Here is a 72,089-nt window from a genome sequence, read left to right on the forward strand (position 1 = left end):
CAGGAATCACGAATCAAAGCCCCTCTCATCAGTAGGACCTGTGATTCCCTGGGAAGCAAAAGGTCAGGAGCAGATGTGGATGGGGATGGAGTTTCTTCAAACATGACCTTCATCTGTGATTCCCAAATGACTAAGGCTGGATCTGCAAAAAGAAATGCATAATGAGATTAATACTAATTTTGTGTCTTTATTGCAGAATACTTTTGGTTTAATCTCTGGGTATTTGATGATTAGAATAGTGATTGTTTTTTAGCACTTCAAGTAATTTCAACGGGCTAAACAGTTCCCTTCATTAATTTTTCATCAATTCCTCACCTTCATCTGAGTTGTATGTCAGGGATAATGAGGTAAAATCTTCAAATATGTCTTTGAGCTTTCTAAGGTTTTAAGATATGTTCAGAGAGGTTGGCTTGCTCCACTGATATCGTTTTACCAAGGGAAAAAGCAAAATATAACAACTTACCCTTAGGGTATAGTTGCTAAACACTGTTGTCTTTCTTGTGAACATCATTACACTTTTTGTTACTGTCAGCTATTCTTAACTTTGAAGTGTTGTATGCAATAATATACTAACCTCAGTTTTGTGAATACTATATTATTGATCAGAGGCTCGTCTTCATAGCCAGGTAAGCTATTTTATTTTTATTTTCTATTTTTGTTCCCGTTTTGATGTTTCTTTTAATTATCTTAATTTTTAGGCTTACCTCTGCACCAGCCCTCAGTCAAGAAAGTACACAATCATCTCCCAAGCCAAATTCAATTTGTCTAACCATATTAAACTAGAAGAGAGGGCCACAAACTAACTTCTATTTCTCAATCTGTGGGCAAATGCCAACCTACTCTGACTGCATGTGGTATTCAGTTTTGATAGTTAGAAGTCCCATCTCACTCAATATTCACTCCACCAAGGGAGAAAGCCAATGCCTCCTAGCCTATGTCCAGACATGAATAATGGGCACTTACCAAAAGCACCTGTGTAATATTCCTCATGCAATCCATTCAGCCATTGCTTACGTTGAAGACAAGGCAGGAAATACAAATTAAGTTGGACATACTTAGGTCAGGCAATTTTATTTTTAACATAATCCATTCAATGCTGTTAATTATACCCTATGATCTGTGCAGCTTAATATGGTCAAAGTGAAGTTATTTGAATATTTTAATTATTTGTTTAGATTTCAGTTGGTTCAATATAACAATTACACTAAGTCTGGTTGAAACATTGTACCAACAAAGGTCATTTGTGAAAAACCTGCTGTGGCAATTGTTTTGTTCAGGATGAAAATCTTTAACATTGAGATCAGCTGGGTTCAAGCCTGTTCCCAGCCTGCACTGAGTTAGGAGATCTCAAGCTGGGCTATAGTAAAGGTGTTAGTTTACTTCAGAACCCTGGTCTAAGAAGGATAGGTTAGCCAACACTCCCCGATTGCCTTACAATCCTCGATTATTAATGATTGATCTTTTGGACACAGCTGCGAGCAGCCCAGGAGATAATTCATAGTATATTTCAAAATGAATACTGAACGGCAAGTTAGGTTTATCTTGTTAATAGCTTCACATGTATTTCATAAATTCCTGAAGATACTAAATCCTAGCTGATGTTTCAAACATCAAGGCAATGTATACATCTTATTGGTGGATTGGTTCTACGATTTACAATACTAAAGTAAAGTTAGCGCTGCTTCGCTTTATGATAGCAATCAAACATAACTCTGCATTGCGAGTGGCCAGGGACCATTCTGGAATGTGTTCAACCCCTTAGCAACCAGAGTAAGAGATGGGCAGGTGCTAAAATCACTTCAAGATATCTTTAAACACTAAAATATGAATTATATGAATACATAAATCCTGGGTGAGAATGAGATCATATTATACAAGGTGTAAGTATCAAATAATATAAGTCACGGTCAATGTGATCTGAACTAATTTCAGTCACCTAGGGGAATTTCAGAGGAATTTTCAGCTTCTTTCCCCTCATTGGCATTGAGCTTTACAGTTTTTTTACCTCACCCAGGGGATTGTATGGCAGATAGTTGGTAGGAAAACTTTATTGTGATACATAATGCATCACAAATGAATGGGTCACACCAAATAGATCAGCTGGTCTTTTCCTGTCCAACATTTCATATTGTTCAAATGCAAGCTATTATTGAATTGTGCTTGCAATCAAAACTGGTCAGAATATTACTTGGATGTGCACGGTGCACACATATGAAACAACTGTATGAAGTTATGTATTTTAAAGTTTATTTCTATTTCTAGACTTGAGGCAAGATTTTGCCCTTGGTGGAGGTGCTTGGCGGGGATAGGCGGGGGCAGTCGGGAAGCCGACCGTCCCCCGTGATCAGCTCCGCACCGCAAATTCATGCTGGCTGGCCAATTAAGGCCTGCCCAGCATAGAACACAAGTGGCAGTGCTCAGCACTGCCTGTGCAGGCAGGGGAAGGAGGGTGAGCCAGCCTAGTGCGATCTTCGTGTATGAGCATGAAAGAGTGCATCAATCTCCCTGAGCCATGGGGCTGCCTCAGGGAGATGAAGCATTGTTTAAAAAAAAGGAAATAGAATTGTCAGGAAACATGTCCCCTCTGTCACATGTGATGGGACATGTTTTTAATTCAAAAGTAAAATTTTTATTTGATGTTTATTTGCTTTAGGAAACCTCATTCCACCCGCGGATGAGGTTTTCTAAAAAATGTAAAGGTTGCTTGGTCTTTTCGCCTGCCTGCCAACCGTTAGGCTTCTCAGTGGCTTTATTAGGCCTTTCAAATGTCGGTAGGCACGCAGCCGATGCTGGCGTGCGCCCGCCGAACGAAATATCACAAGACTGTGCAATCTCTTCGGGACACTCACCTGACGTCATCGTGTCATTTTACACTCGGGCATGTCAGGCACGCGCCCACAGGCTGAGCATAATATTTTGCCCTTGGTGCACCCACAACCTCCCTGTGCTGTTAAACAAAAGATCTTAAATATTAAAAACTATGTCAGCCATAACACAAACACTTGAAATTATGTGCACTTTAATAAGAAATTTGTTTTATAAATTGAAACTATTACACCTCCCTCTTCAGGTACCATGCCTTAAGAGGGCGTTGACACCCATGGACTTCCATTGGATTGGTCCATGATTATGCTTGGAAAAGTACTACACTGGCTTGACATGATCTTCTACAGTATGGCTAACCAGGAAACTTCCCTACTGTTACCACCTGCCATCGGGTGTATTGAAAAGACTTACAGACTGATAACCAACCTGTTTGGCCACAATATGAATGTAGCTTCCATGGCCATCAAGTCCTGAAGTGAGACCTGAACCCAAAGCATCTGGCCCAGAGGCAAGAATGATATCACTGCACCTCAAGTCATCCAGCCTGACACTATCCACAGCATGGTAAATATAGACATAGATAAAGACTATGCACTGAAGGTCGAAACAACAACAGTTAAAACAAACACTCCTTTTTTTTAACATAAAGCCTTGTAAGCAATAATTCTTATTATAGGCATCAAGTCAAAACCCTCATTTGCAGTGAATCCTACTGAGGAGTTTTAGCTTTTTGACCCACCAGGAGCTGGAGTGGGATTGGAGGGCAGGTGGGTGCTATTAGCATATTAGAAACCTGGTTGTTACTGACAATGTGCCGACCCAGATGCCAGCCTGATTGATGGACATAGTTTCCAGTCTAGTAGGGAATGCTGGAGAAGAGGCTGCAGGACTAGGTAGGTCTCAGCAGCGATCCAGGTAAAGATAGGGTGGGGGCCAGTCTGATATCACTACAGCCACTACGCTGTGGTGGGGGATGGCGGTTAAGGCTTGAGGAATTGGAGGCTAGAGAGAGAAGGGAGAAGAGAGGCCTTGTGAGAGAGAACTGGGATGATATCAGGAGGGTCATTGGAGGTGCGTCCAATTGGATAAGGGTTGGCAGAGTAGGTGCACCGGATCCAGCTGGTAAGTATAAAGACACTTATCTCCTGAATTCAGCAATACAACATATTTAAATGTCCAACATACCTCACCTCCCTGTGTCTGCTGGGTTTCTTGAGGCTTGGGAAACCTGGCCTTCCAGAATTCAATTTAAAATGGTATGTAATATGAGGCATCCTGCCTCATTATAATATTTAAATTGTCAACCCACCACCAGGGAGTGGATTAGCTACCTACACCTTGTCCTGTCTCTGTCAAAACGGTATGTAGGTGGTTTGGTGGTTTACCCACTCAATCCAAACTCATCCATTTTTTGAAGCTAAAAATCCCCTATGATTACAAAGAGTAAGGCAGATTTTAAGCCCAATTTAAAATGCATTTTCTACAGTGAAAAAGAGGAGACAATTCACACTTTTTATGAATGCAATGAAATTGGACACATTGAAAATGCATCAGATTTAACAGGCCTAATAGACCCTTCCTTCCCAATGCTGGGTCCCTCAATCAGACATTAAGAGCCTTTGCAGGAAGGACCCTGGGAGTCCGCAAGCAAACTCAATAGAGTTTGCTTGTCATGCTTCCTGCATGGTGAGCCCTCTGCTGGGTTGGTACCAGCAGCAGTGGGATGAAGCCTTCTGATGGGCCTTAATTGCCCACTGAAGTTTCTCAATTGATGGCAGGATGGGAGGGTCATCCACCTGCCTTCCGGCCATGGACTTAATTGAGGTGGAGGTGGGAAGGTAACTGGGTCCTCTGCATCATCCTCCCGCCTGATTAAATGCACCAATGCACCCCAGCCCTCACCCATCCCCCCACCCAACACCAGCCACAAAACTCACCACAGGGGAGGGCACAAGATTTTTCCCATTGTTTTGTGGCTTGGTAATAATTATTTCTCAGCACAAACAGTTCTGTTGATTTCCTGTGAAGTTTATCCGGTATTGGTAATTTTCCAAACCATTAATTAATGCAATTTTTCAGATCACACTTTTTTTTTAACCAGTTAGAGCTTGTAAATATTTTAGCAAAAAAGAAATGTATTGAGGTTAAGGCATAGGAGGGACAGGGGTTGTAGGGGGAAGAAAATTCCATTTATCTTTTCTTCAGTGTGTGAGAAATCAGTTCTGTAAAATTGATGACTTTTCTAAACTTTTAGCATTTACTGTAGCTTCAATCACTCTCAGGTCAGGAACAGCATGCATTAGTTTAGAAAGAAGCTCTTGTCACCTCAATGGCAATAATTTGCTTTAATCTCATTCATTGAAGAAGTGTCAGTGATAAAAGAACTGTACACCAGCAAGAGTCAATATCTTAAGAAGATTGAAAGATACTTTTTCATCATTGAATATTCAATGTTACCATTTTCAAGCATAAGAATTTTACGAAATGCACATCCACTTCACATCATGGCACCGTTTAGTCAGCATCTTTATGACATGAACTGATGTTGACAAATATTACAAAAAGAATAATACCTGGAAAAACTCAGCAGGTCTGGCAGCATCTGCGGAGAGGAGCACAGTTAACGTTTCGAGTCCAAATGATCCTTGAACAGAACTAAGTAAAAATAGAAAAGAGGTGAAATATAAGCTGGTTTAGGGGGGGTTGGGACAAGTAGAGCTGGATAAAGGGCCAGTGATAGGTGGAGATAACCAAAAGATGTCACAGATAAAAGGACAAAGAGGTGTTGAAGGTGGTGATATTATCTAAGGAATATGTTAATTAAGGGTAGAAAGCAGGATAAGCAAGGTACAGATAGCCCTAGTGGAGTTGGGGTAGGGTGAAGGAATCAAAAAAGGAAAATGGAAATACATTTAAAAATAATAGAAATAGGTGGGAAAAGAAAAATCTATGTAAATTGATATTTTTCTTTTCCAACCTATTTCCATTATTTTTAAATGTATTTCCATCCATTATTTTATCTCTACCTTTTAGCCTTTTTCGATTCCTTCACCCCACCCCACCCCCACTAGGGCTATCTGTACCTTGCTTGTCCTGCTTTCTACCCTTAATTTGCACATTCCTTAGATAATATCACCACCTTCAACACCTTTTTGTCCTTTTGTCTGTAACATCTTTTGGTTATCTCCACCTATCACTGGCCCTCTATCCAGCTCTACTTGTCCCATGCGCCCCCCCACCCCCCCCACACCCGCTGAACCAGCTTACATTTCATCTCTTTTCTATTTTTACTTAGTTCTGTTGAAGGGTCATTTGGACTCAAAACATTAACTGTACTCCTCTCCACAGATGCTGCTAGATCTGCTGAGTTTTTCCAGGTATTTTTGTTTTTGTTTTGGATTTCCAGCATCCACAGTTTTTTGCTTTTGACAAATATTACTTTAGGGACCCTGCTGTGCTTGAGGTTTTGCTCTCAGTTTCCAGTCTGCTTTACTTTTCAATTCCAAGACCCTGTCAATGGACTTAATGGTCCAGTATTGGCCAAATCCATTGATAAAGACTGGGCTCGCCAAAATATCTTTCCATTTCCCTTAACTCTAGGAAGACTTAACTCATCTGTTCAGTTATTCTGACATTTCCTGGGTTAAGGATGTGAGAATATATTGCCACTTGCAAACAAATGTTTTTGGAACTCAGGTATAAAATGAGGAAAGGCTCCCATTCAATTATTCGTTAACTGATATCAGCTGGGGAGGAGTATAAGCAATCCAAGCATCCCGAAGCGAGGGAGGTGAAAAATAAATTATCAGCAGGAGCTCCTGCTATCTTCTTGCTGGCAGCTCTTTGTGTGTCTATTGTGTGTAAATAGTGTGTGTGTGTGGACAGTGAATGTGTTTGTAAGATCAGGCAGGATTGGACTCAGCTGTGCTGCCTCACTGGTTCAATAACGACTGCATTTTATACTCGGGCACAAAGAATGTCAGAGAGTGGACAGTGCTTGTGAAGTACTACTCGAACACATGTCAGTGCATTCCAGGACAGAAGTATAGAAAACTGGATCAAAAACCACATGTTCCTATTTATATTACTAGAATATGTTGTTATAAAACCAATAATGAGAGGAGCATAAATTTGGTACTTATTCCCAGGATTCACATTTCAGAAACATTTGGCGTGATAAGTTTTTTTGTAAGAAAGAAAGCTAAAGCATGAGTCTATTTTAATACGCAGAACATGTGGCTTACTTTATTTCTGGCATTTGTTACATATTAATCTTTAGACTCTATCAATTAGATTAGTTTAAGGACCCTTTTATGTTAAGCCTTTCTTGCAGTAATTTACTAGTGTTGTTCAAGTACGATAAATGGGAATAATTAATCGAAATATACTGGACCCATACTATGTGGATTGTGTATCTGATTCTATAGCTCTTTTCTCAGGTGTGTGCACAGTTGTATCGCCTAAAGCACAAATCCCATGTATCTTTTTTCAGAAGACGAGTTCTCTCAGGCAAAGATTTATAATAATTTGGTGTATATGTCACACTAGATGTATTAAGTCAGTGATCAATGGGAAGCCAGATAAAGCTTGTGAAGCATAGTGCTTTATCCATTGTGTCAAACTTAAGGCTGAATACAGCATCCTGGAAAAAAATGAATTATTTCTAAATTGCCTATAAACAGAGAAACAAGGAGCTTTTCTAGATTACTTGCAAATGCAGATTTATCATTTTCAAAATGCCAGTTCAGAAATTTGGTTTTCCTATTGACCTTTAACAATGAGAAGCCTGTCCAAGTAAACACATTGCTTCTGAAGTTATCGCTTTTTTTTAATAAAGTGAGGGGAGTGGAGAAAGTCAAACCCTAGTTGAATCTTTTGAGACTGTGGAATCACAATCTGTGTCTACTCATTCTATTCAACCTGCGCTTTAGTAATGCTTCCAGCACATGGTAGTTTGCTATTGCATGTGCAGTTTAACAGACCAGAGCTTTATCCAATTCATTTTTCTCACTCTCTCAAAAAAGGGGATACAGAGTACAGCTACTTATTATTCAGCAATCAAAACTATTGGGGATTCACAGCAAGCAACTGAGAATGGAAATGTACAGGTACTGAGCACAAAAGCAGCTGAGAATATTTTGTACAGTTAATATCTGGTTGGCACAGACAGTAACACAACTGCTGTTGATTGGCATAAGTGGAGGGATTTAAAAGAGAGGAGAGAAAGAAAAGAGCAAAAATTAGGAAGTCAAGAAAATGTAAAGGGTGACAACATAACATTTTCTGCACCAGAAAGCTGTCATTGCTACGATTATTTTTAACTTGCTCGAAAAGATAACTTTAATTACTCGACAATTACATGTGCAAAGTTGCTATTTTTCCCCTTAACACATGCATATTGCACAAGTAGCATCCAGAACACCAATCAAAGCTGAGATGCAAATAACGGTGTAATGATAGTTAATGATATGTAAATTGAGGAGCACGCACATCCTAAATGTGCACTGCTGTTGGCAGATGTGGATGAAGGATTGAATGAGAAAGAAATGTAAAATAAAATATATTTCCTGATGAAGGGATGGAATTTCTGGTTGCAGTGACTGCAACACTTTTAGTGCCCAAACAAATAATCAACAAGTCAGAAAGTCACGTACTGTGAGGGACAACATCACCACCTGCCCTCTGAAGTCAGATAGATTTGGATGCAGCATAGCCTCAGATTTATGGATATCAAATGCCATGCCAGAGATACATCGCCAGCAGACAGATGCTTCATCAAAGTCACAGGTGTTTGCCTCAAGCAATCCGAACACCTAATAATTAAAAAGAAATCCACTGCCCACTGGCCAGATGTACATGGCAACTTAGTAGAACAGAGGTTAGATTCAGTGATAAAGCTTCAAAAATAATTGAAGACTGCACCATCACACTTTGGGCCTCTGTTCTTTAAATTAACCTCTGGAAATCCTCTGGGGCCATTTAGGTACGAATAAAGCTTGTCCTTGAAGAGTTAAGACTTTGGCCAGAGTATTTGCACGGACAGAGATGCTCTCCGTCTTAGCAAAAATGGCCAGAATCCAGATGCCCTACACCCAAACTTGGTCGTGCTTTCTGTGGGGCGGGGGAAGGGGGGGAATGGACATGGGTCCTCATGTATACATCCATGGTTTACTGAGGTAACTTCACATGTTCGAGTGCAGCTGGCTCAGTCAGATCTGATTTTGGCTAGTGGTATGTCCAAAACGCTAAGGCCATAATTTTTAGTTTGGCGGGCAGGCCCTTGCCCGACCGCTCGAGCGTGAAATGATGCGAGTTGACATTAAGTGAGTGTCCAGTCATCAACGTGCAGTCGCGCAATATTTTGGTCGGCGGGCACACAAGTAAAAGGCCTGTTAAGGCCATTAAATTATCATTTAAAGTTAAATTTTTCATTACCCGTCCAACCTTATGGTTGGTGGGCAAGCAAAAAGGCCAAGCAGCCTTTGCACTTTTTAGGGAACCTCATCCATGGGCAGGATAAGGTTTTCTAAAGCAAATAAAAATTTAATAAAAATTTTAAAACTTAATTTATAACATGTCCCTGATCATGTGACAGGATCACACGAGGGGACATGTGTTATTACATTTTTAAGTTCTTTATTTTTTTTAGTAACTCTTCTTCTCCCTGAGGCAGCTCTGTGTCTCAGGGAGATTCTCAAGTGTGCATTTGTATGCTTGCGCGAAGTTCGTGCTCGCCCCATTCTCCCTCCTCCCCCCACCCGCACAGGCAGCCCACCAGTGTGAAATTGCCTTCTGGCCCCGATCACAGGCGGTGATTGGCTTCCCGACTACTCCCACCTGCCCCTGCCCCTATGGAGCCTGCCCAACAAGGGCAAGATTCTGCCTTAAGTATGCACTTTAGACCAGGTAGGAGAAAAGCTGCCATGGTTCTTTGGAGAGGTAGAGTACCATTTTGGATGTGATCCCAGGACACCTTTGGGAGAGGTAAGGTGCCCTTTGGGATTGTTAAAAGTAGACATTAATGTGCATAAAAAGTGTATAAACTGACTGGAACTGTCAAGCTTGTAGGAATTGTCAAGAGAACTGTCAAGATAGCTGTCAAGATGCAAAGGAATTTAAATCCCCTGCCCTTAAGATTTAAAAAAAGCAGACTGCTGTGTTAAACAGCACTTGCTATTTTAGTACTTGCTATTTCTCTCTGTCTGTTGACATAAGCCTCAGGGCTGTCCGAATTATTGCTGCAGAACTGATTTCACAATCTTTCATTATCACAGTGAGGTGTCTGTCAGTTCACAGTTTGATTGACAGCCGTAAGTGGCTATAAATTCTTTGAAATGGGACTATGAATAGGAATGCTTGTTTTTATAAACAATATAAGGATATTTAATCTAAAAGCAAAAAACTGCGGATGCTAGAAATCCAAAACAAAAACAAAAATAAAAATACCTGGAAAAACTCAGCAGGTCTGACAGCATCTGCGGAGAGGAACATAGTTAACATTTCGAGTCCGTATGACTCTTCAACAGAACTAAGGAAGATTAGAAGAGAGGTGAAATATAAGCTGGTTTAAGTGGGAGTGGGACAAGTAGAGTTGGATAGAGGGCCAGTGATAGGTGGAGATTGCCAAAATATGTCATAGATAAAAGGACAAAGAGGTGTTGATGGTGATGATATTAGCTAAGAAATGTGCTAATAGGTGACATTAAGGGTAGAAAGCAGGACGAGCAAGGTACAGATAGCCCTAGTGAGGGTGGGGTGGGGGGGAAGGGATCGAAATAGGCTAAAAGGTAGAGATAAAACAATGTATGGAAATACATTTAAAAATAATGGAAATAAGTGGGAAAATAAAAATCTATATAAATTATTGGAAAAAAGGGGATCAGAAAGGAGGTGGGGATGGAGGAGAGAGTTCATGATCTAAAGTTGTTGAACTCAATATTCAGTCCGGATGACTGTAAAGTGCCTAGTCGGAAGATGAGGTGTTGTTCCTTCAGTTTGCGTTGAGCTTCACTGGAACATTGCAGCAAGCCAAGGACAGACATGTGGGCTTGAGAGCAGGGTGGTGTGTTGAAAGCGGAAGCGACAGGGAGGTCTGGGTCATGCTTGCGGACAGACCGAAGGTGTTCTGCAAAGCGGTCACCCAGTCTGCGTTTGGTCTCTCCGATGTAGAGGAAACCGCATTGGGAGCAGCGAATGCAGTAGACATTGCAGTAGGAAGTTTAATGCTACGAATGGATTTTTATCAATGACTGTTTTTTTTTCAATAGTGAATGCAGCAGCAGATACTTAAGAACTTTATTTAATCTCAGCATGGGTCCTGAGGCCCACCCAAGGTGGACACAGTGAGAGTTGGCTTGGCAAAGGCTATAAAGGGCCACAGATGTTGGTGGAGGGACATAGATTGGCATTGAGTGTATGAGGAGCCATGAGGGAGGTTGGTGGGGGGCATAGGTTGGCATGAGGGGTCATGTGGGTGGATGGGGGCATGGCATGGGCTAGCATGGATAGGGCACAGGGCTTGAGGGATGAGTGCTGGAGGGTTATTTTTTGTTTTGCTTTTTAAATTTCATAGCATCAACAAAGTGCTGGTGTACCGAAGCTGGCTTTCGCCCAGCCTACCTCTGCATCCGGCAGCTTCCGACCCCCTTCTGGTTTGCCTGCCAGGCCTCCTATTTTTGCACCCTGACCCACCACTCGGGACCAAAGTCCCAACTTTCCGGGACACTTTTTCCCGGGTCGTGTTTGTGGAGCTGGGAATTGTCCCGAGTTCCAGCCTGGGAGCAAAAATTCAAGTAATTGTGTTTGCTTACATAAATGGTCATTTCTTTTAACAGCTTGCTTCATTAGCATTATTTTGACTGGATTTGAAAAGGGCCTGTTTAATATAGTGCAAAAGATTAGGTGATTATTGCATAACCACTGTATTTGTTTGCACATTCTTCTGCAATTAGAAATACTTTAGCTCATGTTAAATCCTGTTAATCATTAAGTCAATTATATTACCAGTTATTTGCTTTAAACACAATGTCCAAAAGTAAAATCATGTACCAGTCACTAGTGGGTGGGGAAGAGCAACTCAGGTGTTCAATTTTAGACATTCTCCTAATTCCTGTTCAACATGACCCTTTCCCCACACACAGATGAAGTGCAAAGCACCATAAGAGGGGTCAATGGTTTCAGTGTTTGTGCATGGTCCACTGCAGGTGATTCATTCTCTTGATGCTGCAACATATGGCACAGCAGGTCATTGCTACGGATGCAGTACTTGTTTTTGCTGAGCAGCAAGTAGGGGCCCAGGCATAGTTTTTGTTTAGACTCTCATTGGAGAGCATTTTGTTGGCCTTCTGTGTGATGGGGGAGAAAGAGTACTGTGGCGACCGGAAATAATTTCAGTACGCTTGTCAGGCTAAACATCATTACCACGTCATCATTTTACTCAAGAAAACATAATACTAGAGATCAAAATAGCTATAATGTTATTTTTGAACTGAAGTCGCCATATTTTATCTATTTTTTATGATTTAGCTAAGTTCTAACAATAAGCTGAATTCAAGAGCAGCTATGAATTTAGCCCCATTTACCAAAATTAAATTTTGGATTTTTTTTGCAAGTTTCAAAAGAGTGGAGTAATCAAAATAAAATATATCACGAGAATTACCTGGTGGAGAGAAATCTGCAGTTTAAATTCACATGTGCAATTTGTTACCTAAGGCCTTTAGTTGCTACACTTTCTCTGAAAATTCTTGATTTAAACAAAGAAGTGACCTCATTTTGTTTGCGCTACCCACTTCCAATCAATGTCTCCACCTCGCTCCTGATTCTGAACCACCCTTTTCTATTCATAACTCTAACTGTTCTGGACAATGGATGATTGCTACCAATAGTTTCCTGATGACTGCAGATATGTACATTGGTCAATACCCACCCATCAAATAATTATTGAATGAACGATACATAAAGATGCTAGATATAATGAAACTACCTACTCGAAGACAGCATTTATCAAAATGATTCAATTTGTAATAGACATAATTTAGCATAAGTTTCAAGTTATAAACTTTATTAATGTCTTCTCTTCCAGGTCTAATAGCACATAAGGCAACCTAATTCTTCCACTTTTTAAACATTTAGCAGACTGTGCTTGGGGTTGTTTCCATAACAAAGATTCTATTTATGGTGGAAAAGTCATTGGCCTGATCAGTGCAGGGGCTGTGCCTGACTGGCTGAATGTGATGGGAGATTCACTACTGTTCTTCCATCAGATAGGAAAATCTACATGAATATCAATCTAGTATTTATAAGCCAAGAGCACTAGATCCCTGCTCACAAGCACTGATTAATGCACAATACATGAATGCAAAAATACAAATCAACATTATATCATGAAAATATATTGAACATCAGGTGTTTGAACAAAATGTGTCAAAGCCTCAAATATCAAATGCAAAGCTAACTAAGTATGGCAGTGAAAGCAATGTGCAATTATTTTACCTACTGAAAAATAAAATTCTTCTTTATTTTTGAGAAATAATTACCCAGATCTTCCAGGCAGCGGCAATGCTGGGCATATTTCTGCAGGCCTTGAAGATTTTCCCACCCCACGCTATTGCCCATTTCTTCCAGGATCTTCCTACCCAGGTTGACAGAGAAATGGACAGCGCAGTGCCTCCCACTGAGTGGAGTAGAGTCGAGAGAAGAAGGGGACACATTCCCTTTTTACAGCAGTAACTGCCATTTTCAGGTAAGTATTTAAATGTCCAGTCTTTTAATGAATGAGTGTGGATTAGTGAATGGATGAGGGAATGGGTGAGTGGATGAATGGGTGAGTGAGTGAATTTGTAGGTGGGTAAGGTGGATAGGTGGGTGAGTGGGTAGTCCAGTCTGGGGGTAGTTGGATGGTTGAGGTGCAGTCAGATCTTGTTGGAGGTGGTAAATGGTGGCTTGGAAGTAGCTGGTGGTCTGTGGGTCATCCGGTCAGGTTGCGGGGGTAGTTGGGTGCTCGGTCAGGTGGGTAATCAGGTGGTTGGGTGAGTAGTCTTGGTCCAGGGTAGAGGGGTGGTCAGAGGGTGGTAGTGATTGAGGGAATTGGTTGTGGAATTAACCAGGTATTAGACCAGGTTTTAAACAGTCTAACATTTCTGGGATAAGTATCCAGGTAAGCCACACATAGCTAGCCCAAGTCTCTGTGCTGAGTTAGGGTTGGAAACATTCGTGGAGGCTCCCTGATAGCAGAGAATCAGCCCAATGAATGTTCAAACATCACATCATCTGCGCATCAGAATTTCTGCAGGGTCCTGATGCGCATCTCCAATCATATGTCTGGTTTCCGATGATCCAGAGATTGTAAAATTTAGGCCAATCACTTTAAGATATTTCTGTAACTCTTTACAATACTGAGATTCTTTAATGTTCTCCTCAGATTATGGTAATAAACCATAATCATTTTTCTGTATCCAAAAACAATCTTGTCTAGAGTGAGAATGAAGAAACCTTACCTCTCAACCTTTAAATCCCCTTCCTTGTCACCTCAAATGATTCTGCTCATGGCCATATCTTCTGAAGTAGTTAACAAATGTAAAGATGCCTTGCAGCAGTGTTATGTACTATCCAATAAAAGTCAAATGTCCAAGGAGGTGGGATAGAGCCATACAAAAGGCAATGAATGCACTCTTTAAAAAAAACACTTTCAACCTGGATATCTAAAAGTGATAAATGAACCCTCAATAGCAAACAATGCATGGAAAACAAAAGTTACTGTGATGTGTTAATTACTTCTTTAAGTGGGAAAACTGAGGTAAAGGCCCAAGGCCAGGAAATCACTATGGTGGGAAAAAATAAGAAAGACATGGGCATGATTAATGAATCCTATAAATTGTTGAAAAAAAAGGCAAGTGTGTTAGCTCAAAAGAAATAGATACATCCATAACAAGTTTGATCATGTTTCCTCAGTGCAAAAATTATTTTGAAGGGATGACGCATTTCTCTGCCGATAGAGGTATAATTAAATTGATTAAGCACTGATTATGCAGTGATAAATTGTGCAGCGAATTTTCAAAATAGTTATACATGTCTGTGGTTTGATGTTAAACCTGCTTATAACCAGTTTACTTGAAACAGAAAATGTGTGATTGAACTTTACGGCAAAAGTGCACTGAGTGAAACATTCCTCAATCAAATGGCTCCAGTGATTCTCACCTGAACAGGATCAACTATTGCATCAACCTACACAAAGAAAACCTCTGATCCTATCTGTAAACATGCTTTAATCTGCCTGAGGAAGGCAAGTACATCTTCAAAACACATGGTAACAAATTATAAGATAAAACAAAGGTAAATTTATATAAACAGAGAATGTGATGAATGACTGGCTAAACTGCTTTCTAATTTTGATGATGTTGTCTAGGACACCAAGGAAATTCCAGCTGTTCTTCAAATAGTGCTTTGGAATCCTTTACATCGAGTTGAACATGCAGAAAGGGTTAATTTCTCACCCAAAAGGCAGCAACAATAACTTATACAAGCCGTTAAACATAGGAAAGCATAGAGCTAATAAGATGAATGGCTAAAAGTTTTGTCAAAGAGATATATTTAAGAGTAAACTTAAAGAAATGCAGAGAGTGATAGAATTGCAGAATTCAGGGCATAGATGGCTGAAGGCTTGGCCACCAATGTTGGGGTGAATCAACTGGGGGATGTGTAAGAGGCCAGAATTGGAGGAATATGGTGTTCTCAAAGGGAGGTGGGTCAAGAGAAGGTTACAGAGATAAGGAGAGGTGAAGTTATGGAGGGATTTGAACTTGAATAAAAAATCTTTAGATGTTGAGGTGTTGCTGGACCAGGTGCCAATGTCAGCGAACATCAGGATGATAAGTGAGAGGGACTTGGTGGGGTTAGAATACAGAATGTAAAGTTTTGGATGTGTTCAAATTTATAGAGGGTGTAAGATGGGAGATAAGACTGCTGAGCTGTGAAATAGGTGAGTTTGGAGGTTACAAAAGCATGGATGAGGGTTACAGCAGAAAATAGGGGCAGAGATGGGAGGTGTACAACGGTGGAAGTTGATGTCCTTTTTCGGAAATTCAGCTTGGGGTCAAGTAAGATCATAGGGCAGAATTTTCCCGTCGGTGAGCAGGGAACGGGATCTGTTTGTCGATGCGTAAAATGACGCGGGATGATGTCAGGTGGAACCCTCGACGTCATTCCGGTCCATTTAAATTTTCAGGAAGGCAGGGGCTCAGCAAAATCAGCTGTGCGCCTGCCGACCTGTCAATGGCCAATTGAGGCCATTGACAGGATCATTTGAATAATTAAAGGACCTGCCCGTCCAACCTTAAGGTTAGTGGGCAGGCCAGGAGGCCCGGCGGCAACTAGAGAAAACATGAAACATCATCAGCGGCGGGGTGAGGTTTCATGTCGGGGTTTAAAATTTTTAATAAAGTTATTATGTTAATTATGAACATGTCCTATCTCATGTGACATTGTCACATGAGGGGGACATGTTAGGGAATTTTTTTTTTCTATTTTTAATATTTTTAAACATGTAAGCGATCTCCCTGAGGCAGCAGTTAGCTCCAGGGAGATATTCGCTCTTTTATGTGCATGCACAACAGAGCGCGCTCTCGCTTTTGGGGAGTTCTCCCCCGCCCGCACAGGAAGCGCAACTTCCCACCAGATGTCACACGGAGTGGGCCTTAATTGGCACGCCCACGTAAAATGGCAGAGGGGCCCGCTACTTCGGTGGGAATCGGCTCCCCGCCCACCAGAGAGTGGGGTAGGCCCTCCCTCCCGGCAGGCAGAAAATGCAGCCCATAAGCTTTTGAACTGTCAATTCAACCTGAGACAGTGACTGGGGAGGGGAGATGAATCAACATTGAGGAAACAGAGTTTATAGCAGAGGAAATGTATTATCAACTCATCTAAGATGAGATGTCTGACAAGACAGAAGCATTTAAGGTTGAGAGAGGTGATGGCACGATAATGCTGGGCATGGTTAGCATTCATAGGAAACATGATCTCATATCTTAGGATATTATCAATGAGGGTCAGCAAGTAGATGATAAGTAGGAGGGGGTCAAGGATAAATCCTCAAAGAACTACAGAAGAAAGAGAAGCCAATGCATCAGATTCTGTGATTACAGCAAAATAAGTAGGAGTGGAACCAGACGAGTGCAGTCCTGCTCAACTGGGCCACAGAGAAGAGGCTTTGGATGAGATGATGTGGTCAACCATATCAAAGGTCAAGAAAAATGAGGAGTGATAGTGCTCCATAGCACAATCATGGAAAATGTAATCTCTGAATAAAGGGGATGTTTCAGAACAGTGGTAGGCGTGGAAACCTGATTGGAACAATTCAAATCTGGGATGTGGGAGAATCTGCGAAGAGGAAATCATATATAATGTCAGCTGGCATGAGAGCCAGAAAAGGAAGCTAAATGATGAATAGTGAGGATTGGGTCAAGAGAGCAGGAGGTGAGACTTGTCGTGCAGGTGCAGGTGTAAGTTGCAGATGCTGATGTTCCTACATGCCTGGTGCTGTTATTCTTCTGATGTTGCAGGTTTGGAAGGATTTGTTGAAGAAATCTTGGCAGGTGGTTGCAATGCATCATGTAAATAGTACACATTGCTACCTTTGTGTGCAAGGTGGAGACAGCGAATATTTAAGGTGGTGCTTTGTCCTCAACTTGTCCAACAGTCTCATCTCTTGCAGCCTTGACTCGATCCCCACTGCTGATCATTTGGCTTCCTTCTCTGGTCCTCATGCTAGCTGACATTATAAATGGTCCCCTCTCTTCAGAAATATTTCAAGGGCAAATATTATTGGGGCTAGGGTTGATTTCCATTCTTTTGTTAAACAGCTTGTAACAGTTTGGTAAGCACTCTGCACAATCTCCTGTTTCCTTACCGCAGTCTAAAACATCAGCTAATCTGCTAGGTAATTGGGATAATGGACCATAATTTCCATAGTGTGGCAATCACAGTCGCATTGCCACTCCGCTCCTAATTGCTTACACTAAAATACAGCCGCATCTTTCGTGCCTGGCCTTCTAACTTGGTCAGGTGAGAATAGTGTAGCGCAGCTGTTCAGGAATCCTCTCAGTCGAGTGCAGGAGAGTCAAGGGAAAGGAAACAATGCCCCCTTTTTTACGGCACTAAATGCTGTAAAGCAGGTAAGTTTAAAGGCCCAGCCACTTTGAGAAGCCAGGTAAAAGGCAAACAGGGTAAGGTAAGCGGGTAAAATAGAAAGGGTGGGTTGGCTGGCCACTGGCGGGGAGAGGTCAGGTGTCAGGGGGCAGTGTGGGTGGACAGCGGGGTGTTCGAGTAGTTGGGGGGGGCGATCGGGTGGTTAGTGAACTGGTGGTAAGTGAGGGTAGTTGGGGGTGGGGTGGTAGTTGAGAGATCAGGAGGGCAGTCAGGGGTTGAGGGTAGTTGTGAGGAGGGTGGGATTTAAAGGTCAGTTGGGGAAGTGGGGGGTAGTCAGGAGGTTGGGAGAGTAGTCGAGGGTGGGAATTGTTTGAGGGTTTCTGTGCCTTTCCAAGGGTAGTCGGGGGTGGTTGATGAGGTAGGCGGGGGGTGGGGAGGTCCAGTGGGAGGGAGTGGAGTTGGAGGTCCTGTGGGGGACTGGCAGAGGAGTAGGGTGGCCAATACTATAGTTGCCCAGGAGTTAGAAGTAGTTTTAATTCTTCTAACTTTTCCTGGGTCACTATTCTTGTAAGACAGCAGGAACCATCTGAAGTCTGCGATTTAAATCGGAGTATCAGACGGCTCCCAGTGCTGGGTATTTGCCCAATGGAAATTTGAACTTCCCGCGCAATTGCCATGCATTACTTACGTTGGGACTTCTGGAGACCAGGGTGGGGGACCGCATCTTCTGGGGTACCTCCCAGATACGACACTCCAGAGATTGAGAGTTATGGGCCATTGACAACTTATCATTGAAAATCTGGTTTCACACTGCACTGAACCACTGGGCTACACAAATTTAACATTTAATTCCAGTCTGGAAGGACAATGACATTCTTGGGGACTTACCTTAATAGACTAATAAATAGCTTGTTGATTATTGATTTTCTGTCTAGGCAATCACTGCAACTTCTTTGATATTGGAAAATGTATGGATTTGCACTTAAATTGTTAATTGGAAATATCTTACCCAGTATGCTATAAACACATAGGATACCATTACTAATTACAAGTGAATAACAGTTATTGTGAGATAATGAAAATTTACTAATACTTGTTAAACTGGCAGTACGGCCAAAGACTACTTGATAGCTTCATAATCTATAAATTTCATGTTTTTCTCCAAGAAGTAAGTCTCAAAATTTTAATGATGAAATCCATCTATTCAATAGGTAATTTCTCAGGAGCTGCAGTACCTAGATCTATATATACCTGAAACACTACAGGAGAAAAATCAAATTCACTTGACAACCTGTGCACCTCAGGAGGCATGAACTTTTATGGAATGCTATAGCTAAGTTACCAAGAACATAAGTCCATTTTTCTACCTTTTCTTCATATGCCTTGATACGACTATCTAGCGTATCTCTACCTCAGACTTGAAAACTCAAGTTTCTTGATTACCCACTGAGTTTTTAGGGAGAGGTTACAAATATATGCTACACTTTGTTACGACCGGGTGAGAAGGGGTGAAGTGGCTCCACTCTGTTCAACTCTCTCGGTTGGTCACAAAGAAGGTTTAAGTTTCTGTTTTACAAGGCTATGCCTTTTCCAAATCAGAATGTATTTAACTAGTTAAGCTGTGAGCAAAAAGGAGCCAATCAAGCATGATTTCTTGAGCCCAAGAAAGAACAAATTTAGTAACCACTAAACCCTTGAAAAATAATAAAACACAGCATCAAGCATTTGGTCCTCACACATGTGCACAGGTATCAGAAATAAATTATGAGACGATCAGGTCAAAGTTGTTCAAAATGTTAAAACAAGTTGATAGGGTAGATACACAGAGAAAGTATTTACCCTGTTGAGGGAATTAAGAAACACGAGAAATAATTAGAGCTAAGTTATTCAGCACAAAAATCAGAGAGCACTTTTTCACTCCAAGTTGTCAGGAAGCTAAGCCCCTTAATTTTTGAAAATATGATTTTTTAACTTTCAACTGACTGGAAATTTTACAATTTGAACTGAGCCAGGGCAAACTGATTAAAAATGCAAGGCTACATTCCAAGGTGAAGGTGAGAAACAAACAAATCACCCTCAGGGGAGTGTGAAGAGACACACTTCCTATAACACAGACACCCATCAAAACTCATAACTGTCTAAGAAAAAGACATTAAAATACAAAGTACTGGATTTTGAAACAATAGCTGCCACAGACAGACACACCAAAAACCTTGTGGAAATACACAACGTGTGAAATATTTCAAGGCAAGTTTGCCCAGCCATTTGAGAGACATTGCAATTGACACAGGCAGTGTCAAGAAATTTTTCAGCAGAGGAAAAAAGCTGAAGGCTGCTCTCTATCCCCCTCTCTCTTTTGGAATAAGAGTGTTGCTTGGTTTGAAAAACCAACTCTACCAGAAACCTACCAGTGAACCAAAATCTTGTGATAATTGCAACATTTGATACATCTGACTGCATCCAAGGAATGGACTAACCCAAATCAGCCACAGCAATTAAAATCTACCCCTCAAGGACAACCAGAGGACACTTAACCATATATTATTTTACCATTTTTTTATTTGACTATAACTCCCCTTATTTCGGATACCTGTGCACATGTGTGAGGACAAAATGCTTGATGTTGTGTTTTATTATTTTTCACGGGTTTAGTGGTTACTAAATTTGTTCTTTCTTGGGCTCAAGAAATCATGCTTGATTGGCTCCTTTTTGCTCACAGCTTAACTAGTTAAATACATTCTGATTTGGAAAAGGCATAGCCTTGTAAAACAGAAACTTAAACCTTCTTTGTGACCAACCGAGAGAGTTGAACAGAGTGGAGCCACTTCACCCCTTCTCACCCGGTCGTAACAAAGTGTAGCATATATTTGTAACCTCTCCCTAAAAACTCAGTGGGTAATCAAGAAACTTGAGTTTTCAAGTCTGAGGTAGAGATACGCTAGATATGAAGAAAAGGTAGAAAAATGGACTTATATTCAGAATAGCTAAGATATAATTGAATAATGGAACTGGCTAGAGGGGCTGAATGACCATCTCCTATATATATAGTTTTGCATGGTACTTACAGTACAGAAACAGGTTTTTGATTCCAAAAGTTCCATGCTGATGTTTATGCTCCACATGAACCTCTTCCCACCCATTTTCATCTAAGCCCATCAGTATATCCCTTATGTGTTTTTCTTGCTTCTCCAGAAATGTTCCATTTTCCATGTTCTAACCACAATGAGCAAGTAGTCTTCAGTCCAGCTCTAACTGGGTATTTGATCGTGAACTAATTTGAGACAACCAGAGGAAATACATGCGCACCCTAAATATTTCTTGGTGTGGCAGTGATCATTACCCCACCATCATGGGGGAAATGTTCTTCAAGGTTGCTCTGCCACCGTAACTTGACACAATTACCATTATGTGCCAAGTGTGTCTGTAAAAGTTTTGATAGCGGAGGAGCAGAACCCCTGAGGAAATTCACGCCCTATGTTTCTGACGGTCTGCGGATTCAGATCTTCTCATGTTTCCTCTCCTACCTTGGGCCTTTTTTTTAGCCTTTTTACAACTCGCTACTTTAAAAACCTATTATGACTTTCATGCAGTGTTCATATAGAGTTTCCTTAGTTTTCCCCTCAGTTACTTGTGCATGTTGCTGCAGGTGTTCCACCTTGCAATTTCAGCTATTGATCGCTGCTAGTTTTATATATTTAAATGAGTGTTTCCACTTTAACATTTGTCTGGATCACTGTGTTTTCATGCTGATTAACTCATAATAGTTAATATCTTCAGAAATATTCACACGCTTTGCTACCTTTCTACTATCTGCTATATAACACCTGAACTTTATTTTCGTGCTGTGTGGGCATTTTGGCTTTGCACAGCTATCTAGTAATGTTAATGTTTGCTGGATAGCTTAAGACAGTTAGAGCTGGACTGAAGGCTACTTGCTCACTGTGCGTGGTTTATGCTTGTTTTTAATTGTTCTGGTTTGGACTTGGTTAACATAACTGAATCAGTGGACCATTGAAAGGAAGCTCCTGCTGCTTACGTCCGCTGACAGTCCTGATGTAGATGTTGAAAATCCCAATGACCAATGTTATTGGTGGGGAAGGAGATGGTTGTCCTGGGTCTCCTGCTGCTTTTTTTTCCCTACAGAACTTTTACTGTTGTGCCTGTGCAGCAGATTTATAAGGAAAGCTGTAGCAATCATTGTTTCATTTTAATCTTTTACTCTGATGTGCCTAGAATTCATTCAGGTGCTCTTAAGCAAGGGGGATGGATTTCCATGTGGTTTGCTGGATTTCCCATTGTGACTGGTGGAAAGCTGACAGAAGTGCTGTGAATAGTTGTTGATATAACTTTTTTGAGGTTTCTGCCAAAGTTATGGTGGGTGGTTGGGAGAAATCTGATAGAAATTCTACCTCAGGCAGTTTAAACTTTACTTATCAAGGACCAGAGTGAAGCATATGGAGCAAGAATGTGCACCAGATTTGATCAAACTGAAGAAAAGGAGAATACATTTTGTGGCTCTGGAATCCATTCAGAATTTCCTCAGATCTAAATTGGTTAACATCAATGTGAGCTTTGGACAATGTTATGAAAGAAAAAATGACTGGCATTTCACCTGAAGACAAAGTAAAAGAAATTGCAATTTTTCAGCATAATGCACAACTTGGTGACTAGATCGCAGGGCTGAATAGCTTTGAAATATGCAGCTCCTAAGATTGAGATTTCAACAATAGCAGTAAAAGACCAGTAATGAATCATAGTACATCGGAAATAACGATCCTTTGATGGTTCTCAAGCAGTTAACTGAACTGGTATCAATATTGGAAATAAACAACTGTCAAATGTACATTTTTTGACGGACAAGTATTGAAAAAGTAGATTCAAAGGCAAGGCCTATAACACACTGGTAACCTCTGTCATGGAAAAACACAAGCAATGTTTTGATATGGGAAATTCAGCCTCCAATTACAGAAAGGAAGCAGCAAACATGCTAATATGTCAAACAAAACATGTCAGCAATGCAATCGTTTTAAAAAGTGCATGCAACAAAACAGTTACCAACTCAGTTAAATGTTAGCAAGAAGGCAGCAAGTAATTTAGAAGAGAAAATAGCAGGGTTATGCAAATTACATTGCATCTGTAATGATGTGAAAAAGCATTTAATACAGGAAGGAATTTCCTTAAACCAAAGCACTCTGTCTCAATCCTCATTGCTCTTACATTTAATATAAAAGTCACAACTAACAGAAGGGAGCAGCATGGAATAGGCACTGAAAACTTTGATATGCAGCAACAAGTTTTTAAAAATATCAGTGGTAAGATGTTATCTATGCTATTTCTCTGGAGTTTTTGACAGAATTTTGCGGGTAGACCTACAAAACCACTGCCAAGTGGTGTTTGTAACCCTCACTTCATTTGCACTGCAAGTGGACTCTTTGAGCCCCTATGTACAATAAAGCACCTCAAATGGTACCAAATTGCTTTAGAAAGCTTTGGGCACACAGCCCATGATTTTCAATCTGCACTTAGTGTGTGAGGGAACCAAATGAATTGTGAAGGAAGATGTAGCTGACCTGGAAGATCAGCCATTATCTTACAGAAAGGCAAGGTAGGCTTGAGGGGCTGAAGGGCCTACTCCTGGCCTTATTTCATTTGTTCTTATGTTATTATGCACTGAAGGATTGCACAAGAGTAATGAGTTTAATTTTATATGCAATACAGTGTAATTGAATGTATAAATTTGGTTTGGAAAGTGCAATTGGTGCTATCTTTTCTTTTTGCATTGTGGCCATGTCTCAGATGGAAGATAGAATTGTTGGTGAATGGGAATTAGGATTGGGGTTACTGCTTTTGTACTGTAATTAGTTCTTCATGGACCAACTGGTTGAAAGGGACAGTCTAATTTGCAGCCTCTCTTCCTCCACTTTGCTTCCTCATCCTTATCATGCCCCTGATACTCATCTTTTCATAGGTTAGGTGGTGACGAGGCTGTTCCCTCAGGCTGGCAAGGACCTGCAACATGTAGCATATCACCACAAATCTTAACTCCACCTCGGTTGACTATTCCATAGGAACCTGACGGGTACAGGAAATGGAAATATTGCTTCAGTATGCAAATAGTCTTCTGGCAACAAGGCTCTCATTGTATGCATGCTGCGCATGTGTACATGGGTTGTAAACTAGAGTCATGAACCATGTCATCAACAGATAGCATTTGTTAGCCAGTAGCTACCCTTTGGTTTGCCATAGTGGCAAAAATACAACTGACACAGTGGTCTGCTGCAGGATGAAGGAACCATGACTGCTATCAGGATACCAGCCATTGAAATGTGTGATGTGCTGCCTATGGTCATCCACCAGTTGGACATTGAGGGAGTTGAATCCCTTTGGGTCTGGAACATGACAGAATTGACATGTGGAATGCACAAAGCAAAGTCCATGTTGACAATGGCACCCTGCACCATGAGGACACCTATTGCTTTGGCCAGCCATCATGGTCACTCCACCTGCTTCTCTCTTGCAAGAGGGAATTAAATGAAATTCTCTTTCTTTGATTAGAAAGCCTTTGTGACCTCCCTTATGCAACAGCTCACAGCAAGCTGTCAGATGTTGTTCATATCTCCAGCATCAGCCTGGAGGAAGCCAGTAGAAAAGTTCATAGCGATGCTCATCTTCAAGCAGTGGCAATGTTGTTCTTGACTGATTTGAGGTTGGAGTTGTGGCTGCAGCAGCTAGCAGATTTTAGTGACTACCTCCTTCATACTGCTTAACAAGTAGTCAACTGTGCAAGATTAATAGAGGACAGAAGCTGGAGTATGTAGTTCCAAAATCACAACTCTGACAGCAAATCAGCATTGCAAGCTGATTGACATCATGATCTATTTGCTCTGCATATGACTGAAAAATGTTAAGGGTTCACATGCTAGCCCATTTACCATGATCGCGCTTGGCACACTTTGCATCAGAAGTGTTTGTGAATGCCTTGGATGCCTTTTTGGAACCTTAAGGGCATTTGTAGCATCCAAGGAATGGGTAATACCAAACTCAATTTCTTCCCCAAACAGACTTTAGACCCTCTAGACCAAACTCAGTTTTGATAAATAGAGATCAAACAGCCCAGAAATATTCTAAGTGGGAAGCTGATGAATGCTACCTTGCAGAGAAGGTTTAAAATTTGTATTAAACGTCAGCTTGTTAGCTGCTCACTGTTAGTTTGACTCATATTGTAGCAGGCTTGCCTCTGGACCAATGCCCACCATGGATCTGAGCGAATAGTTCAGGACAAAAGATTGTTGAATGTCAGTGGTGGTGCCTTTTGGCTAAGACCCTAAATTAAATCTCAGGTGTATATAAAGGATCCTATGGCAAATATGAAAATAAAATAACAGCAGCCTGTTTTACCAATGCCCTCATCACCATTTCACCTTTAACAAACACCAAATAATGATTTGCTGTATCCTGGTAATGATATAGGTGACTAGCCTTTAAAATGATTGAGTGAAATCAAAATTATCATAAGTGCAAAAATGATTTCATGAGCGTAGGAGAGTTTGATGGCTTTAGCTTAATATCACAGAATTTAAAATTCAATCTCCAAGAATCCAGTAAGTATTTGTTAAAGTTGACCTTTGTGTCATAAATCGTTTTATATCAAGGTAGCATTGAAAAGGTGCCAGGTCTATGTCTGCTTATATTGACACTATTATAAAAGACATATGATTCACCAACTAATGTATTGAAATAGCTTAGACTTCTTGATTATGTACTGACTTGTACGCAGGGTGCCTACACATAGCAGATCATATTTCCACATGCGTTATTTCTCTGCTTGCTCCATACATGCTTTATGTTAATGATTGTTGACCTCAAATACCTTAAGACACTAGAATTGAATATCACTTTAGACAAATGTATAATAAAAAGCTCAATTCATTTTCATAATCTGAACCTCTTTGAATTCAATACACCATTTGTGTGCCAAAAACATATTTTAATCCCTCATACTGTTCCCACCAACATTTACCAGCCATTAAAATGTCATTAACATAATGTAACTGTCCCTTTTCATCTTTTCTAACATAAACCCATGTAGGAATATATTAATACTGGCTGAGTTAGCATAGCTGTGTTGGCTCATTCCAATGTACATTATACATTGTTGAATGAAAAAGGCAATTTATCTTGATCCTCTGAATGTAGATGTTTCAGAATCCATTTACAGCATCCAGTGTTTTAAAGTGTATTTTACAGACAGCATGACTAAAATATGATCAATATGAACTATAAGTCAGTGAGACAACAGCCAGTTCAAAAGTTTAAAATTCATAGTCATTATCCAATTTCTATTTGGATTAAGCACAGAACAATAGGTGATTACAAATAGAATTCCGTTCATTACAATCCTGTGCTGAAGAAAAAACAGCATTTGAATTAGACTGCAGGCATTTTTTAGTATTTTATATTGGGCCAGAAGTTGCTGTCACAATAACAGTGAGTTGAATGTACAAGTTGAAATTAATGTATAAATCATCCAGCAATTTGTTATGAGGAAAAGATACCCAATGAATTCTTGCACAATTTGCACTGTTCTGCCATAACTCTATCAAAAATGGCAGCTCGTCCTCAACCAGCTTGTAAGCTTCAAGAATTACTGCTTTGCACACTAATTGCCAATTAAACTCACCACATATTTTTTAGGGCTGGTACTTTAATGACAAGATTAATGATCCTGCAATGCCACTCAGTCTCTCCCAACCAGATAAAGAAAAATTGAATCTGTGCGATTTCATTCCTATAGTTGTTAAAGATTGCTTAAATGTAAAATTCTAACTTTAAGCATCCCTTCCCTTTATAGCATTTGGCTGCCTCATTTCCACATTTCTTGCACATTAATTGAGTCACTTTGATGTGGCAACTTTTACCTTCAACATGTTCTGACCCTGTAGTTGTTTTATCCAACTGTCCTGTTTGTCGCTACAAGTGGTAGATGTGCTCGATCAGCATAACTGTGTCAACCCCATCCCTATCTTAATTCATCAGAAAGCTATTATTTTCACGAATTTAGTTAATTCTATTCCTGTTCTTACATAAAAATAAGTAGTACGGAGCCTAATAGAATACTTGACCTCGTGCATCTTGAGCCATACTTTCCTCAACAGAATGATAGAAGGTATCATTGATAGTGCTATCAAATGGTACACGCTCACCAATAACCAGCTCACTAATGCTCAGTTTGGGTTCCACCAAGACCACTTGGCTCCAAACCTCATTATAGCCTTGGTTGAAAAAGGAACAAAAGAACTGAATTCCAGAGGTGAGGTAAGAGTGATTGCCCTTGACATCAAATTCTGGCATTTTTCCTCAGCAACGATATATTTCAAAATCAGGTTGAAATGTGGCTTGGAGGGAAATTGCAGATGACAGTGTTTCCATGTGTCTGCTGCTCTTGTCCTTCTAGGTGGCGGAGGTCAGTATAACTTTAAAAACTGTTTAAGGATGACTACCCCTCATCTCCACCAAAGCGTAAATTTGAGCCTCTAATATTCCACCCAAATATGTATCACTCTGGTACTGTGTCCATTCTAGAGGAGGATAAGGATTGGAGAACTGCTATCACTATAAGGCAGATATTGCTAGGGATTCAAAAGTTTCTTAACAAGCCAAGTATTCAAGACCCAGCAGAAGCAACACAATCTACTGTCAGAACAAAGCATGAAAAATGAGTACAGGAGCATGTTTACACATGTCTTACTCTGTTGGTCTACACCCACAACTCCCAGGTCATGTGAGACATGACATCACTTCCTTCAGAGAACCTCCACTTACTCTCCTCTTAAAGTGATCCCACAACAGAGGTAAATACAACAACAATAAAGGAGGAGGCGGCACAGCGGACAAGCAATTCAGAGGCCCAGGTTAATGCTCTGGGGACACAGCTACAAACCCCACCATGACAACTGGTGGAATTTAAATTCAATTAACAAATATGGAATTAAAAGCTAGCCTTAGAAATGGTGACCATGAAACCATTGTCAGTTGTGGTAAAAAAAACACCTGGGTTGCTCACGTCCTTTAGTGAAGGAAATCCAGCATCCCTACTTGGTCTGGCCAACACGTGACTCTGGACCCACAGCAATGTGGCTAACTTTTAACTGGCCTAGCAAGCCACTCAGTTATATCAATCCACTACAGAAGAGTCAATAAGGAATGAAACCAGATGGACCACCTGGCACCAACCTAGGCACCAAAAATGAATATGGCACACCCAGCCACTCGACCCTACAAAGTCCTCCTTACCAACATTTGGGCACTTGTGCCAATATTGGGAGAGCTGTTCCACAGACTGGTCAAGCACGCTCGTGGAATCATACCTTACAGACAATGTCCCAGGCACCACCATCACCATCCCTGGGTATGTCCTGCCCCACCAGCAGCACAGAGGGACCAGAGGTGGCAGAACAGTGGTATACAGTAGTGATGGAGTTGCCCTAGGGGTCCTTAATATTAAATTCAGACCCCATGAAGCCTCATATGGCATCAGGTCAAACATGGGCAAGGAAAATTCCTGCCGGTTACCACCTACTGCATCTCCTACCCCATTCCCCTCAGCTAATGAATCAGTGCTCCTCAATGTTGAACATTACTTGGAAGAAGCTCTGAGTGCAAGGGCACAGAATATAGTGTGGGTGGGGTCTTCAATGTCCATCACCAAGAGTGACTCGGTAGCACCACCATTGATGGAACTGCATGAGTCCTAAAGGACCAGGTTTGCAGTGGGTGGTGAGGGGCTGTGAGCCATCAGCAGCAGCAGAATTGTATTCAACCACAATCTGTAACCTTGGGGCCTGGCATATACTGCAATCTACCATCACCATCAAGCCCGGGGTTCAACCCTAGTTTAATGAAGAGTTTAGGAAGGCATGCCAGGAATAGTGCCAGGCATACCTAAAAATGAGGTGTCAACCTGGTGAAGCCTCAACACAGGACTACTTGCATGCCAAACAGCATAAGCAGCATGTGATAGACGGAACTAAGTAACACCACTACCAATGGATCAGATCTAAGCTCTGCAGTCTTACCACATCCAGCTGTGAATGGTGGTGAATAATTAGATGACTCACTGGAGGAAGAGGCTTCACAAATATCCTCATCCTCAATGATGGAGGACATCAGCATATCAGTGCAAAAAATAAGGCTGAAGCATTTGCTACAATCTTCAGCCAGAAGATTCATCTGGGTGGATGATCAATCTCGGCTTTCTCTGGAGGTCCCCAGCATCACAGATGCCAGTTTTCAGCCAATTCGATTCACTCCATGTGATATGAAGAAATGGCTGAAGGCACTGGATACTACAAAGATGATGGGCCCTGACACCATTCCAGCAGTAGCACTGAAGACTTGTGCTTTAAAACTAGCCGTGCCCTAGTCAACCTGTTCCATACAGCTACAGTTGCTGCAATGCATCAATGGAGAGAGCGAGTGTTGGTGGCTATGGTGCCAATCAAGTGGGCTGCTTTGTCCTGGATATGCTGAGCTTCATGACCATTATTGGAGCCGCACATGTGCAAGTTAATGGTGAGTATTCCATCACAAACTTGCCTTGTAAATGGTGGAAAGGTTTTGAAGAATCAGGAAGCGAGTTTTGAAGAAAAAAACCTGTCAACCCTTTGAGTGCTCTGACTCTCAAGAAAATGTGCAAGACAAGTTTTCTCATAAGTTAAAAAAAAATTATTTCTCAACACTCAAATGTATTTGCAATAGCACCCATTGACACATACACACAGACCCACACAAATACAAGAAAAGGTGATTACAAAAGAGGTAGCATGCACATAAGTTTTTAAAATGTCCAAAAATTCACTGTTATACTTGAGTCTCTTGAGGTGGAAGCATGAAATATTGCAGGCCTGACGGTTCCATTTTGGTTCACTAAAGAAATGAATTGAAAGTTTCTGGTGATGGGGTTTCACAGTGACTTGCTGCTTGCAGAATTAGGTTTCTGGTTTCACTATAGATGAGGTGCAGTTGAATCCCTATGGCAGAGATATGGCTTGGTTATTCAAATTGGTAGGTAAAAGGCTAGCTCCAATTCTCTGCCTGCAGGTGTATTTTGGGCAGGGCTCTTGCTTTGCTGGGCTCCAACTACTCTGTCTAAGTCTTCTTGTCTCCCGGACTTACTGAGGTTGCCCTCAAAATCTGTGCCATTAATTGTTCCTTATCACAACCTGATTTCTGTCGGGTGACCATAGTATCTGTTTTTACACTGTCCACTCAAATGGTCTCTGACAAATTGAGAATTTACAAACAATAGTGCTTCAGTTTCAGCCCATTTGTATCTCCTTTTGATAGAATGGGTTTCTCCCACATCCATTCTGTGGAATTCCATTCCGCAGTCAAGAAGTCTGCAGGGCCATTGTGAACTAGTTCTTGCAGGTACTTGGGACAAAGGCAGCCATTAAATCTACAGAAAGAACTGTTCCATTTTGAGTGCCTTCTCAATGGAATGGCCCAAAGGGTTATTTGCATTTTAATGCCTTGTCCAGACAAGCAGGTTAATTTGCAGCCCTATGTGGTTCCATGTATGTTGGCAGGTAAGAAAGGAGGTCACCTGATCTCTCAACTCCATCTTGTTCTAAAGCAGATTGCCCATTCTCAATTTTGATTTTAAAAATTAAAGTGTCCAATTTCCATAAACCCATGAGTATAACTGCGTGGGCGTAACAAAACTGAGCATTGTTGAGGAGGTTATTGGTGAGTCATTATCGGCTATGCCTCAATTCAAGCATGACATCTACTCAAGGTTGTGAGTTATGTCACTGAGCAGGCTGATTTTTGACCCACACATCTTTGGGCATATGGATCAGGACAGGTAGGTAGTGGGATCTGGAGTACGATATTTGTTTTATTTTCTTCCTCTGCCATTGTTCTGCCACATCATTAAGAAGTTGGAAATCAAAGAATGATGCAGCTTGATGGGCAAGTTGTCACCATTCTAATTGGTAGCATGATTCACCCAGTCATTAAGATCAATGGTGCCAAAATTTACAGAGTGCTTCAGAGTGTCTTTAAAGCATTGTATTTGCCCTCCCCGGAACACTAACCACCTTAAGAGTTGAGAGAACAGCATTTGACGGAGGGGATGTTCAGCCATGCGACACATGCGGACACTCAGCCCATCAAAGTTGATTTTTCAGGAATTTTGCCTGGATATTTGTGGGCCTGGATTCAAGAAGGACGCTTGTGTTTGATGGTCCACCCACTGCATTCAGAGGATGTAGCATAGCATTTCTGATGGAATTTCTCTAGCACTCTCGTCTGCCGCTGATATACAGTTCAAGTCTCTCTGCAGAATAGGAATATGGTGATTACAACAGTTCTGTACATTAAAACTTTTGTTGACTTGTGGAGTCATGCACTTGCTGCTGTACTTTGTAGAAGGCTGAACTGGCGCAGCTGATCCAGAGTTGATTCTCCTCATCAGTGATGGCATTATGAGGGAGGTTATTGCCTCAGTATGAGCTCAAAATGTTCCAGAATCTCCCTTTCAACATATTGGGGAGGTGTAATATTTGGCTGAAAAGGTTTGGGTTGACAGAATCATAGAGTCACAGAATTTTTACAGCACAGAAGGAGGCCATTTGTTCCCTAGTGCCACTCCCCCACATTTACCCAGGGCCCTAAAAAAAATTCTGTTCAGAAGATGATCCAATTCTTTTTTGAAAGCCAGAATTGAATCTACCTCCATTCAACCTCAGGCAGTGCATTCCAGATCCTAGCCACTCACAAGATAGCAAGACAGTTAATAGGCAAGGTAGCGACTCATGGACTTGGGGGTAATATATTAACCTAGGTAGAGGATTGGTTAATAGACAGGATGCAGAAAGTAGGCATAAATGGGCAACCCCAAGTTGGAAGGCTGTGTCTAGTAGAATGCCGTAAGGATCAATGCTCAGGCCTCAGCTATCTAAAATATATGGGCACAATTTTTACATCGCCAGGTGAGTGATTTCAAACCGCTTGGCCAATTAATGACCAGCCAGTATGAAAAGCATGCTGAAACACTCAGTGCAGCTGGGATGGGGAACGGGAGGAGGGCGAGCGTGGAAGCGTGCACATGCGAGCGGGTGCATTCAGTGAATGCTCTCTGAAGTCACAGAGCTGCTTCAGGGAGCTGAAGATTTTTAACATTAAAAATAAGGATTTCAAAAATAAGGAATACATGTCCCCTCTCATGTGACTCTGTCATGTGACTCTGTCACATGAACAGGGACATGGTAAAAATGAGTTTTAAAAATGTTTTTTTTAATTTTACTGCCCAAAACCTCATCCAGCCCTTGGATAAGGTTTCGTTGAAAATGTAAAGGCTGCCTAGCCTATTCACCTGCTCACCAATCGAATGGTTGGACAGGCAGCAAAAGAATTGATTTAATTAATTGATTAAGGGCCTTAATAGGCCTTTTAATTGTCATCCAGCATGCTATGCACACCTGCCAAGCAAAATATCGCAAGCGTGCGCAAGGATGTCGGGATTCTCGCTCAACGTCATCGCGCAATATTTTAATCCCGTCGGGCACTCGCCCGCTCAATGACGGAAAAATTCTACTGACTTGGCCAACGAGACAGAGAGTAATGTACCTAAGTTTTCTGATGTTACAAAGCTAGGTAAAAATGCAAGTTGTCAGGAAGACTCAGAGAGAATGCAAAGAGATGTAGACAGGTTAAATAAGTGGGTAACAAGGTGGAAAATGGAGTCTAATATGGGGAAGTGAGATTATTCACTTTGGTTGTAAGAATAGAAAACTATATTTTTTAAAAGGCATGGAACCTGTAAATGTTGATGGTCAGAGAAACATGGGTATGCTCGTACAAAAAACTCAGAATGTTGAATGTAGGTACGGCAAGCAATTTGGAAGTCAAATGGCACATTGGAGTACAGGAATAAAGAAGTCTTGCTACAATTGTACAGGGCTTCAGTGAGACTACATCTGGAATACTGTGTGCAGCATTGGTCTCCATATTTAGGGAAGGATAAACTTGCATTGGATGCGGTACAGAGAAAGTTAATTAGATTTGTCCCTAGGATCAGAGGGTTTTCCTATGATGAGAGGGTGAGTACATTGGGCCTATGTAAAGTACTCATTTAGCACCTCAGCTATGCCCCTTGCCTCCATGTGTAAATCCCTTTTTAGGTCCCTAATTAGCCATACTCCTCGTTTTACCACCTTTTCACACTTATATTCCTATAGAAGACTTGGGTTTCCCTTTAATGTTAGCTGCTGGTCTCTTCTCATATTCTCTTTTTGCCTTCTCTTATTTGTTTTTCAATTCCCCTCTGAACCTTCTATATTATGCCTGATTCTCAATTTTATTATCCACCTGGCATCTGTCATGTGCACCATTTTTTTCTGTTTCATTTTACCCTCTATCCCTTTTGTCATCCAGGGAGCTTTGGATTTGCTTGCTCTACCTTTCCCCTCGTGGAAATGCACGCAAACTATCTCTTCCTTAAAGCAGCCCATCATTGAAGAGTTTTGCCTGCCAACTTCAATCCCAAATCATCTTGGCCAGATCCGATCTCACCCCATTGAAGTTGTCCATTCCTCAATTCCTATTCCTTACTCAGGATTGTTCCTTGTCAGCTTCAATAGCCAACCTAAACCTTATGATACTATGATCTCTGCTCCCTATAGATTCCTCTACTAATAGTTGATCAAGATCAGAAATGGTCCTTTCCTTAACATGTTCATCAGAACCAAGGGTTGAAGCATAAGTGCTGACAGTGGTGGCACATTGATTATGGATAAATTATAAATGAAGTGTTATGATTAGGTGCCTTGATAGCACTGTTGACAAGGCAGTAATTGTTTCTTGGATTTGTCTTGCTTTTTTTGTGGATAGGACACACCTGGGCAATTTTCCACATTGTCAGTTAGAAGCAGTATTGTAACTGTACTGGAACTTCTTGGCTAGAGGTGCAACTAGTTCTGGAGCACAGGTCTCCAATAATACAGCCAGGATGATGTCAGGGTCCATAGCCTTTGCTTTATCCAGTGCCTTCAGCCCTTTCTCGATATCGCATGGAGTTAACATAATTGTCTGAAGGCTGGCATCTGTAATACAGGGGAACTCAGGGGGAAACTGAAATGGATTAAAGTCATTGAAGTCCTCACCCAGAGTATATATGTGTCCTTGCCACCCTCAATGCTTTTTCCAAGTCATGTTCAACATGCAGGATCACTAATTCATCAGCTGAAAGAGTGGGGTACATGGTAATCATAATGGCACAATGGGACAGACAGTGTGCTCAAAGTTTTCTGACACAGGCCTTTGTACAGGAAGTGAGAGCAGGAGAGGTGCCCCCTATCCATAGGGGATCAGCAGGCCTTCCAGACAAACTCTGATACAGCAATGGGAGGAGACACCCTTCACAGTCAATGCAAGCAGTCCAGCCCTGAGGACCTGGATGCAGTACTGCAAGAGGTTTCATGACCTTACACAAGTGGTCAAAGTCAGCGTGTCCATTTTCAAATACCATATACTTAAGCAAGGGGGTAAAAGGTTATCGGGGGAAGGCAGGAATGTGGAATTGAGGTTGAAATCCGATCAGCTATGATCCTATTGAATGGCAGAGCAGCCTCGAAGGGCCTACTTCTGCTCCTAATGCATATGTTCATATGCACAACTGAAGCAATTTATGGTCCCCACCTCAGTCATCTAACAACAATCTCTATCTACCAAACTCAGACCTCACATTCATAACTTTACCTCACCCATGCACACTTAGTGTTGCTTCATGTCCTCACATCCACATCTCACATCTTTCACATACTGTCAGCTATTCACCCATAACAGCCACATCAGCCAAACAGTTTGCACCATACTCACTGCCATCCTTCTCTCTCACTTGGCAGATAAGGTGAAGCATAACTGGATGCAGCAGCACCTAAACAGCAAGAGAAAGACACAGTTATGTGCCCTTACCCTGAATGCAGGAGATGGTGCTTGCCTTCATTGGAAGTGGTCATGACTGAGTTTGTGGCATGAGGTGAGGCAAAAAACATTGAAGATGATGGCATGTTCATACCTAACCTTCCTTCTCAGATCCTGCTTTCCCATCATTCCACAATCACTCCTGAATAACAAGCTGTACATGATGTATGCATACACCTAATTCCTGTTTTACCCTCCTCTCCTCATCACTGACATTTTCCTTTCAGACCTGACTAGGCAATAGTGGCAAAGGAAGAGATGAAAGAGCAAGAAGACAATGGTGAAGAAGAAAAACAACAACACATGCTTTTACACCTGCAGTCTGCACCTTTCATGTCCATTAAAGGGAAGCTTAGCGATGGGATCTGCATGTGATGAGATACCAAGCACAAGTAGACTGCAATCCAAGAAATGGACAAAGGTAGCAGAAGCACCAGCTCACTGGAGGACAAAGTCACACACAAGTTCTGCTGCAGGGGACTCAGATGAGGACTTCAATGGGGCGGTAAATAGAAAGAAGCTGATGGGTATGCACACAGGAGTACGTTGTGCATTAGCAGCCCTGCCAGAAAGCCTGTGGTTCCTGTCAAGGAGCAGGGAGGAATCTGGCACAAACCTTCAATATGGTTTTATACAGAGCTTGGAACCTATAGCTTCCATTGGGGAAGCGGTAGTGAACTCTATCAACGCATGTATGGACCCAGTTTCTGATGGCCTAACAAAAGCAGAAGTCACCCAATGCAGGAGGTAAATCTCAGACTGAAGTCATGCAAGCTCTGCTGGCTGCCACTCAAACTCAGATAGCTCTCACTGAACCTTACTTTTTCTGCCACCAAGCTCAGACTGCTGTCACTATAGCTACACATACCAGTATTCAAAGGAGCATGTATACCATCACAGCAGTTCAGCAATATGTCCTCCAACACCTTACTAACCATGCCCCGCCCCACCATACCCCCCCCCCCCCCACCAACCCCCCTCCACATACCATGCAAGTGTCTGTGGCACCAGAGGGCATGAACTTGTCTCAGGATGCCAATGGCTTTGTTGTTGTATGTGACTGCCAGCCAGAACAGTCAGTCACCATCAATGACAAAGTGGTGCAATCCAAATCTGGGCCCTCTAGGCTACAGTTGTACGATGCAAGGGCATCTACAGTCTCCTCCAATGAATAATGTCTGCTTTCTACCAGCTGCAGCCACTTTGGTAGCACTGTATATGAGCAGTAAGCCAATGTCATGGACAGGGGAGAGATATGGAATAATTTTCCCCTTTCTCCTACCTTTCAACTGACCACAACAAGATGTATTTTTAGATAAGGAGTGTTTTAATCCCTAGAGTGCTGTGATTGTTAAGAACAGACACAAAACAAGCTTTCTTGTAAATTTATCAACAAAGCATTTATTTTCACAACACCTGAAAAGTAATCACAACAAGCACCACTCCACACTCATACACAGCACACAACAGAAAAGTTGATTTCTAAAAATGTAGTGTACACTGGTATCTTTAAAAAGAGTTCAAACGTCACCATTATGTTAATTCTTCAAGATGGTAATTGGAAGCATTGCAGACCTGAGAATTCTCCCTTGGTTCACTGAAGATACTGGAGGTTGGAGGTTTTGTTAATGAACTGATAATGGCTTATTACTCACAACACTTGTTCCTGACTTTGCCCCAGTTGAAGCTGTATGCAAGCTTCTGTAGTGAGGACATATCTTGCAGGCAAAAATAATTAGCCTCACTTCTCTGCCTGTAATGAATTTTGAAACAGATTTCTTTCTTTTCTAGGTGAGATCTCTTCTTCTGTGGTATTGGTCCCAAACTACCCACTCTGGGTTTTCTTTGTGAATTAATAAGGTATTTCCTATCTTAAGTCAGTTTCTGTCATGTTACTTTAGTATCAATGGGCAGAATTTTACAGCCCTGTTTCGGTGGGGATGGGGCCGTAAAATGCTGCGAGCCATTATAATCCCCATTGACTGCCGCGGGAACATAAAATCCCACTGCCACAAAATTCAGCCCGATATTTCTGTTGTCCATTTAAATAGGTTGATGGCTAAGCAATTTATCACACAATGCATGAAGTTTGATATCCCATCAATATTCCAGTTATGAATAGCCTCCAAATGTCTTTGTTTGTAATTCCACCTTCATGGGGCCTCAAGTCAAACAGCAATTGTTACTTTAAGTCTCTTCAATTGAAATGGGATGGGGCAGTCATCAACACATGGGAAGGCCATTTAGATTTTAAGTAACTTCCCAGAGATATGTCCAGATATGTCTGTCCCTTCATCTGTACAAAACACACAAGAAATCACCTAACCCCTGGACTCCAACTTGGGCCAAAATAAATTGTCCTTCTTCCATGTTGCCTTTCAAAAATAAAAATGTCCGTCTTCTTCATATGTTTATAGGCATATGATGTGAGTGTAACACTCAGCAAAGGCACATGGAACCTGGACCACTAGGGGAATGCTGAAATGTGATCAGTTGAGTTTTATATGGAATAATAGATGGTTTGGTTTAAAAAGTCAACTTGGAGTGTTCATTTAGTGGTGGCTTTTATTTCAGCAATACTCATCCTGTTCAGAAACTGCAGTTCTGGGTACAACAGATGGCAGATTCCAATGAATATGTCCTTAGTGAAGCTAAGGCATCTGACACGATAATGCTCCTCACTAACACTGACATAGGAGAATTGCTCCCTGAAAATCCTGAGCCATTTTGGCCTCCAGCTGAGAATGGCTCTCTTTTACCTCCTCCTCCCTCTTCTAGCAGCTTGTCCTTCTCTCCCCTGTTCATTCTCCTTGTCATGATGAAGGCCAAAGAGACCAAGGCTTTTGCATCCATGCTTGTGAAGAGTACCCTAGAAGGCAGGACAGAGTTCCACCGAACTTGCTACACCACTGCCTATAGACTTTAGCAACTTTACCTAACAGTACAAATCACCAAACACTTCTATAAACTCAGCAACAGCCAGGAGAAATCAATTCACAACTAAACTTAAAGTATTCAATGATACCATTAAATAGCAGTGCTGAGATGTCCTTCATGCTGCTGAATGCATGCTCAGCTGTACAAGGATAAAAGAGGGTGTTAGCTGGAGTGTTCAGGTCAAAAATAGGGTGTCAAATCAGTGTTAAACACTGACTGATATCACAATCTGCCTACTTCCTGTGAATTCTCCCCTGTGCTGTGCTAATGTTGTTATAGAAATGACATCTGCAAGGATACAAGTTACGACTCGAAACAACTTCCATAGCATTGAAAATATGGATGCTAGACCGTTGAATATCAACTCGCAGACACTTCCTCCTACCTCTCTATGGACCATGACCCCACCACTGAACATCAAGCCATTGTTTCCAGGACTGTCACTGACCTCATCTCCTCTGGGGATCTTCCTCCCTCAGCTTCCAACCTGATAGTCACCCAACCTCAGACGGCCCGCTTCTACTTCCTACCCAAAATCCACAAACAGAACTGCCCCGGTAGACCGATCGTCTCAGCTTGGTCCTGCCCCACAGAACTCATTTCTCGTTATCTTAACTCCCTTCTCTCTCCCCTTGTCCAGTCCCTTCCCACCTACATCCGTGATTCCTCTGACACCTTACGTCACATCAACAATTTCCAGTTCCCTGGCCCCAACCGCCTCCTCTTCACCATGGACGTCCAATCCCTCTACACCTCCATCCCCCACCAGGATGGTCTGAGGGCCCTTAACTTCTTCCTCAAACAGAGGCCCGAACAATCCCCATCCACCACTACTCTCCACCATCTGGCTGAACTTGTTCTCACACTGAACAATTTCTCCTTCAACTCCTCTCACTTCCTCCAAATAAAAGGTGTGACTATGGGTACCTGCATGGGCCCCAGCTATGCCTGTCTCTTTATGGGGTATGTGGAACATTCCTTGTTCCAGTCCTACTCCGGCCCCCTTCCACAACTCTTTCTCCGGTACATCGATGATTACTTCGGTGCTGCTTCATGCTCTCGTCGGGACTTGGAAAAATTTATTAATTTTGCTTCCAATCTCCACCCCTCCATCATTTTCAGGTGGTTCATCTCTGACACTTTCCTTCCTTTCCTTGACCTCTCTGTCTCAATCTCTGGTGATAGACTGTCCACCAATACCCATTACAAACCTACCGACTCCCACAGCTACCTCGACTACAGCTCCTCACATCCCGCTTCCTGTAAGGACTCCATCCCATTCTCTCAGTTCCTTCACCTCTGTCGCATCTGTTCCGATGATGCTACCTTCAAAAACAGTTCCTCTGACATGTCCTCCTTCTTCCTTAACCGAGGTTTTCCACCGACGGTCGTTGACAGGCCCCTCAACCGTGTCCGGCCCATCTCCCGCGCATCCGCCCTCACGCCTTCTCCTCCCTCCCTGAAACATGATAGGGTCCCCCTTGACCTCCCTTATCACCCCACCAGTCTCCGCATTCAAAGGATCATCCTCCGCCATTTCCGCCAACTCCAGCATGATGCCACCACCAAACACATCTTCCCTTCACCCCCCCATCGGCATTCCATAGGGATCGTTCCCTCCGGGACACCCTGGTCCACTCCTCCATCACCCCATACTCCTCAACCCCCACCTATGGCACCACACCATGCCCACGCAAAAGATGTAACACCTGCCCCCTCACTTCCTCTCTCCTCACCGTCCAAGGACCCAAACACTCCTTTCAAGTGAAGCAGCATTTCACTTGCATTTCCCCCAACTTAGTCTACTGCATTTGTTGCTCCCAATGTGGTCTCCTCTACATTGGAGAGACCAAACGTAAACTGGGCGACTGCTTTGCAGAACACCTGTGGTCTGTCCGCAAGAATGACCCAAACCTCCCTGTTGCTTGCCATTTTAACACTCCACCCTGCTCTCTTGCCCACATGTCTGTCCTTGGCTTGCTGCATTGTTCCAGTGAAGCCCAACGCAAACTGGAGGAACAACACCTCATCTTCTGACTAGGCACTTTACAGCTTTCCGGACTGAATATTGAATTCAACAACTTTAGGTCTTGAGCTTCCACCTCCATCCCCACCCCCTTTCTGTTTCTTCCCCCTTCCTTTTGTTTTTTTCCAATACATTATATAGATTTTTCTTCTCCCACCTATTTCCATTATTTTTAAATGTTTTTAAATCTTTTATGCTCCCCCCACCCCCACTAGAGCTATACTTTGAGTGCCCTACCATCCATTCTTAATTAGTACATTTGTTTATATAATATCACCAACTTTAACACCTATGTGTTCTTTTGTTCTGTTGTCTGTGACATCTGCTATCTCCATCTGCTTCTATCACTGCTTGTTTGTCCCTACAACTACACCAACCCCCTCCACTTCTCTCCCCCCACCCAAACCCACCGCCCCCCCCCCCACCCCCCAACCCCACACACCTTAAACCAGCTTATATTTCACCCCTTTCTTGGATTCACTCAAGCTTTGTCGAAGGGTCATGAGGACTCGAAACGTCAACTCTTTTCTTCTCCGCTGATGCTACCAGACCTGCTGAGTTTTTCCAGGTAATTCTGTTCTTATTTTGGATTTCCAGCATCCGCAGTTTTTTTGTTTTTATCATTGAATATTGTGGCCAAGTCTCTCCAGCCTTTCCTCATATGTTGGATCTCTAACAATGGGCATTAACCCTATAATTCTTTTCTACACTGCCTCCAATATTGAAATGTCTTTCTTGTTTCTTGGTGACCAGAACTGCATACAGCACTGGAAGGTACTGTTTTAACAAAGCACTGTACAATTTGATCACTATCTCCTCTGATGTACATTGAACTGTTTTGGACGCACAGTTCAATACCCTATTGGTTTTGCTGATTGCTGCTTTACATCAGTTGGACATGTTTAGCATTGAATCTACTAAGACGATCCTTAGATTTCTTGAAACCTCATCCTTAAATATTTCAGCACCAACCTAGGCTCTTAGCTCTGGAATACCCTCTCTACACCTTTCTGCCTCTTCAGTTCTCTCTCCTCCTTTAACATGCACCTTAACGACTGGTTCTTTGACTCCGTTTTTGTCACCTGACATCGAAGGGAATAAAGAGATATGGGGACAGAGTATGAAGAGGTATTTAAAGTGGGAGGTGGCTTGTGTGAAGCACAAACAGTGGCCTAGATCAGTTGGGTTTAAAATCCAGCAGGCCCCTTGCTGCTCAGTACAACTACTAGGTCTCAAACCTACACCTGTTAGTAACATCTCAGCAAGGACATACTCATTAAATTAAAGGCACAGTGGCTGTGATTTTCTATGCCTGCCAGTGTCTGGCACGTTTGGTGGCATAAGTGGACAATATGGTGTGATCGGTTTCACAAAGGCGTGAAACTAGTTCATGATCGTCCACTCGGCCTGCAGATGGTGGGCCAACACACCATCGGACATCAGAAATCTCACTGTAATACATCAGCTTTACATTATTAGGCCTCCTTGCCGGAGTCAGCCCCCTCCCCTGTTGGATTGTCCATCCATGCCGACGTGTTTCACAACAGCACATAAGCAACGTGCACTTGGTGAGCTGCACTTCGTTCAGGACTTCAAGGTTTGTTAGCCTATCTTACTTCAGTCAGCACTCGCAGTCATCAGTGCCAGGCTTCACAGACAGCACCACATCACTTTTAGTGGGGCTCAAGGCAGGTCTCTACCTACCAGATCATCCATATGCCGGTGGCAAATGCAGCGCTAGGGATTACTTGGGGAAGGGAAAGAAGTGGCTTCAGGCTGGGGATGAAGCTGCAGGACAAGAGCTGTACTGGGAAGGAGGGTAACCCAGAGGGTGAGTGGAGTCACATGTTGATCTGTGCAATTGTCCTCAAGATGGTGAAGGCTGAGGAGGCAGTCTCCAGAGGAATTGGGGCCAGATGGCCATGTGAGGGCATGTGTGTGAGAATGGGTGGCGATGTCCTTTGAGTTGGCAGTGAGTGAGATGCCAGTGAATGTGTGATAGGCTTGAGTGTATGGGTTTAGAGTGATGAGATGGTTGCCATACTCTGGCTGCATGGGTGAGGTCCTTCGTCCTCTATCTGCATTGGATGGCCAATCTCTTCTGTGCAGCATTGACACTGATCACCACTGCCATTGCCTACCAAGCTATGATGGTAATGTTGCCGCTCCTCCTGCGACCAGAGCGGGGATAGAGGACATCACTGTAGTTATCCACAGAGTCCAAAGGGCCCTCGAGGGCTGCAGTCTTCTTGCCTTTTGGGGCCTTGTCTTCTTTGCTGCAGCCTTGGGCTGGAAGTACTGAGGACAGCTGTAATTTAAATGGTAAAAGTAGTGAGATGATGACATGGCAGGTGAATTGGAGCCCATCCACCATGGAAATGGCTTGTTTCCTGGGAATGCATAAATAATGTGGCGGGTTTGGGATGATATGGCGTGAAAACCCACCATCACGGCCGATGAGTAAAATGTTATTTCATCTGCCTACTACCGCACTTAGTCCCAATCTGGGACAATTCCACCCAGTAATTAAAAATGTATTATCTCCACCAGCCTTCCTCCTGACAATGATTCAGCAAAAGAATGTAAAGTTTTTTGGAGAAACTTATGTGTAGGATTAAAATCACCGTTTATCAAGGAGAGATGTGTAAGGAAGACCTCAAATGTCCAAGTTTCAATGGCTTCCAAGGATTAAAACATTTACAATTACAGTGGTAATTCAAAATACTTTCAGTGGATTTATGAAAATAAAGCAAATTAATCTTCCCTGCGGCTCTCTAAATCCATATTTGCATTTTATGTATTTATTCTAACTTTCTTACCTAATCATTGACAAGGTAAATATTATTGGGATCTTCTTCTACAAAATATGCCAGAATTAAGATAGGAATATTCTGAAAATAACAAAGAAGAAAGAGAACACTAGGTATTTGGTCTGAATGCTCCACCAAGAGTGAGCATCTTTTATTTATGAACTTTAAAGGGGCGAGTTTTCACTTTTGATACCAGCTGGAAAACAAGTGTTAGGCGATCATTTACTTGTTTTAAAATGTTGAATTCACTGAAAACAAAATCAGATGAGTAGTATGATGGATGGCCCATTTGCCCTTAGCCTGGCGAGGAAAGTTAAAATTAGGCTCAAACTTTAATGTGAAAATGCAACTGAGCAAGTTTAGGCCAAAGCAAGGAATATGAAAGGGAATAGTAAGTACATCGCTGTTTCATCTCTGGTACTTGGGTTTCATTCCAGAAAGCACTTTTCACATAAAATGTAGCTGAAATGTGAAACTCACACCTTGCAAAGCATGTGGATGCTGGATCAATTTAAATGTTCAAGACAGTGATAGCCAGATTTTTATTAGGTAAGCTTATCATGCAGTTTGGATCAAAGGCAGGTAAATGGGGTGAAGGTACACATCAGTGAATGTTAGTTGATTGAACTTTGACATTTGCCAGATAATATGGTTTTAAGTATTGTAGAACTGATTGGAATGCATTTGTAATGGTATAATTCCTTTTTGGGAAGCACGGAATTAAAATTTCATGGATCTTAAAAATGTCTGTATTTTGATTGAATTTTACTGCTCAGAATAGTGCTTTGAAACAAAACGCTTTCCTGCCTTTTGCTTTTGTTGCTGGTCACAAATGAAAGGTGAAATAAGCTTGAGGGGCTGAATGGCCTAGTCCTTTTCTTGAGTTCTTATGATCCAGCTGGGTTAAAGATAGGAATTGACACCTTCTTTGCTTTGATTTTTGAAAATATGTCATATAAAATTATTTTAGGAAATCTGAACTTGTTTTCCATAAGCAAAGCTACACATAATTTAAAAAAACCTTACTCAGACATGCTCTAAGAATGACTGGTTTGAGATATGAGATAGTGGGTTAATTCCTGTAGTTGGAATTGAGGAACAGTGTTGGAACAAGGGAATCAACCTACTTTGCATCTGCCTAGGTTAAACGTGACTGAACATGAAAAATTTGTGACCAGCAACAAAAGCAAAAGGCAGGAAAGCGTTTTGTTTCAAAGCACTATTCTGAGCAGTAAAATTCAATCAAAATACAGACATTTTTAAGATCCATGAAATTTTAATTCCGTGCTTCCCAAAAAGGAATTATACCATTACAAATGCATTCCAATCAGTTCTACAATACTTAAAACCATATTATCTGGCAAATGTCAAAGTTCAATCAACTAACATTCAAACCATAAAAATGGGAAATGGCAGGTCAGGCAAAACCTGTGGAGAGAGGTTGGTAGAGTTAATGTTTCAGGTCAATATTGGTTAATGGATAAGCTTTGGCCAGAACATGAGAGAATACTCCTCTTTGAATTGTGCCATGGGATCTTTTACATTCACCTGAAAAATATCTGGTTTAATGTCTCATCCAAAAGACGGCACTTTTGACAGTGTAACATTCCCACAGAACTGCACTATAGTGTTAGTGCATAGCATCTACAACACGGGAACAGGCAGAGGCTTGAGACCAGTAGCTGTGTTGAGCAGCAAGGGGCCTATTGGTTATATAACACTCTGGACAAGGAAAACAGAATTGACCATATGCATACTGGTTACATTTTAATGTTAGCTGACAGCTAAAAGAATAGTTATACTGCCATTAGAAATACAATTTAACATGGTGGACAGCTTGGGAATTGTTAAGCTTCAATGGCTATACTGTAGCCAGTGATGGGTTGAAGTGGGTGGTCTCTCATCAACTCACAAAACCCAGTTCAGGCAGTATCACATCTGATTCATACTATTCAGTTTGCATCAGCCTAAAACTGAAGTGGCCATGAGTCAACCCAAACTGGAGGACTTAAAAGATCTATAAAATAATAACAAATGTGTTGTCATTTTTTGTTGACAGCAGGTATATTTTGGTGTTTTATTTTTAGTATTATTTATCTGGTAATAAACAATTATTTTATCAGGAATAATTTTTAGAGGCAGAATATTGAGTTCAGTGGCGGTCGGAAGTCCCAACACCACCCAATGTCATTTTAATTTTCAGGTCGGTGGGGGCACAGCCGAATCAGCTGTGTGCCCGCTGACCTGTCAACGGCCAAGTGAGGCCATTTAAAAACTAATTGAAGTAGTTAAAGGACCTGCCCATCCAACGTTAAAGTTGTGGGGCAGGCCGGGAGCCCTGGCGGGCTTCAGAAAAAGCATGAAACCTCATCCACGGGCGGGATGAGGTTTTATGTAGATTTTTAAAAATTGAATAAAAGTTTAATTGAAAGTGATGGACATGTCCTAACTCATGTGACAGTGTCACATGAGGAACATGTCAGCCGAGTTTTATTTTTCTATATTTCACATTTTTGAATTTGGCACCGATCTCCCTGAGACAGCATTTAGCCTTCGGGAGATGAATGTGCTCTTTCACGTGCATGCGCAAAAGAGCGCACTCTCGGCTTAGGGATTCCACTCCTCCACCCGCACAGGAAGCACATAGCACTTCCTGGTGGACGTCACGCTGGGCGGGCCATAATTGGCCCGCCCACTTAAAATGGCGGCGCGCCCAATCGAGACCACTGATTGGAGGCGCGCTCTCTCCTGAACTTCCCTCCCAATGGGGGGAAGATTCTTCCCCAGCATTTAAATCAGGCACTGAATTAACTTTGACTACTTGAAACAATGTTAATTTGAAAGTAGGTAAACCAGCTGAAGTCTGCAAATCTTCAATTTGGGCTTAAAAAGTTAATTGTAAACGTTTCTTATATTTCCCGTTTCGTCAAATAAATAGACTTTTCAGTCTTAAATCAGTTTTAACAAATTAAATGGGAGATTATTTTAAACTTTCATTTGACCAGTGGAACAAAATGTCATTCATTTGGATTAAATTCATTCATCACATTTTGCCAACTGACGTTAATTCTATAAGGAAAGTCACACCACCAAGTAGTCTCTTAAAAACAAATTGTTACAAAGAATAAAATAGTTATGGTTTATTTTTGTATTTTTTAAAGCAATAGTTGCTGAACATATTAACATTTGGAAGTGGCTTGAAACACTTTTATGCCTCATTATACTTGGGATTTAGTGCAATCAAGGAGCTTTAAAATATGTTTCCTCAATCACACTAGTCATGTGGTATTGCCTATCACATCAGTTCCAGCTCCTCAAATTTGAAGCACCACTGTGCATGTAAAAATACAAATGTGTGATGCATGATAAAACCTGTCTATGTGCAGTGATATTCAAAGGGAAACAAAGCACCCAGGATTATAACCCATTTCACTCATCCACACACACACACGTGCTTCATCTACTTGTAAGAACCTAATAGTCTGAGGGGAGGCTCATCTGAAACCAGTGGGAGACCAGATTTAATGCATGACATGACATACATTGATTTCTGGGACATTGTTCTGGCGCCAGCTGTTGGACTGCATTTGGCACTGTACTACTTCAGCCATCTAGCCACCTACCTGGTGAGTCGCGATGGAAGTGAAGCAATCAACCGTGACTGCAGTTTGGCTACCCCATATAATTGTGCAGCATCAACAGCCAGTAATAGTTAGGAAAGAACAGTAACAAATAACTTATTCAGAGGTAACATAACTCAATTTTTTCCTAGAAGCACTTGGGATACCTCAAGTATAATTAGATGAATTGCTGGGGAAACTAATGAGCTGTAGGGATGAATGTTGATAGGTCAGTAAGCTTTTCTCAACCATGATTTTTCTCATTTACCAGTTAAGTTTCTCAGTGCAATAAATACTGGGAGAAGGAAGAAGCCTCGCCAAAGAACTCCTGTCCCATTCCTTCATCAATTCTGGATTATCCTTCAATTCCCGAGCTAACTCTAATGTAGGAAAACTATCACCACAATAATTCCAGTGGTATAAAGAAAAGGCTAACACTGCCTAGTCAAGGCAACTAGCAATGGACAATTAATTCAACCTTGGCAGTATCATCTGCACCCTGAGAATCAATAAAATAAATACAAGCAGATTGTTGACCGAATAAGGATTTATCTTTTCCATTTCTCTGTTATTAAAGGGACAGGATCTTTTCTTGGTCAGCACAATCCTCGAGACTCCTTGGGCTACTATTCCATTCAGAAATTATTGTTACTAACACAGGAGCAGAAGAGAAGAATTTTGAGTTCGAAAGTCATATAATTTACTACTATTTCATTTTCTCCCACTGAAGTGTAGCAAATTATCCAGGAACAGAATTGCCAATTGAGACAATCATATTGGCCTGAGAACTACTATAAGTTGAACTGGCTGATGGCTACATTGTTACATTATTTGATTTAAGCTAATTTGTTTTGTAAAAAATGATTTGTATTACATAGCTCTAATGTTCCTATTAAGTACTACCGCAGTGGCTGCACCATGGCTGGTGAAAGGCTGCTGCCCTGCATTGGGGGAGACTGAGATGGCCTTGCAGGAGGATCTCAAACAGCCATGGGGCTTAACAGCCATCTTTGGACCTCAGCGTGGATGGCAACAGTCTGGGCTGGCTGGTTGAGGGTCAACAGCAAGGGTGCACTGGAGTGGCAGTGGTGAGAGTACAAATGCTGTCATCCTGAGAGAGGCTAGCAGATTCATGCACAACAGTGCTATTGCACACCCCAGGGCAGTGCCAGTGATTCTCGTATTCTTTTGGAGGATGGATTTCTGGACTGCTGTGATAGCCTGCATGCCCTTTTGAGCACTGAGATCCACGGCCATGGTGGCAGCAGTCTAAACCTACATGGCAGCAAGTATGGATTTCATCACCTCAGTCTGAGCTTCCACTGCAGCCCTGAGATATTGAATGTCTTCTGTCTTTGCTGCAGTGCAAGTGCGGCTATCCGATGTTTCATCATCTTGGCAGGATTGTCAACGGCTTTCAAGGAGTTGGTCAATTCTTGCACACTGAAAAGGATGGGCTCCAAACTCCACTTGATGCCTTGTGCCAGGTTGGAGCCAAACTCCTTCATGCTCCTTGACAGTGACAACAGGTTGCCTGCTACATTTGGGGTGCTACTCTTTGCAGCAAATTGCTGCATGTTTAGTTTCTTTATAATGAGTCCTGCTCTCCTTTAAGAGGAGCAAGCTGCCTTTAAGAAGTGCCGACTATCTGAAACATATGCTAGCCATGCATGTTGCCTGGTCTCCTGTTGAGCATGTTTGACATTGGGCTGCATGCTTAAATCACCGAAATGAGCACAAGCTTGGCATGGTGCCTGCCCCAATGGGACTTCCAAGCCCACAGAGAGATGCAATTCAATTTATCACCATTTATGGCTAACCAGTAGGTGTTTGTTATTCCACCTCAAGGTAAGTTCAAATTATGGCAATCAGCAAGTAGAACCAAAATTTTCTGCTAAATCTAGACTTTCAAGTAGGCACATCATACTAGCGCAGCACCCATCTACCACCTGTTTTCACCCTTTGGCCAAAATAATCCACAACAACTGTTGTTACTTAGGCAAATTTGACAACCAATTTACACACAGCAAATTCTCAGAAATAATAGTAAGACCACTGACCAGATAATGTGCTTGATTGATGTTGATTGATGGATAAATATTGGCCAAGCCACCAGAAGAACTCCTTTGATGAAATCTTGGTTTATGTCTCATCCAAATCACATCACTTCCAATAATGTAGCACTTCCTTCATACTGTGCTACAGCGTTACTTTCGATTGTGTACTCAAGTTGGACTTGGACCCACAAAGTCAGAGTCAAAAGAGCCACCACTGAGCCAAGTTGATATCATTGCATTAAAATGCAATTCAAGAATGTCAACATTTTGGTGAACCCCATTATTCTTATAGAAGCCCTTATTGCTTGATGAATACCCTGCTGTATCTATATTATATCAGCTTGACACTACTGAATGCATATATTATCATATTACTGTCTTCTGATGATGTTCATATAGACAGCTCCCTACCATTGTCTTCATCAGAATTGACAGCTGAAAGTAATGAAACCATTAATTTTCCCCTTAGCCAAAACGATTGTGAATTTTCAAAGGACTTAAAGGTTGAGCCAGAAAATCGATCCCTGATTTTTCTAATTCCTACAGCTGTGCATCTTACCATTATATCTGCTCCCGCTTAGTAAGTATTACTGATTTGACCTTGCTTGAGGGGATGTGGATAATGTACCAGAATTTTGCACTCTGCTCTTCTGTATAGCATTAGCAGAGCTAGAAAACAGAATTGTCCTTCAAAGCAAGCAGCACTTTTATAAGGCATAAAAAAACAGGGGTAAAACAGCAACTGGTCTGTCTGCATCCAGCTGAGTTCAGTTCAAAACCTGGAAGAATACTTCAGTAAATAACGCAGTGTTTAGGGGACCAGATGGTGCAAATATTGATCTGACAGATATATGGTCTCATATCGCTTTGGGGTTTTTTTGTGCTTCAAATTTCTCCTAGGATGAGCTCCATTTTCCTTAGAAAAGAGTGAAATTGTTACCAAAACCTAAGAAAATATTCCTGGGTTTTAACCAAGAAAAGATGCAGTCCTCTTAATAAAAGTGGTGAAAAGATTAATCATTATTCTCCCAACAGCCTATTTATTGTTTTTTGTATTTATTTTTGAGTTGTAGTTTAGTAAAGCAAATTATTTAGTCAGTATTGTATTGCTGCGTGTGAGATCTTGCTGTGCAGAAATTGGATATTGCATTTCCTACATTATACCATTGACTATACTTCAATAGAACATTATTGACTAATTGGCATTTTGGAGCATCCAGAAATTAAGAAATTCACCATATAAATACAATCTTTCTTCTACATGTGAAGAGCTTTTTAATATTGTCATAAATCCTGATTGTGCTGGCAAGGTACTAGAGGGAAATCAGCACCTTTTGAATCTTACCTTAACACTAAGTCATCAGCTTCAGAAGATTAGCAGAGAAAAAATAGAAAAAAAAGTGAATTGATTTTAAAAGCCTTCTATTTAATTGTGTTTCAAATAATAGTTTTTAGACGTTATTGTGTATGCAGCTTTAACTGGCTGAGATCTGATAGATTTTGTTAGCTAAAGTTTGACAGTCCCTTTTCCTGCAAAGACTGGATTATTGCAATAAAACCATCACATTCTGTAGTGTGACAATGACTAACTGTGTGCAGAATCGACTGAAGGGACTTCTTAAATTAAGGCTCTGTTAGTTAACAGATTTACAGAATTAATGCTGAAATCAATAAGACACACAAAGAATTCTCAAGTACATCAACAGCAGTGAATAGAATAAAATTTCCTCTCACTAGGACACTTGAACATATAAAACTGAAGCATATGAACATTGAGGTCAATAGTGAAAAGTAAAATGCATGGTACATATTTTGGACTGTCAGTCTAAGACTCTTTGGATACATTTGTGGAAGTAGCTGTGTATATTTGCCACTGAACTAGCTGTACTAGTTACTAGTTGTAACTACTGGATTTTATTACCACAGATTTCGAACATATCTAGCAACTCAAGACCAGGTACCTATGAGGCGCCTGTGGGCCATCGGCAGCAGCAGAATTGTACTCAACCACAATCTGTAACCTCATGGCCCAGCATATTCCCCACTCTACCATTACCATCAAGCCAGGGGTCAAGCCTGGTTCAATGAAGAGTGCAGGAGAGCAAGCCAGTAACAGCACCAGGCATACCTAAAAATGAGGTGTCAACCTAGTGAAGCTACAACACAGGACTACTTGCATGACAAAAAATATAAGCAGCAAGTGATAGAGCTAAGCGATCCCATATCCAACTGATCAGATCTAAGCTCTGCAGCCCTGCCACATCCAGTCGTGAACGATGGTGGACAACTAAGCACTGGAGGAGGAGGCTCCACAAATATCCCTGTCCTCAATGATGGAGCAGCCCGGCACATCAGTGCAAAAGATAAGGCTGAAGCATTCGCAACAATCTTCAGCCAGAAGTGTTCAGTGGATGATCCATCTTGGCCTCCTCCAGAGGTCCTCAGCATCATAGATGCCAATCTTCAGCCAATTCGATTCAATCCAGGTGCTCTCAAGGAATGGCTGAAGGCACTGGATATTGCAAAGGATATGGGCACTGACAATATTCCTGCAATAGTATTGAAGACTTGTGCTCCAGAACTTGCTGCACCCCTAGCCAAAATTGCACAGGGATGTCCTGTGCACAAAATGTAGGGCAAATCCAACCCGGCCAATTACCACCCCATCAGTCTACTCTCCAACATCAGTAAAGTAATGGAAGAGATCATCAACAGTGCTAGCAAGTGGCACTTGCTTAGCAATAACCTGCTCACTGACACCCTGTTTGGGTTCCACCAAGGCCACTCAGCTCCTGGCCTCATTACAGCCTTGGTTCAAACATACGCAAAAGAGCTGAACTCCCGACGTGAGGTGAGAATGACTGGCTTGACATCAAGGCAGCATTTGACCAAGTGTAGCATCAAGGAGCCCTAGCAAAGCTGGAGTCAATGGGAATTAGGGGGAAAAAATCTCCTAGCACAAAGGAAAATGGTTGTGGCTGTTGGATGTCAGTGCTCTCGGCTCCAGTACATCACTGCAGGAGTTCCTTGGCCCAACCATCTTCAGCTGCTTCATCAATAACCTTCCTTCCATCATAAGGTCAGAAGTGGCAAAATTCGTTGATGATTGCACAATGTTCAGCACCATCCGCGACTCCTCAGATACTGAAGCAGTCCATGTCCAAAGGCAGCAAGACCTGGACAATATCCACGCTTGGGCTGACAAGTAACAAGTAACATTCATGCCACACAAGTGTCAGGCAATGACCATCTCCAGCAAGAGAGAATCCAACCATCCTGCCCCTTGATGTCCAATGGCATTACCATCACTGAATTCCCCACTATCAGCATCCTGGTGGTTACCATTGACCAGAAACTGAACTGGACTAGCCATATAAATACCATGGCTACAAGAGCAGGTCAGAGGCTAGGAATCGTACAATGCGTAACTCACCTCCTGACTTCCCAAAGCCTGTCCACCATCTACAAGACATAAGTCAGGAGTGTGATGGAATGTTCTCCACTTACCTGGATGAGTGCAGCTTCCACAACACTCAAGATGCTTGATACTACCCAAGACAAAGCAGCCTGCTTGATTGCCACCACATCCACAAACATTCACTCCCTCCACCACCGATGCACAGTGGTAGCAGCGTGCACCATCTACAAGATGCACTGCAGGAATTCACCAAGGCTCCTGAGACAGCACCTTCCAAACCCACGACCACCAGCATCTAGAAGGACAAGGGCAGCAGACAGATGGGAACAAAACCACCTGCAAATTCCCCTCCAAGTCACTCACCAACCTGACTTGGAAATATATCGCCGTTCCTTCACTGTTACTGGGTCAAAATCATGGAATTCCCTCCCTAACAGCACTGTGGGTATACCTACACCACATGGACTGCAGCTGTTCAAGAAGGCAGCTCACCACCACCTCCTCAAGGGCAACAAGGGATGGGCAATAAATGCTGGCCCAGCCAGTGAAGCCCACATCCCGTGAATGAATTGAAAAAAAAGATTGTATGTTGAAACCCATGACATACTGAAATTATGGAACACACAATATCGATTAAGAAAGTCTGAGCTTCAGTCCCTGGTTTTCCATGAATTACTTGATTTCTGATTTAACAGAACAGAACAATGTAACTTCAACAACCTCAGGCTGGGGTAGGATGGATTATCGTCAGGGCCCGTAACTGTTCAAAAGTGTACTCGTACACTTGTAACGGATTCCATTCTCATGTAGAAATACACTATACACAACTTAGGCATCCTATTCGATATGAGCTGAGCCTCTGACTCCCTATCATCTCTATCTAAAAGTTCCCCTAAATTCACCACTGTCACATTGCCTGCCCCCACTCTTGTCTCAACAGATTTGCTTATGAAACTCTTACCTATGCTTTTGTATCCCTGGATTTGACTATTCTGTTCTCGCTATATCCTGAGATCCATAACTAATGCCATGTGGTGTCACGTGCACGCTCTCAAACTCATTCTTCAGCAGCACAAATCTACTCTATCTCCATGCTGTCCAGTCCACAGTTTCATTTCATCCTTCATCTCACCTGAAGCCTTAACAAACGACCATTCCTTCCTTTCAGGTGTGAACGATTGCAAACTCCAGCAACTCATGTGTGCCAACATCCCACTAAATCTTCTATTCACTTCCCTCTGACCCCATCCCTTTTTCTAATCTCATCCCTTTCTGTGTCTTCACCGCACTTTTTGATAATCCCATCTATGACCCTGAAGGATTTGTCCTTATCAACGGCCTCAGTTTCATTTCCTTATGCCAACACCTCAATGAATCTTGAGTTCAGCATGACATTGATCACTTCTTTGGTTACCTTGACCTCTGTGCCCACTTCACTGGCCAGGAGAATGCCACCCCCCAGCCCCCCCACCCCCCCCACCCCACCCCGACTGCCAAGCACAGTGGGCCCTTTTACCTGCCTCCAGTATTCTCCCTCCACTGGACCACTCCATCTTCTTATCCTCTTTTGACCTTTTCATTGAGAACTGTCAGTGTGACACCAGCCTTCTCACTTCTCTTCTTCCCTCAGATTCTAACCCGTGTCCCTTTGAACTTGCTGCACTTCATTGTTTCAGGTCCAATCCTAACATTACCATCAAGCCTGCTGACAAGCGAGGAGCTGTTGTTGCCTGGTAAACTAACCTTCACCTATCAGAGATCGAACACCAAGTTACGGATTTTCCTGTCCTGCACGGGCCAGGAATGGAGTCAGGAAGGTGAAAAAAATAGCTGCTGAGTGGCACGGCCAATAATCCCACCTCCATTTTCCCATGGGCGAGAGAGAAAGGGTGGGTCCTTTTTTATTAACAAGCTCAATGAAGTCATGATGGGCACATTGAGAACCCATCTGCGGAAAGTTTTGTGATTTTTAGTGAGGCAGATGGTGTTCAGCAGCTGTTGGGTTTTACACTAACTGCACGGAGGCAAGGGCCATGGGCTGAATTTGACACTGGGGCAGGTTTCCTAATGGGATATCCAGCTGGAGCTCACTGTCCTACTTGGAAAACACTGAGCCCCCCGAGGAGCTGCCTCAGGTAGGTCTTGAGTGAGCATAGGGATGGTGCAGCAGGAAATGGGGAGGGAGGCTATTAGAAGGGGGAAAAGGGACAATCTGGAGGAAAAGACACTGGAGCATTTCTGATGCAAAATATGTGCAAGCCCACCATTTTGAATGCTGAGTTGTCAGTGTTACACCTTAGACAAGACAGTAACAATTTCTGGGCCCATATCAGAAATATGTGCAATAAGTAGGCTGTGCAGGATTTTCCATCTATTAAAATACTGAATGGAATACTCTGTGTGGCGTTCTGATCTCTAAGCATAAATTCTTGATAGGAAGCTCCATGATGGGAATACAAATGCATAGCTCCTTGCGCTTTTCCGGATTAAATTCCATTTGCTACTTCTCTACCCACTCAACCAAACCATTGATATAATTCTGGAAACAACAGCTATCCTCTTCACTATCAACTACATGGCCAATTTTTGTGTCATCTGCAAATTTCCCGATCATGCCTCCCACATTTAAGTCTAAATCACCAATGTATACAACAAATGGCAAGGGTCCCAACACTGAGCCCTGTGGAGCACTATTGGAAACAGTTTTCCATTCGCAAAAAACATCCATCAAACATTATCCTTTGTTTCCTGTCACTGAGCCAATTTTGGGTCCAACCTGCTGCCTTCCCCTGGAACCTTTAAGATCTCATTTTCCTGACTGGTCTGCCATGTGTAACCTTGTCAAATGCCCTACAGAAATCCATGTAGACAACAACCACTGCACTACCCTCATCAATTCTCCTTGTTACTTCTTCAAAAAATTCTAATAAGTTGGTAAGACGTGATCTTCCCCTAACAAAACCAAGCTGACTATCCCTGATCAATCCGTGCCCTTCGAAGTGACAGTTTATCCTGTCTCTCAGAACTGTTTCCAATAGTTTGCCCACCACTAAAGTCAGGCTGATCAGCCTTTAATTTTCTGGCCTATTCTTTGCACCCTTCTTATATCCCTTTAAGAAAGAAAGACTCTATGTGAAGGACGTACCATCCATGGATAACTAAGGAAAACAAGGATAGTATTAAATTGAAAGAAAAAGAACACAATACTACGAAGATTAAAGGTAGGTCAGAAGATTTGACAGATTTTAGAAACAAGCAAGGAACAGCTAAAAAAGTAAATGAGGGAGGAATTAGAATATTAGAGAAAGTTAGCCAGAAATATAAAAGCAGATAGTAAGAATAATATAAGTATTTAAGAAGGAAGCGAGTAACTGAAGTGAAAATTGGCTCCTTAGAGGGTGAGACTGTGGGTCAGTGTGGTTTTGTGAAAGGGAAATTGTGTTAGACTAATTTATTAGAATTCTTTGAGGAAGGTGGATAAAGATATAGTGCAGATTTTTAGTTTGGCGGGCACATGCAATCGGCAGGCCGGGAGTGGCCGGGGAACAGACTGCCAATCGTGATTGGCCCCTGACGGCAATTTCATGCTGGCTGGCCAATTAACGACCAGCCAGTGTGAAAGGCACGCTGAAATGCTCAGCGCTGCCAGGGTGGAGGCGGGTGGAGAGGGGCGCTGACATAAGCACTGGCCTGGGGAGCGCAGAATGGAAGTTCCCTGAAGGCAGAGAGTTGCCTCAGAGAGCTGAAGAATTTAAAAGCAATGAATAAAGATCTAAAAATCCAGAAAAAAAAATTCCACGCAACAGAGTCAGTCATCTGAACATATAGGTGATGAAAACTCTGTTCAAACATTTTTAAAAAAAATTAATAACGGAACTCTCATCCTGCCCTTGGATGAGATTTCATCAAAAATGCAAAGTCCGCCTCGCAGATTTGCCCATCTGCCAACCACAAGGTTGGACGGACTACAAAAAATTGGAGTCATTTAGAACTTTAATGCCCTTAATTGCCCTCCTAATTGTCAACTGGCATGCTTGCCAACCGAAATATCGTGCAAGCGAGGGATGACATTGGAACATTCAACCGATGTCATCTCATGCTATTTTACACTCGAACAGGTTGGGTGAGTGCCTGAATGCCGAGCTAAAAATGCAGCCTGTAGTGTATTTCAATTTCCAAAAGGCCTTTGATAAGATGCCACATCAAAGTTTACTACTCAACATAACAGCTCCTGGTTTAGGGGATAATATCTTGGATAGAGGATTGGTTATCTAACGGGAAGTAGAGAGTAGGGAAAAATAGGTCATTTTTGGGTTGGCAAGCTGTAACTAATGGAGTGCCACAGGGATCAGTTTTGGGGCCTCAACTATTTACAATCTATATCATTACTTGAATAAAGGGGCTAAATGTAACGTAACTAAATTTGCTGATGGCACAATGATAGATAGGAAAGAAAGTTGTTAAGAGTCTACAAAGGGATTTAGGCAGGTTAAGCAAGCGGACAAAAATTTGGCAGATGGCATATAATGTGGCAAATTGTGAACTTGTCCACTTCAGGAAGAATAGAAAAACAGTATTATTTAAATGGAGAGGGACTGCAGAACTCAATGGTACAAAGGGATCTGGGTGTCCTGATCCCTGAATCACTATAAGTTAATACGCAGGTGCAGCAAGTGATTAGGAAGACAAAAGGAATGTTGAATTTATTGCAATGGGTAATTGTGTATAAAAGTAGTAGTCTGGTGTATAGTTTTTGTCTCCTTACTTAAGGAAGAATATAATTGCATTATAAGCATTTCAGAGGAGGTTCACTTGACTGATTCCTGGGATGGAGGGGTTAACGTATAAGGAAATGTTGAGCAAGTTGAGCCTATACCCATTGAAGTTTTGAGGTATGAGAACCTTATTGAAGCATATCAGATCCTGAGGGGATTTGACAGGGTTGATACTGAGAGGATATATCCCATTGTGGAGGAGTCTAGAATTAGGGGACACTGCCTAACAGGTAGGGGCCTCTCACTTAAGACTGAGATGAGGAGAAATTTGTTCTCTGAAAGGTCGTTAATCTGTGGAATTCTCTTCCACAGACAACAGTGAAGGCTGGGTCATTAAAAGTATTCAAGGCTGAGTTAGATAGATTTTTGATCGACAAGGGTGTCAAGGGTTATGGAGGGGTGGGGGAGAGGTGCAGACAGGAAAGTGGATTTGAGGCCACAATCAAATTAGCTGTGCTCTAGTTGAATGATGAAGCAGGCTTAAGGGGCCAAATAGCCTATTCCTATTACCAACTCGTGTTCTTATAGGGCAACATTTTCCCCTGTCACGGGGTAAGTGCGGGAGCAGGCGCAAGCGGGCGGGACTCCGATTGGTGCCCCCAGTCGAGGGTGTGCCAGCATTTTACATGGATAGACCAATTAAGGCTCGCCCAGTGTAATGTCCGCCAGGAAGCGCAATGCGCTCCCTGTGTGGGCTGTGGTGCGATGGTGGCGGGGGGGGGGGGGCGGGGGGATTCCCTCAGCCAGGAGTGTGGTCTTTCGCGCATGCACGTGAAAGAGCACACAGATTTCCCTGAGGCAAAGTGCTACCTCAGAGAGATCGGCTCCGATTCAAAATCTGACATAAAGGTAATAAAAAAATTTCCCTGTCATGTCCCTGTCACATGTGTTGGGACATGTCCATAACTTTTATTTAAACATTTGATAAAAATTTTAAAACCATGATGAAACCTCATCCTACCCGTGGATGAGGTTTCATGCTTTTTTCGATGTCCGCCTGGGCTCCCGGCCTGCCCCCCAACATTGAAGTTGGACGTGCAGGTCCATCAATCAGGTTAATTAGATTTTTAATGGCCATAAACATTCATATTCTGTAACAAAGAGCTGAATATTAGTAGATAATTGAAAAAGGCAGCTTAGAATTATTGACACACAAACAAAAATAACTGGAAAAACTCAGCAGGTCTGACAGCATCTACGGAGAGAAATACAGTTAACGTTTTGAGTCCATGTGACTCTTCATCAGAACTAAATGCCCACTCCGGTATTCCCAAGGGATGGCACCTCAGAATTCCTAACAAAGTATTGAAGGACTGCTGTGAAGCCCTGCAATTCATTTTGTACACTGGAATCCACAGCTATGAAAACAGCAGTGAGAGTTGTACGGCAACAAACTAAGCTTGCGTAAATTCAATATAAGCTAAGATTTTGGGGCGATGTTTGCTTTTGCTGAGCAATTGGATATTAGACATTGCATTATGGTTGGGATTGCATGTGTTCTCATGGAGTTGGCCACCATTTCCACAATGGAAATGATAAGCTCCAGGTTCTGTGCAAAGCACTTTATGATGTTGGTGTTGAACTCCTCCGTTTTCTTTAACTTTGACCGCAGGCTTTCTGACAGACCTGCCAACGCATCAAACATTTCTGTGTACATTCCCGTCAAATTCCTCATTTGAATCCTCTGCAGGAGGACTCACCTGCAACTGGCAAGCTGGTACCTGCACTACCATGTCCCCCAACCTGGCTTCAGGCCAGTCATGCTGCTGTGTGTCTCACCACAGATGCAGCATTGAGGTTATCCTCTGAAATATGTGCATGTCACTACCTGAGCTGATTGCTGGGAATCTGAGATCAAACAATGGTGTATCTTCATCATCAGTCTCTCCCTCTACCACTTCTTGCTCTCGCACCATTACCTGACCAGGTTTACAGTTTTTGGTTACCTGAAAGGGGAAAGGTGCAAGGGTAAGATTGCAGAGAGGCTCATTCTGATCCCTATGCTCATTTTCGGTGTTTATTGAATTTCACAGCCCCTATTTCTACCTACACTGTCCCATCCTTTCATGATGTTGAACGCTGCTATCATATCATCCTATAATCTGCATTGTTCTATCAAAAAATCCCTAATCTCTCAAGTCATTCTATATATTAGCTCAACCAAGGCATCATTCTAGCAGATTTGCATTGTGATCCAACTAAAGATTTAATATTCTTCTGATAGTGTGGAACTGAACTGCAGATGGTATACTAACTATATTCAGGGTTTAGATAGGCTCATCATTACTGCCTGACTTTTGTATTCTATACCTCATCAGATAAAACCTAGAATTCTATTACCTTTTTTTAATAACCTTCTGAGTTGATGAGAGCAGTGTCACAGGAGATTTGCAAGTATATCTATCTATATCTGTATGCATACGTTTAAACATATATATATACATATATATATATATAATCCTGATAGTTCCAAGGTGTTACTTTCCTTTACATATTGCAAGCTCATAAATACCTTTATGAATCTAAACATTATGGAAATTGGACAGTTTCCCAGGATGCAAAGATCTGGATCAATTTTGAAGCCAGATAATACTTTGAACCTTATGGGCGGGATTTTTACCTCGTCGGGCAGGTGCAACAGATGGGCCCAAGAACGGTCTCAAAACCGATTACTGCAATGCTGAGCGCTGCCGGGGTGGGGGCCAGAGGAGGGCGAGAGCGGAAGTTCGTGCATGCGCTAGGACGCACACGCTGTAAGCTCCCTGAAGGCACAGAGCTGTGCCAGTGAGCTGAAGATTTATAACAGTACAAATAAAGATTTAAAAAATAAGGTGAACATGGTCCCTCATGTGAATCTGTCACATGAGCAGGGACGTGTTATAAATTATATTTAAACATTTTTATTTTATTGTAATTCCTGTTGGAAACTTCATCCCACCCGTTGATGAGGTTTCATTAAAAATCCAAAGGTCTTTTGGCCTTTCCACCTGCCCGCCAACCAAATGGTTGGACGGGCAGTGAAAAATCCAATTTAGTTAATCGTTTAAGGGCCTTAATAAACCTTTTAATTGTCGACTGGTGTGTTGCTGCCTCTTGCATGTTCTCGCCGAGAGAAATATCGCGAGAGAGCGTGATGACATCGTATTTTCCTCTTATTCGGGTTCCCACTTAATGGGGGAAAAATTCTGCCCTATGTGTTTGGTGATTTATCAACACAATTAACACAAATCAACAATTTAGAAAAACCGTTAAGCACATTGTGAAATAATTTGAATTCTGTATTTTTTATCCCATACCATTAAATATATAAGAGTACATCCTCAGATTTATTATTGCAAGTTTTGCTCTTATACATTTCTAGTGGAGTTAGTTACAATTTTGAAGTTGATGGCAATCTAATATTTACACAGTTTCCTTTTTAGTCAATTGTTCTTACATAATTTACATACCCAATGCTTGTTGTCATTTACTGAAGAAGTTAGGAATGCCCACCCATCATCATCTACCCTAGCATTCACTGCACTTTGCTTTTTCCACAATGTGTTGAATCATATTTGTGTCGAGTGAATCACTGATCTATCTTTTGCATGTATTTGTATGCAAGTCCTCGACATTTTGGGCCAAAAATACTGGTCATGAGTGTAGACCTGCTAATAATGTCTCAGATTTGCATTACTAAGGTCACATAAGCATGAGAAATGAACATGACAAATTGTAAGTGTCAAGAGTCTTGTTATATCATATAGTTATATATTTATTTAAAGACGTGCAGATGCTTTGGAAATGCTTGGATCTCAGAGCCAATGCAGATTCATTAATATATGACTACATTAAAATTAGCTTTCTGAACATTAACAATTGCCTTTTTCCTCACAATAGTGATTGAGCTACTTGTTTCAGCATTTGTAACAAAGGGTTTTTAAAACTAATTTTTCATCTGTTTCTGAGAACAGGGTCCTGCAGAACTCAGAAGCTGATAATTAAGTCATCAATATGCATGAATAGACTGAGCTATCTGAAATGTTTTAGATCCCACATGTCCAATGTAGATTTGAATACCATAAATATGAACAGTCCCTAGATGTTGTGATGGAGAAGAGTGTGCTGAATTCTGTCTATGCACCAAGTGGGAAGTACTATAATTATCACAATGTTAGGTTGCATAATAGCAAAATTATTTCACAATAATAAACTGAAAATGGCATGTTCATAAACTTGTGAAAATCTTTAGGTCTCAGTGTAGGTAGCGTAACTTGTAAAAGTGCAGAGCACATGAAGCCCTGTTTTTCTGGCACTGTGTTTTGGATTAGGTTCATGACTCTGAGACCCAAGCATTAATCCAGCCCTAAATGGTAGGTTGGAAGCCTCTCCTGGCTGTTTGCAGTGAGGATTTTGTGTGAAATAGATCTGGACAGTCTTAATTCAGCTTCTAATGAGCATGAGCTACTAGTTCAGAATTAATTGGCATTAAATTGCCCATCTCACTCATAAAGAGCAGGGGGCATTGGGGGAGGTTTCTTCTGTGTTCTCAGTGAAGTAAACTTGTTTGTAAAGGACAGTTTTATAATTTTGCTACATCTCGAGCTCGGAGGAAACCTTCTGCCAGACAAGTGGTTTTGTAGATGCAAGACACATTACTAGTGTTGTGGGTGCTCTTCTGAGATGTATGAAGGAACATGTCAGACAAAAGGGTGAGGAGTTATTTTCTCAGCCCTATCCTCCTCACCCTATGCATAGTTGGACTGAATGCTTTTAGCTTTACTACTATACAAAAATAAACTTTATTTAACTTTAAGTGAAACTTTGTTATTTAAAATGTCAATTTTCATTACTTTATCAATCACTCCCTTTATTGTTGCTACAAGTAAGAAAAGCAGTAAAACATTGTAATTATAATCCATCTCCTCAGGATGTCCCAGAATGTTCTACGATCCATCTTCTACTTTCGGAAGTGCTGTCACTCTTATGCAAGTAAACAAAGATATTTACAGACTGAATTCCCATGGAGTCACTGCCACTCTGGCACTGTTAGTTCAAAGGAAGGGTGGCAGAAATGTTACTAATTTCCATAAACTTGCAGTGAAATTATGGCAATGGAGCAGGAGCAACTAACAGGAAATTATTTGTTGAGGGTGGAATCTTACTAAATTAGTCCCTGCCTCAACAAGTCGAGAACCCCGCCCCTAGATGTGTGCATTTTGTGATTGCTCTTTCCCAGAGTAAATCAATGAAAAGTCTGCCTCTGAGTTTCCTGACCACTCAAGGAGGGTGGGCAGGATGACGCACCTAATGAAGCAATGCAAGATCTTTATTTATGACTATCCGGCAGGATTCGTGATAGCGTCACTATTTGGAGGAAAGCAGGCAGTGCAAGGGGGGAGCGAGCAGGAGCATTAATGCAAGCTTTGGAAAGGATGACCCTGGTACATTCCTGAAGGTCATGCTGCAAACAATAAAGGAGCGGAGATAAGTTCGCTTTCCTGAGGATGGCAGGAGGAGGTCAGCCAGCCTCAGCAAGCAGTGGTGGCAAGAAGCTGCTGAGTAAACTTAGGAGTGTGATGCTAAATACCTGGATCCAGTAGCAGAAAAGATTTAATGACCCCATGGGACCTGAAAAGTAAGTGTCCTGCAACTCTCAGCAGGGAGCCATCAGTCTCTTACTTGTCTAGCATTCTTCTGCACAGCCTCCTCTGACTAACAAACCTTGCAGCATCACACCATTCATTTCTTTCCAACCTCTTCCTCCAATCTCCATCTCAATAGACAGCAACTCACATTCAACTCCAACTGTTGCCCTCTTACTATTATTCCTCAGAGTTACCCTCCACAAATATTCACTCTCCATCCGCATCAATCAGTCCACCTCTCTCGCTTCTAATTCTTGACCTTTTTTCATTGCAAGAGGAGAGAACCCACAACTCCAGGAAAAGCAGAGAACCAGAGTTGGAGTTGAAGCCATGGTCGCTCTGACATCAATGGAGGACGAAGTGTGGCAGCAGTACAGGCCATTGCTGGAGGAGTGAAGGGGGTGGCTGTGAGACCCCGTGACAGTATTAGATATCGCATTGCCACTTGGCACTTAACTGGCATTCATGTTGAATTGATATCATCGATACATTAAATGGCATGATATGAATGAACTATGCTATACTGGAACGCTGCGTCATCTATATTCAGCACTAACTCAGGTCTTTCATCACCCATTGGTGCATTGCCAGAGCTGGCATAGGAGATGAGGGAGGATGCCACGGACTCCTTAGCGAAGAACTAGCACCCTGTGGATTCACTGTCACATGAATCTTGTGCACCCTCCACAAGTACAGATACACACACCTCATAGACCCAGATTCTCAGTTAGATAGGGTGGCACGTGACGATGATCACATGTATCTAACCATCTCCCCTTGATATTCAATGGCATTACCGTTGCTGAAACCCCACCATTAACATCCTGGGGATTAGTATTGATAAGAAACTGAACTTAATCAGCAATATAAATACTGTAGCTACAAGAGCAGGACAGAGGCTGGGAATTCTGCAGCGAGTAACTCAGCTCCTGACTCCCCAAAGCCTGTCCACCATCTATGAGGCATAAGTCAGGAAGTGATGGAATACTTTCCACTTGACTGGATGAGTGCAGCTCCATTGGAACATGGGAACATCAGACTTAGGAACAGGAGTAGGCCATTGGGTCCTTCAAGCCTGCTCCACCATTCAATAAGATCATGGCTGATCTGGTTGTGGTCAAATCTCCACTTTCCTGCCTGCACCACATAACCCTTTACTTCATTGTCTAACAAAAATCTGTCTAACTTATCCTTGAACAAATTTAAAGACCCAGCCTCCACTACCTTCTGGGGAAGAGAACTCCACAGACTAATGGAGAGAAAAAAAAAAAATCCTCATCTTTGTCTTAAAAGGGAGACCTCTTATTCTTAAACTGTGCCGCCTGTTTCTAGTCTCTCCCACAAGAGGAAACATCCTCCTGGTGATCATCCTATCCAAGCCCTTCAAGATCTTACCCGTTTCAATAAAAACGTCTCTTATTTTTCTAAACTCCAATGGGTATAAGCCCAATCTGTTCGATCTTTCTTCATAAGATAAGCCTTCACCCCAGGAATGAGTAGAGTGAACCTTCTCCTTATTGCTTCAAAAGCAATTATATATTTTTTCAAATAAGGGGACCAAAACTGTACACAATATTCCAGATGTGGTCTCACCAAGGCTCTGTACAGCTGCAGTAAAGCTTCCCTACTTTTATATTCCATTCCCCTTGCAATAAATGCCAACATTCCATTTGCCTTCCTAATCACTTGTTGTACATGCGTACTAACCTTATGTAATTCATGTACCAGGATGCCCAGATCCCTCTGCACCACCAAGTTCTGTAATCTCTCTCTATTTAAATAGTATACTCCTTTTCTATTCTTCCTGCCAAAGTGGACAACTTCACATTTACCCACGTTATATTCCATCTGCCAAATTTTTGCCCACTCACTTAACCTGCCTATATCCCTTTTCAGACTCTCTACCTCCTCTTGACAACTTACTTTCCCACCTATCTTGGTGTCATCAACAAAACTAGCTACTAACAACACTCAAGAAGCTTGACACCATCCAGTACAAAGCAGCTCCCTTTATTGGCATCCCATCCACCACCTTAAACATTCTCTCCCTCCACCATTGAGCACAGTAGCAGCAATGTGTACCATCTACAAGATGTACTGCAGCAAATCACCAAGGTTCCTTCCACAGCATCTTTCAAACCCACAACCTCTACCACATCGAAGGACAAAGGAAGCCTATGCATGAGAATGCTGCTACCTGCAAGTTCCCTTCCAATCCACACATCATCCTGACTTTGAGCTATGTCGCCATTCCTTCACTGTCGCTTGGGGCAAAGTCCTGGAGTTCCCTTCCTAACTGTAGGTGTAGCTACACCATGTGGACTCCAGTAGTTCAAGAAGCTGGCTCCCCTTCATTTCTCAAGGGCAATAGGGCTGGGTAACAATTGATGACCTAGCCAGCAATGCCCATAGCCTGTGAAAGAATGAAAAATAAAATGCAGTCAATTGCACTTGATTACCAGGGAAGTACAGGTTGGCCCTGAAGAAGGAAATGGAGCAGAGGCTGATGGCAGTTGGGGGGTCTTCACAATATGCCCCCCTATGACTCAGTCTGCTGTTGTATAGGTGTAGATGGGGCAGTCTTTAGCAGGACCCTCACCAGCTCAAAAACCCAGAGGATGTTTGCCATGGGCATCTCATTGTTAGGCCAGGGGATGAGCATCCGGCCTCTAGCTCTCTTGAAGTCACATGGGTAGAAGCATGTGGAAGAGAAAACCTATGAGGAAAAGGTCTCAGTTGCATAATGGGAATCATTTGGATGCTTATTGCATTATTAATGTGACATTGATGGTCTTTATTTCAATGAAGGTGTGAGTTTTTGTGAGCTTTTTATCGAGTTTTTACTGTTGTGGCATATACTCTATTGAATAAAACATTGAGCGTGGACAGGTAAATGTTGCTGAATGGTCTGGACCACATTGATGAGAAAATAAAAGGTTTTGAATGTGTGTGTGGTTATAGGGAGAAGGTTTGGTTGGTGTGTTTCAGTGAGTTTGCACAGGGATTGTGATGGGACAAAAACAAAAAACTGCGGATGCTGGAAATCCGAAACAAAAACAGAAATGCCTGGAAAAACTCAGCAGGCCTGGCATCATCGGCGAGAGAAGAACAAAGTTGACGTTTCGAGTCCTCATGACCCTTCAACAGGACTAAGTGAAAATAGGAGAGGGGTGATATATAAGCTGGTTTTTCTTTTGTTTTGTTTCGTGATGGGACAACTTCAGTGCAGCAACCACAGTTCTCACAGTTCCTGGAACATTGTGGGCTTCTTGAGAAAGGAGGTCTACAGCTGAAGTCAGCGACAGCACTTCAGCCTCCATCCTCCTCCTCTGCCTCCTCCTGCCAGTTACTCACCATCTTCCTCTGGTGCCAAGTCCATTACTATTACCAAGGAAATCCTTGCTGGGGCATTTTGAAGGGCACTGCAAGATCAGCCAAGGCAATTGAAAAAGCCAATAGCTTGTTCTATCATGGCCCTGGGGCTAAAATGGTTCCAATTGTATCTCTTCTGTGCCTTTGTGAGGTTCTCAGCCAGCATTTGAATGGTTATCTCTTATCCCCCAGGAGTCCATCACTGAAGCTGTTTGGGTCTGACTGACCTCATCCCTCTCAAAGTAAATATCATTGGAAGACCTCGTAAGCAAGGCATCACTGACCTGGCAATACAGTTGCGCTACAGATTTTGTGATCCTCCTCATATCAATAACTGAGCCCAGGAAGGAACTGGATGCAAAGGAATTTAGGCTGTGGTCAACTTGACAGTCAGGAGAAATGGAAGGCCACATGTTCCATTGGTTGGGGAGTAATTTTTCAAGAGGGTGCAGGAACCTGCAACCACCTGGCACAAGAGCCAGAGGCTTCTGAGGGACTCTTTTTTCAGAGAGGTGGGGAGAGCTAATCCATGGCTGTAGACCCTGTCCTGAAGGTATCACCTCCTTTGTTGTACAGCCCTGTGTGCTCTGTGTCCATCCCCTCCCCATTTTGTTCAACTGTAAGTGGGTGTGGAGAAGGCAGCAGCTACTGCTGCTGGAGTAGCTGCCCCTGTCACTCTGGCTGCTGAGCTGGAGCATGCTGTTGTTCTTCCTCAGAAGTCCAACCAACCTGAATATGTGGACCCCATACCACAGCGTAGTCTCACAGACAATACAATAAGATCAGCGTCAGGTGTATTCAAGGCGCTTGAAACAAGTGGTGCAAAACTGCTGTACCCAGTTAATTTGCTGAGTTTAGATGAGGGGATTCTGTCCAAAGCCAGGGCCCAGAGCTGCTCATGTGCATCATGCAGGGCCATCTACAGTCTCTCCAAATGAGGTCAGCAGCCTTCCACTAGTCACGCTGCAGCCACTGGGATAACACTGTGTAGAAGCACTTGACCAGGAAAAGCAAATAAGATAGGCACTAAGGAGATGCAGAGAGGTGAATAGTTCAGTTTTGTATGTATTATAGGAAGTGTTGTTGGATAAAAGTTGGATTGGAAAGTATTTTTGTTGATTGTTTTTATTGTGTTTTGCTAAGAGGATGCCATGATGGGACATAGCAGACAGATTGAAAGGTGAGGAAAGTGGAGCAATGGTGGTGATGGGATGATGTCCTAGGGAGCCAGAGTCTTAGAATGTTCACAGACAGCCTTTTCAGAATGAAGGTGTCCCACTCCCTCCTCCTACCTGCGTCTGCTTCCTCCTCCTCTTCCCCTCCTTCCAAAGGTGATCCTCTAGTAGCAACATTGTGGAGGACATAGCAGACCACCGCAACTTTGGATACACACTCCTGTGAGTTTTGTAGGGCTCCTGCTGAGTGGTCCAGGCGCTGGAACCATTGCTTGAGAACATTGATGGATTTCTACCACATGGCTCTCGGCGTACATGGGTTATCCTTGCATGATCAATGGCAGAAGAGAGTCATGAGTCATGTGTCCAGGGGATATCTCTTACTACAAGCAGTTAATCTCTGGTCCTTCATGGTGGGCTAAGGCAGTGAGAATGGCAGACAGTCCCAGGATGAAGACATCATGACTGCCGCCAGGGTAGTGGGCATTCACCATCATGATGGTTTGGACGTGGTCGCAGATCAAATGGATACTGATGGAGTAGAAAGCTTTTTGCTTCCTGTATATTTCCCTTTATAGATGTGGGACTATCAGAGCCAAGTGTATGCCGTTGATGGCTCCCTACACCATTAGGAATTCCATTATACTGGCAAAGGCATGTGTTTACTTGTCCTGCTTCTTTCTGGTCTGAGAAAAGACAAAGACATCTCCTCTCCTGGTATACAGGTCCCACCACAACCCCCCAACACCCCCCCCCCCCACCCCACCCCCCCCGCCCAACCCACCCCACCTCTTAGATGCAGCAATTGACATCAAAATGGAAAATCTTGATCTGGTCACCTGCTCCCATCTAGAAGAATCCAGTTGAATAGAAGTTGAGAGTGATGTTAATCTTGACAGCCGTCTTTACCCTTTTGTAAGGCTGCAGCCTGCAGGTTGTGGTGAAGTAGGTGGTTCAATTCCATGGCCACCCTGTAGTTAATCTCACGCACCTCAGGAGGTGTTTCTGGCTGAGGTGAACGTTTGGGATGGGCTTCTTGAAGAATATTGGTGGGATACAGCCTGCTGTGGAGAACTCTCCTCTTCCTCCCTCTGTGCAAAACTTCCCTTCCCTGCAACTTCAGCTCCATCTCCCTGTCACGCTGCAGACCAAGAGGGACGCTAGTAGGGGCCTGCACACAGGACAGAAAACTGCTTCAACATCTCAGTCAGGATGTGCCTTTAGCACCAACAAGACTTCAAAACTCCTTCTACAATTTTTTCAAAGTGTCATGAACACAGAAACTGGTTAATCTTCAAGAACTATCGGACATTCTGGAAGATATTGTGTTTTAAAAGACATTGTCCCTTAAAGAGTTAATGCAGGACTCTGACTACTATTCCTGGAAAAATACATACTTTCACAAGAAAGGGTAAGTAAGCAGTTGAAAAAAGAACTGTGAACCTCTTGACCTGAATGAACTGTGTACAAAGGGGGTCACATGGGTTTTATGGCTCTGGAAAAAAATGCCTGAAAGCCTACGGTTTTGAAAGTGGGTTTTGGTTATGCTTTTGAGGAGAGAACGACCAACTGCTTGAGAAGGAAGACAACAGGTTTTTTTTGCAGTCCAGAGCCTGTCCAGAACCTGAAGTGAATATAAGCTGCTCCTAAGTTGCTATGTGCTTGGATAGAGTACCTGTGAGTGGTCCTCATGCCCGCCTGAAAAGCAATGCCAGAGTCATTGATTGTTTGGTAGATCAATACTGAAAGACCCACCATATTACCTGGATGCCATTTCAAGGACTCCATCATCTATCCTTTGCCTTTGAACCATTGACTTTTAACCTTTGGCAAAATTCCTCCAATGAAACATTTATTTAATTGTTCTGTTTGTGTGTTTGTGTGTGTGCAACTTAGGGTATCTTGAAAGGGTAATTAGTGTAGTTTCATATTACACTATTTGAAATTCCATCATGTGAGTTGACAAGCTTTGCCTTTCTATTTGACAAGACAGGTTTTATAATAAAGTAATAAGTTTGTTGTTTATTGAAAGAAGCCTGGTTAAAGTTTCTTATTCTGGGTACCAGTAGTGAAGGGAATCAACTGGCCATTTTGGTGAGTAAATTAAATTTTTAAACTAATTGTATGACCTGTGGAGTAATGGGGTTAGATCAACTGCGCGTTCCTTCCATCCCGGCCGTAACAAAAGTAAAATTAAGAATTAAGTACCTCTCCTGTAAGTTGGGCTGTTGGCCCTTTAAATGGCTGGTTGGAAGGTCTCTCATGTAGCTGAACACAGATTCATGGCATTTACTGAACAAGCATCAATCCAGCTTGAGAGGTTATATAACATCAAAATCTCCCCATTGTCTAAGCTTCCAGTGTCACCATGGCAAGCCAGCTAGCACCTTTACCAGCATGGGCCATGCTACAAGTGGCCGGCAGCACAGTGTCTACATTTTGAAGGCCTTCAGTTCTGTAGCATGAGCTCCAGTGGGGCCACAGTGCAAAATTTTGCTGCCTGTGTCTTTTTGTTCTTGATTCCCACAATAGAGAAAATAGTTTCGCTTCACCAAATCTACTTCATTAAATCTTTATAACATTTTTAAAATCTCAATCAGATCACTTTCCAATCTTCTATACGAGGGGAAGTACTCTGATTTATACAATCCTTGCTCATAATTCTCTGATAAAGGTAATGGGAAGCAAGGAAATTGTGGAGCACCGCAAAAGTATTTGTCTGTCTTCACTGTAGAAGGCTTTGAAAACTTCGCAAAGATACTCAAAAATCGAAAGGTAAATGGGAGAGAGGAGCTTAAAACAATCACCATCACTAAGGAAAGGGTGCTGAGAAAATTATTAGACAAGGTCCCAGGACCAGATGTCCTGCATCCTAGGGTCTTAAAAGAAATGTCTGCAGAGAAAGTAGATGCATTGTTTATAATCTTCCAAACTTCCTTTAATTCTAGAAGCATTCCAAAGAACTGGAAAGTAGCTAATGTATAAATAACCTTTATTCAAGAAAGGAGGGGCACAGAAAGCAGGAAGCTACAGCTTAACATTTGCCATAGGGAAATTGCTAGAATCCATTATTAAGGAGGTTATAGCAGGATATTCAGAAAATTATAATATGATCAGGAAGAGTCAACATAGCCTTGTGAAAGAGAAATATTTTTTAACTAATTTATTAGAGCTTTTTAAGGAAGTAACAAGGAAGGTGGATGAAGGGGAATCTGTAGATGTGCCATACTTGGATTCCCAGGTTAAATGAGTAACCAATAATTTGGCAGATGGAATATGATATGGGAAAATGTGAACTTGCCCACTTTGACAGGAAGAATTGAAAAGGAATATATTAGTTAAATGGAGAGAGATTGCAGAACTCAGGTGGTACAGAGGGATCTGGGAGTCATTGTACATAAATCATGTACCTTGCAGGTATAGCAAGTGACTAGGAAGGCAAATGGAATGTTGGCATTTATTATAAGGAAAATGGAATATCTAAGTAGGGAAGTTTTACTGCAACTGCACAGGGCATTGATGAGTTCACATCTGGAATACCATGTAGTTTTGGTCTCCACATTTGAAAAAAAATATGTCATTGCATTGGAAGCATTTCAGAGAAGGTTCACTTGGCTCATTTCTGACATGAAGGGCTTATCCTATGGAGAGAGGTTGAGCAGGTTGGGCTTAAACCCATTGGAGTTTAGAAGAACGAGAGGCAATCTTATTGAAGCATATATAATCCTGGGGGTAGATACTGGGAGGATGTTGCCAATCATGGGGAAGACACAGTTTAAGAATAAGAGATCTCCCTTTTAAGGCTGAGATAAGGATCCTTTTTTTTTCTCTCTTAGAGGGTAGTTAGTATATGGAATTCTCTTCCCCAGAGAGCAGTAGAATTGGTCATTGAATTTATTCAAGCCAGAGTTAGACAGATTTTTGATAGGCAAGAAAGTCAAGGGTTATGGGGGACAGGCACAAAAGTGGAATTGAGCCCACAACCAGATCAGCCATGATCTTGTTGAATGGTGGAGCAGGCCTGAGGGGCCGAATAGCCTATTCCTGTTCCTAAATCCCATGTTCCTATATCCTCTGTAATTTAATCCTCTAAGCCTCGGTATCATCTACTAATATCCTCATAGAAAATTAAGACTTACATTTATATTACTTTATTCACAACCTCAGGATGTCCCAAAGCACTTTAACATCAGTGAAGTAATTTTGGAGTGCAGTCACTGTTGTGATACTGATCTTTTTAGAACACATTTCTTAAGTAAAAAACTATAGAAATGTTAGACATCTAATGGCTTATATGGGAATAAACATATAGGATGATTTTAATCAATAATCAGTCAAAAGCAGTGTTGTAAATTGCAAGGACATCTGTAGCTAGCATGCATCACAGAGTTGACACAGGTAGTTATGGTAAACTTCTCTTCTTTCACCTCTTTGCTACTGTACTGCAATGTTGTCTTATGTGGAATGACAAACAAGCACAATGTTCCTCACTGCTAGTTTCTTCATTAGGCAGATTAGAGGAAGGTTTGAGTGATGTGCTAGTCCATCCTTTGCTACATACGCTGTAACCTGCAAATATAACAGCCTTTGTGAAAACGATCAATATTTTTGTCCCCATATGGGGCCACTCATTATTTTTTTTCCTTTACATTAACTCAATATCCTTGCCATTTCTTGCAACACTTGGGAAGCTCCAAACATCTAACCAGATACGAGTGCTCAGTTCATATTATGTAAATAAAGCTCATCCTTGAAAACTCATTAGGGCCAACATACTGTCAGGTGAGTGTCAATAACACACTATCCAACTAATGATTCTTCAGATGGCCATACGAAATGGTTCTTAATAAGTCTTCAAATAGATTCAGTTTACCAATTTGTCTCAAATCAAGGCCAGCCACCATGCCATGAATCATCTCATTAGCAATGCCAGGAGTGGAGTCCACAAACTACCAGAATAACCCGATTGCATTGCACTAAGACTTAGCTGATGAAGCTCTTTATTGGTATTGACTAATGTGGCATTTGATGGTGGCTATCAAAATTTCACATTTGGATTTGTACAATTGCCACATAAAAGTCAAAGAATAAGCTATCCTGGAATGATTTCAAGAATGTAAATAAATATAAAAATCTTGCATTTATATATTATTTGTCTTTTAAGAAATCTCAAAGCACTTCGCAGACTATGAAGTACTTTTGAAGTCATAGGGTCAGATTTTCAATGTGTGGACAGGAACCTGATGCCCAGGTGAATCCTGAGTTCCAAACTACACGCCAGAGCTGCACTGGTCTTGCAATGTGATTTTTAAATGTAAA

The sequence above is a fragment of the Carcharodon carcharias genome, chromosome 11 (assembly GCF_017639515.1).
Source record: "Carcharodon carcharias isolate sCarCar2 chromosome 11, sCarCar2.pri, whole genome shotgun sequence".
NCBI lineage: Eukaryota > Metazoa > Chordata > Chondrichthyes > Lamniformes > Lamnidae > Carcharodon > Carcharodon carcharias.